This window comes from Typha angustifolia, chromosome 11 (genome assembly GCF_048772165.1).
Source record: "Typha angustifolia cultivar Huaian chromosome 11, ASM4877216v1, whole genome shotgun sequence".
NCBI lineage: Eukaryota > Viridiplantae > Streptophyta > Magnoliopsida > Poales > Typhaceae > Typha > Typha angustifolia.
Genome location: NC_133249.1, coordinates 12937711 through 12995061, shown reverse-complemented (window position 1 = coordinate 12995061; position 57351 = coordinate 12937711). Strand labels below are relative to the sequence as shown.

The following is a 57351-nucleotide window of genomic DNA, read 5'->3' as shown; positions in this document are numbered from 1 at the left end:
CATATAATAACTCTGGTTTTAGGGGAAAAAGACATCTTAGGGGGAGCAATATTAGGAAAATTATACCCTAGATTCGGATCATGAATTCACTAAATATAGGGTGTTAAATGCAAAATTTATCTTTCAGATTTGTTAGCTCTCTTCGCCAATCACAAGCAAACCATGTCAAAAATGATAAGCATTATTCAATTAACCCCATGATTTCTTTTGATTAAGTCATCTAGATAGTTGTTGAGTAACCCTTTAGGTTTTCTCTCATTAGAGTGGTTCACCCAATTTAATGCCTTGTGTCACATTCACTTAGACAAAGAGTGGATACTTCAACTTCGAGGATTTTGATACAAACATTAGTACTTTAGATTTAATTACTAATTAAGAAAAAGATCATATATAAAGAAGTGTCTTATTAGTTGAAACAGGAGTTTTTTATTTATTTTTGACTAAACTAGTCTCCCAAATATTTATTTTACATATTTAGTGCACTCTATCTATCAGGGGTCTGGGTATATGAGATAGTTGTGAGCCTTAGGTTGAATTTTCTATCCACCTTAATATTTGAAGTATTTATATATATGGATAATTCATAGATATGAATATGAGTTGAAGCATAATATTTACCTTATCTCCATATAGTTTCAAATATTATAAAAATAGTCATATAAAAAAATAGTAGTTTATATATCTATATGAAATATTTACTCTTTGTATACACTTACTACTTGCATTATATATTTCAATAATTTTATTAGTTCTTATATATCCGATATTCCATCCATATTCGTATTTATCATCGGAAGATATGATACTAAAGTTCACTATTTGAATCTATAACCGTGTCCAAACCGATATATATATATATAAACAATAAAGGGTTCTGCCTTTCACTATCTATAATTAGAGAGCTCGTATCCTATGGTAATCTCATTTGGTGAGGTAGGTGGGAAGGATGAAGCTCATATCACAGCGGCCTAAAATGTTAGATATATAAGTCTTTGATTTTAATAAAATATTTTATCTAACAAATATAATAAACCAATCTAATTAATTTATTATAGTATAGCCAGATTTAATAGAACCATATTTATCGAGTTACCGGAGAGAGATCAGACGGCTAATTGGCTTGCTACCTGATCTCTATTCGATTTCCTACGGAGATATTTCTGGGCAATCTATATTGGAAGGCAGAAAGAATCCCTTTTGTCTCTAATTCCAAAACAAAAGGAGTCTTCACCTAACACAATCCATGGTCGCTAGCAACTGCTAATGATATTTAATTACCAGTCCAGAAAACAATGCTATAATTTACTGATCGATTTTCCAGTCAAAGAGCAGTGTCGTCCTAATCACGAAAGCTACGGTGTTTCGTAATTTTAGGTAATATTATATCTTACAATGTTGCCACAGTCCTCAAAGCAATTTATAATTCTGGAGAGTTAAAAAGAAAAAAAAAAAAAAATATATATATATATATATACGCTTTATATGATTTAGAGAAGAGCATGCATGCATGTATACAAGTGTCTATATATTAAAGACCTCCTCTAATATTCCCTAATTAGATGGTTCCAATGATGAAAGTTTGGCTTAGGATTAACAGAGATTATTAATGGCTTGTTAATTGGGATTAATTACCATGCGTTGGCCATTCTCCAAAGTAAACATAAACAGAGGGCTCACCATGAACCACCTTGGCGAGGACGACGACAATGGCACGACCAAAAATATCAGGGAGGGAGAAGAGGTGGGTTGCGGTTTTGATGCTTTCCCAAAACATTACAACAATGGGTTACCCAACTACTAGCAGTAATTGTTGATGAACATGGCGACGATGGGAGGAGAGGACGTGCACCAGCGAAGAGCCACAGCGTCAAAGGTGTCGGAGCCGGAGGAAACCAAGCAGACTGCAGCGGACAAAAGAACTCATACGGAGGGCGCGAGATCCTGGGCCTCTGTGGCGGCGGGGAGCAGGAAGGCAAAAGTTAAGCCGGGAACGATCCCGGCGGAGATACTGGCTAAGCTACGCGACCAGCTGGAGGACAGTGTGGTGATCAACCCAGAGGTGCTGGAGACATGCCGAAATCGGTGGAAGCTAACCTTATTTGGCAGATTCCTGGGCAAGGGTATACCGATGGCCTGGCTGAAAACCAGGCTAGCCATTCTATGGGAGGGGATAGAAGGCTTCTCAATCTCCGACATGGCTGAGGGCTACTACGTATTCAGATTTGAAAAGAAGGAGGATCTCGACCACGTCCTGATCAATGGACCATGGACAGTCCAAGGCCAAGTCCTCAACCTTATCCCATGGCGCAACAACTTCCGGCCGTCCCCGGAGGCTTTCACTTCGGCGCCGGTCTGGATCCAGCTCCATAATCTGCCGCAGGAATACTGGGAACTGGAGGCGCTCATCCCGGTGGCAGCCTTCTTTGGCAGACCTTTACGGGTAGATGAAACTACCTTAGATCACTCCAGAAGCAGATTTGCTCGGGTGTGCATCGAGGTAGACCTCAGCAGACCTCTGAAAACGGCGGTCTGGCTCGGGCTGAAGGAAGAACGAGTGGATCAAAGAGTGCAGTACGAAAGCATCCCGATAATATGTTTTAAGTGTGGGAGGATCGGGCATAAGGAGGAAGACTGTGGTTTCACAAACAAAGAACATGGTGTGGAGACGCCGGCGATGAACGCCGGAGAAGGAGGTGGAGTACAGCAAGGTACCAACCCTAGCAGGGAGAAGGACGATACGGGAGAAGACCACATTTATTATGGGCCATGGTGCACCGTGCACAGGAAGTCCAGAAGGCAGGCCAATCAGACAGGAATGAGAGCTAGCTACGCCAACGGCACCCCGGGGACGGACAGGAGAGAGCAGGACCCCATGGGTACAAAGGACGGGGAGGGCAAGCCTAGAGCAAAGACTCAGTATTCACAGAGCCACATGGGCCAAGGAAAAGAAAGGAACGCTGGCAAGCAAGGCATAGACCACCATAAGGCCAGTACCAGCAGGAAGGCCGAGGTTGGCGCAGGCTCAGAGCGACGGAGCAGTCGACAGCAGGAGCTGCATGCATACGCCGAGTACGTAGAGAAGAAGAAGAAGAAGGTGGCGCCTAACCAAGGCGGGGAAAGAGTGAATCAGCACATGCCGTACGAAACGCCAATCACGTCAGAGGGCATCGCATTAAAAACTACAGATGTGGGTCCCGACCGAAGGAGGCATGCTATTGGTAAGGAACGTATGGAAGAGAGGGAGGTTGAACCGGCAGACGACACCGAGGGCGATCATTTATTGCCGGAAGTGATGGAAGTGGACGGCAGAGAGGGTAGCCAGTTACGTGCTGGAGAAGCGAACGACAGATCGGCGGCTGTCCAAGGGATAACGGTCCTGCTCGGCTCGGGAGACCGTCGGGCTCAAAGGTCGGCCTACGTCAAAACTTCCAAGAGCCCTAGAGGAGCACGAATGAGCTCCAGTGAATACCCGCCCCAGCTCGTCCAAGGAGGACTGGTCTCAGCCGCTTTCACCCCTTCCTCTGTGCAACAAACCAGCCCACCCGGAAAGCACGAGGCCACAGTGGCCAGAGTCAAGCGTTGCCTCCTTCTAGCGGACCGAGAGGGTAAGGAGCTGGAAGGAGATGAGAGGCAGTTACAGGTGGTTCTAGCGTCAAACAAGGAAAAAGAAGCCACAGGAGCGATGGACCTGGAGCTGGCTCGGGCAAACGAGAACTCTACTGGAGGTGGCGCGGTCTTGCCAACCTCCAAGAGGGGCCGGACTCACTGACAGTCGGCCGGCAATCCATACTTCAAGGTTTCCAAATGTTAAAAACCTTAGTATGGAATTGTAGAGGCGCCCGCAAGAAGGAGGCGCTCGACCAATGCAGGGTTCTGATTCGAGATCATAAACTGGACGTGCTGATGTTGCTAGAAACACACACCAACTGGCCTGAAGCTGAGCAAGTGGCTAAAAAGCTTGGACGAGGATGGTTGTGGTTTGCCGTCCCGGCGCAAGGACGCTCGGGCGGCATTCTGGTCCTCTGGAACAAAGAGCTAGGGTGGGTAGACGTAGCTGTGGCCTCAAGATATGCTGCCCACCTTACTATCACCCTGACGACTGGACAAACCTGGATCTGGACCACCGTCTACGCTAGCACCAACCTAGAAGAGCAGCAAGAGCTCTGGGAGGAACTGAAGAACATAGCACCCATCAACGTGCCGTGGGCGATCATGGGAGACTTCAATGCGTTCCTGTCAGTACAGGAGAAGAGATGCAGTGGAGTCGCAGCTCTTGGGCCTAAAGGGAAGGCTTTCGCGCGGTTCGTGGACGAGTCGGGTCTGTGCGACCTAGGCTATGAAGGCATTCCATATACCTGGTGCAACAACCAACAAGGCGCGCGACGCATCTGGATCCGGCTAGACAGAGCTCTGGCCAACACTGCCTGGGTGAGTGAGCATCCGGAGTGCAAAGTCCAGCACTTAGACCGGGGTGCTTCGGATCACGCGCCGCTGCTTCTCATGGTGCCTGCTGGAACGACGAGAAGCAAGAGACCGTTCCGATTCGAGCTCCTCTGGATGGAGTATGAGGAGTGCCAGAAGGTTATTCAGGAAACCTGGAAGCGGCAAGCAAACGGCAACCCAATGCAAGCTTTCTCGCACCGCCTGAGTGAGCTGAGAAGGAGCCTGAGCAATTGGAACCGCGCGGCGGTGGGAAATGTGGAAAGACGGCTAACGGACACCAACCTGAAGCTGGCGGACCTAGAGGAGCTTGACGCCAATGGGCTGCTGTCGGAGGAGGGCATGCAGAGCCTGAGAAGCTTCTACAACTGCAAGATCGCCCTTAACAGGCAACTCAACATTAAATGGCTGCAACGATCCCGCCTAAGGTGGACGGAGGAAGGAGATCGAAACACCAAATTCTTCCACCTCTCGGCTACCATGAGACGCAGACGCAACTCGATTGCCGGCATCCTGGGTGAAGACGGGTGCTGGATTCAGGAGTCGGCGGAGGTGAGCATCTGTTTCACAGCCTTCTACCAACGGCTCTGGGGTGAAGCAGATGCGATAGACCCCGGGAGTCAGGCGTGGCCATCTCTTCCATCCATCTCGCCCGAGGAAGCGTCACTCCTGCAGAGGCCGGTGACGGAGGAGGAGATCAAGGAAGTGGTGTGGAGCCTGCCGAAAGGTAAGGCCCCAGGCCCGGACGGGATGCAGGCGGAAGTCTACACCAAATACTGGGATACCATGGGTGGTGACCTCTGTAGGGCCGTCGGGCACTTCTTCAACAACGCGTCGATGCCAAAAGCTTGGGGGGACACCTTCATCACCTTGATCCCAAAGAAGGAGCACCCTGTAAAAGTGGCGGACTATAGGTCGATAGCCCTATGTAATGTTAGCTACAAGGTAATAGCAAAGATCATGGCAAACAGGCTTAAGGCAGTACTGGCCAAGATCATAGGTCCGGAGCAGGCAGCTTTTGTGGCCGGCCGAAGCATCGAAGATAACACGTTGGCAGCCCAGGAGGTGGCGCACTCCATGGCCACCGACAAGAGCGGCCAGCCTATCATGATGATCAAAATGGACATGGAAAAGGCGTATGATCGGGTCAGTTGGTCGGCAGTGGTAGAGGCGCTCCGACGGATGGGTTTCCCTACTAGGTGGTGCAACTGGGTGCAGGCTTGCATCGCCTCACCTAGGTTTGCCTTGCTGATCAACGGGAGCCCGACCACCTGGATCACGCCCAGGAGTGGACTGCGACAAGGAGACCCGATATCTCCCTACCTCTTCATCATAGTTACGCAAGTGCTATCGGGACTCATCAACGAGAAGGCAGCCCAAGGCCTTCTGCGAGGATTTAGAGTCAGAGAAGTGCAGCTATCTCACCTGCTATATGCAGATGACCTGCTGTTCATGCTGGAAGCCACGCCTGCAAACGCCTACAGCATCCTGGAGAGCCTGAACCAGTACGAGCGACTCACAAACCAGCGGGTGAACTACAGCAAGTCAGAGCTGTATCTGTCACGCAGGGTCAGGGCCGAGGAAGGCTGCCACCTCAGCGCCCTGCTCGGGCTGAAGGAGGCAGGCATGCCGTTCAAATACCTCGGGGTGCTTATCTCGGGGAGGAGGGTGAAGGTGCAGGAGCAGTAGGAGCTGGTGGAGCGGATTAGCAAAAGGCTAGCGGGCTGGAAAGGGACGCTCCTTTCCCAGGCCGGCAAGCTAACTCTGATCAGGGCGGCGCTGTTAGCGATCCCGTCTTACTGGCTAGGCAGCACGTGAGTGCCGAACGGAGTGCTGGAGGAGATAGAAAAAAAAGCCCGTAACTTCCTATGGAAAAATCAGGACGGCCATGGCCTCCACCTGATGAACTGGGCGCAGGTGACACTCGCCAAACGTCAGGGAGGTCTCAAGGTCCGTAGGCTGAGGGAGGCAAGAACGGCTCACCTGGGCAAGCTGGTTTTCAAATTCCTAAACAGGGAGCAGACGCCTTGGATCCAAATCATGCAGGCTAAATACGGGAGATTACACCCGTGGGAGACTTCGAAGAGCCTACAACCTTCATGGATGTGGAGGGCTCTAACTAAAACAGCAAACCAGATTAGAATGGGTTGCAGAGTTCTGATAGGAAATGGCAAAGGAACAAGTGCTGCGTTCGACCCGTGGCTACACGAGATCCCGTGGTCCAGACAGCCTCGGGTCCTAGCTCCCAGGCTCATGGACGAAACGCTGAGCGTGGCTAACCTCACCAGAGACGGGCAATGGTCCCCGGTGCAGTTGGCCAGGGAGGCAGGATCTGAGCTGGCCTTCGAGATTATCAACTTCTCCATGGGAGCCGCCGCCAGCGAGGACAGGTGGATCTGGTGGCCGCACCCACGGGGAACGCCTTCGGTAAAGGCGATATACTAGTCCCTACTGCCGCAAAGTGCTCAGCTCTGGGCAGGGTGGAGTAATCTTTGGCGACTCCAGGTCTCGCCAAGGATCAGAGTCTTCTGCTGGAAGCTTCTGTGGGGTAGGCTCCCGACGCGAGCCTACCTCCACTACCTTCATATCGGCCCAGAGGATCGCTGTGCCATGTGCGGGCTGTTCAGTGAGACGAGCAAGCACCTCCTCTTCTCGTGTAGATACAGCCGGGAGGTATGGGTGATCCTGGGTACCAGAGAACGGCTGGCGGCGGCGGAGATTGACCAAGACTGGATCACAAAGGAGTGGGGTGCAGGCGCTGAGGAAGACGGTCGGGCCAAAGGTTTGATAGCGTGCACGCTGTGGTCACTATGGAAGAGCAGGAATGGCGTGGTGTTTAGAGAGAAGCACACGCCGGAGCTTGCCGTGGTCAGGGTTGCAGTTCAAATGGCGGAGGAGTACAGGTGCGTAATCAAGCGGAAGACCCCGAAGTTACGAATGACAAGGAAACCCTGGGAGCCGCCGGAGCCGGGCTGGATCAAAGCAAACACCGACGGAGCGCTGCGAGCTGGTGCGTACCAAGGCGGAGCAGCGGCCATCTTCCGTAACGCGGAGGGAGAGTTTCTTCAGGCGGGCTGGGAGCCGTGCCCGGGCACCTCGGCGCTTCACTCCGAACTCTGGGCTATTAGACTGGCGTTGAGGATGGCGAGGGGAGGTCCCAGGCTACAGGTTGAGTCGGACTGCACCGAGGCCATCAGCTGCATGCAGCAGCCAGAGCGCAGCCCATGGCGCGTCCGAAACCTGGCGCGGGAATGTGCGAAGCTAGCCAATAGTTTAGGTGAGGTCAGGTTATCCCATGTAGGGAGAGAGGCCAATGCAGTCGCTGACTGGGCAGCAGCGAAGGCCAGTTTGGCCTCGGGGTACTGCTTTGTGGCGCGTCTAAACAACGCACCACCGGATATCTGTAACCTGTTAGCTGTCGACGCGGACACGTGGCGACAGAAATTATAATCTAAAGCTGACCTCAGCTCTTTGCAGTCAAAAAAAAAAAAAAACTACTAGCAGTAATTCCTTGCCGAGGTGCACAAATTTTAGACTGAGTTGAGAACTTGACAAAAAAATTATATATAATATTTTATCTAATAACTTTTTGATCAATTAATTACCTTGGCCAAATCAGCTCGGTGGGTTTGCCTCGTCCACAACCCGAATATCTCAATGACACCAACAATTTTATACCAACGTCAACTACCCTTTTTTTTTAACATAAGAAAGATCAGCAAGCATGGCTTACACTAAAGATGGGGTTCCCTATAAAGATACTATATTAGAAGCCGTAGCAGGCTAGTATATAAAATGATCAGGTGAATGCAGAACATCTGGTAGATGTCATCCACTGATCCACCACAAGTTCACAACAGAGGAGACTGTTCCACTCCTTCAAGCACTCGAGCAAGCGACTCTAATAAATGGGAAGAGGAGCACCATTCCACTCCTTCAAGCACTCGAGCATTGGATCGAACACCTTCCCCTCGCAAATGGCAGCAAACACCTTATCAAACTCCTCCCCCGGCGACTTCACCTTCTCGCCTGTGAGGTACCCAGTTCCCAGCTCCTCCCTCACGAACTTGTACAGGGGATAAGACCTGCACTCCTCGATCCTGTTCTTGATTGCAGAAGTAGTCCTGTTCTCGAAAGCGATTCTGGCACTTTCCACCTCTTTCGGCAGTTGGGTCTTCAATTCCTCTTCGAAAGCTGTGATCTTTTGGAAGATGGAGGTGTTTGCCTCCTCCTCCTTCTCGCCATTTAGGAGGGCGTGCTCGACCAGCACCTGCCTCAGCTTCTGCATCAGAGGGTAGGTGGAGCTGCACGGGTCGTCGGCGTAGGCGAAGACGTGCTCGCCTTCGACGGCTCTGATGAGTTCCTTCTCGCAGAACCGGGAGGGATGGAGCTCGCCATTGACGTCCATCGTGAGGACTTTCTTCGCCACCTGGCTTACGGTGTTCCTCACGGCGGCCTTCAAGTTCTCCTCCAGATGCCTCAAATCGATAGCTTGGCAAAGGGCGACCAAGTAGGTAGAAGACATCAACTTCAAGATCTCGACGGCTTCCGCCGTCTTCCGCGACGAGATCAACCCGAGCGAGTTCACGTCCTGGTTGTGTTGCTCCGCGCTTTGGACATGGTTGGTCACCGGATTTGCGAGGAATTGGAGCTCAGAGCAATACGCCGCCATGGCGATCTCCGCGCCCTTGAACCCGTAGTCCAAGCTCGGATTCCGACCTCCAGAAAGATTCGAAGGCAGCCCATTGTTGTAGAAATCGTTAACAAGCTCCGATAACTGCGCAAAGATTAGCTTTCCAATGGCGGCGATCGCCAACCGAGTGTTATCCATGGAGACGCCAATTGGAGTCCCTTGGAAATTACCCCCATGGAGAGCTTTATTCCTGGAGACATCGATCAGTGGATTATCATTCACGGAATTGATCTCCCTCTCGATCGACTTGGTCGCGGCCCGTATCACTTCGATTTGCGGGCCGAGCCATTGCGGCGAGGTGCGAAGCGCGTAGCGATCTTGCTTCGGCTTTTGGAGGGGATCGAGCTCGTGAAGCTTCTTGGCGGCGCTCATGTAGGAACTGCCTGCCAGTATATGCTCCATGACGGCGGCCGCCTCGATCTGGCCTGGATGATGCTTTAGCTTGTGGGTGAGGTGGTCGGTGAACTCCGGCTTCCCTTGCATGACCTCGCAGAAGACGGCCGATAGAATCTCCGCGAGGACGGCGAGAACGTTGGCTTCGAAGAGAACGATGGAAGCTAGGCCGGACCCGACCGCCGTGCCGTTCACGAGCGCGAGGCCCTCCTTCGGCTGCAGCTCGAAGAAGCCACCGGAGATTCCGGCGAGTTCGAAGGCTTCGGCCGCAGTGTGGAGAGATCCGTCGGGGCCGATGGCTTTGGAGTTGGGACGACCGGTGAGGACGCCGGCGATGTAGGATAGGGGGATGAGGTCGCCGGAGGCGGTGATTGTGCCGCGGAGAGGGAGGCAGGGAGTGATGTTGGAGTTGAGGAGGTTGGTGATTGCTTCCAGGATCTCGAAGCGGATGCCGGAGTATCCCTGGAGCAAGGTGTTGATGCGGACCGCCATCGCCGCCCTCGTGGTAGAGGCCGGCAACGTGTGAGCTAAGTCATCGCCGGAGCCGAAGATTCCAGCGTTGAGGAATCTGCAACAAAAGTTTAGATATTTTAGAATATGATACATAAAGCTTGTAGGTGTTATAGACTAAGAAAAAGATTAGAATATCAAATTCGAATTTCAATATTATCAATTTAATTGGAACACCATTAAATTTTTACTCCCCCCCTAAAAAAGTAAATTGAATATTAATTCTAATATCTATGGAGAAAATCTAACTCATAATCTCTATTATAACATGATAGAATTCGAACATTGGACTATAGTAATTAGTAATGCATACATAAAGATAAAAGTGTGAAGAACATTTGGTCATAGTCAAGCTAACCCCAGCCATCACATTAAAGAGTTTTTGACCAAACTAGCTCTATTTTAAAATTTATTTACCAAAATAAATAACACCTAAACTTAAATATTAAAAGAGGTCTATTTTACTCTAGACCTACCATTTTGTAAGTAAAAACCTTTCTAGGATAAGGTATATAAAGCATTATCTAAAGCATTTGAATAAAAACACCAATAATATTAGCATTTTACTAAAAAAGATATTGTTTTGTAAGTATTTTAAGTAAAATATTTAACACTTAAACGTGTTAGTTAGAGCTAAATTCATATTAGTATTTAACTTTGAGTGTTACCTATTTTGATAAATAAATTTAAAAGTAGATCTATTTTGATCAACAACTCCATATCTTTATACCAGTTTGACTATATGCACGAAATAGTTCCAACCTAATCAACTGAACTAAATTAATTGCCTAACATCATTAAACCAAGATAATCATTCTAATAGCAAGTTGTAAGTCTAAAAGAATAATTAAAAGATGATTATAAATGCCAAGAGAATAATGTATCATGGAATGTTTGTAACGTAGTTGTGGGTAAATAATTTATTTTCTCTAATTGTGAATAACTTTCTACTGACATGGCAGAATCTTTCTGGACATAATCATGCATGTTTGCAGTTTATTAATTAGATAACAATGACATTTAATCAAAAAAAATTAGATAATAATGACACAGCTTCAAATTAAAATTACTAGTAGACTATAAGTGTGACAGGAAGGTATCTAACAATGATTATAGATTAAAATACATAACACAGACCTTTTCAAGTCTCAACTTATTAGCTAACATGGTATTATAACCAATTTGTTTTTCATGACATATATTAGAAATTTTTTTACATAATTGGCACAAAAGTTTTCAAATTTTATTAATTACTATAACATTCTTCAAAATATTATAATTACTACTGACATAATTGAGCTCTTTTAAACTAAAATCCAGTATCACAGTATAAGAAAATAAGGAACCTAAAAAGGGTACATAGTATAGTTGTCTGAATATGATAATTCCAAAGAGCAAAGATTTCAGTGGCAAAAATATTAGAAAAAAGAAAGCTATATATTATTGTTTCATAATTTGAGAATGATCTATACATATTACCATATAATAATTTACCTAATGAGTTCCTTCTGAAGAGCTCCTCCTTGCATGGTTCTCCTATGGGAAGTGGACCCAAACCCAGTGGTGACCCCATAACTATCAACACCCTTAGCCATGCTCTCCAATACCCACTCACTACTCGCTCTCACCCTCGGCCTCGCCGCTTCCGAGAGCTCGACCCTCACCCCCTCGCCGCTCATGGCGATCGCCGCCACCTGAGATATCTTCAAGCCCGCGCCCTCGAGCATAACCAGCGGCTTTCTGAACTCCTCAACCATAAGCCTCACCTCGTCGAGGTGGCTCCCGGCCATCGACTCCGCCGCCTTGGCCCAGTTGAGGGAGTCCTTGTCGTGGACCTGCGGCGCACAGTGCTCCATTTGGAAGAAGTAGTGGGTCGAATGAGAGGAGATGTTATGGAAATGGAGATGAGAGCTTTATTGATAATTTGAGGATGAGGGATGGGAGTTTAAATAGGAGGAGAAGGTTAGTTGAAGGGCGATGTGGGCCGTTGGATCTGCATGGGATCCGACGGCTAATTTGACTCTTGGACGAGAAGTTCAATTCGTCAACAATAGGAGGTTGGTGGGAGTACGATAAGCACACCTTCCGCCTTCCTTTCGTTTAATCGTAACACTTGGAATTAGAGTGAGTTTTATTTGCACTTAACTAACATCATTCTTTACCTACCATACTGGAGTCGGTAGATTTCTCCATCACCAAGAAGTTTATGGGTTCAACTCCAATTTTAAATAATTTATGAAAAAATTGTTCACTGATTTTGTGGCTTAGCTCGATTCGATTAATGACTCGATAATACAGTTAACTTGATAGATCAGCTCGGTAGCGCAACAACTTGGAGTAAGTTTTGATGGCGTTCGGTGAGACTTAATTATTGTATATCTAGTAGGATTGGCTAACTATTCTTAATTAAAAATTATAATTTGTTATAGTTTTTAACCTTGCAATTATTAATATACCTCTTGGTGAGGCAATAATTAATGCAACAACTTTAGTTTCTATTAAAATTTGGAGTAATAAGTATCACTTTCATTATTTCTTGATTACGAAACATGCACAAATCTCAAACAAAAACTTGTGGACAAATGAAAGAGATTATTCAATTCACCCCATGATCTCTTTTGGTTGTCATCTAGATTAGTAGTTGAATAACCTTTTCGGTTTCTCTCATTAAAGCGATCCACCCAATTCTGAATTGTGTTGTAGTTTAACCACCTCCATTTATTCATGCCATGCTCACTTAATTAAGAGGATTTTGATATAAACATGAGCTTATTTAACTCCTTCATCTTTTTAGTGTACTAATTTAGATTTAACTACCAATTAAAAAGATCATATATATATATATATATATATATATATATATAAAGAAGTGTCTTGTTAAATATTTATTTTATCTTATATAAGTCGTTAACTCAGTTGATAATTTCTAAACACATATAGAGACAGACTAAAAATAATAAAAAAAACTTAGTTGAAACAGTGGGCAACCAATCTAGAACGTTGCATGGCAATCCTATATATCCGTGGGCGAGGAATCTAGCTAGTTTGTGTTTGTTAAATGAGGAAGTACTTCAGAGAGCTTCATGCATATTAGATTAAGGGAGGAAAGGAACAAATCTTAATTCTCTTTTAATATTTCAGACAAGAATGGAGTGGCTGTTTATCTTCTTCAAAATTTCCTAATCCCCTTTTAGGAACCACTTGCCTGTTTAATTTGCTGTCAGATCACTAGACATCACGTTATCCGATCAGATGTACTCTACCTGCTCATTTGTTTTCATCACTCCTGGCTAGTAGGCAATTGGCATAATTTGGAGTTTTTATACACTTGTAGATAAGATAATGGAAGATTCGAGTAAATTAGGGTTTCATTAATTGTTATCGTTACGGCGCTAATAACCGATTTTATCATTTGAATGTTAATTTTGTATACATAATAAGAAATATTTCAAAGAAAAAGCTTCCGAATGTGATCAATTTTAAGCATCATGAGAACTGTTTTAGCTTCTATCTATCGATGGTCGAGATACATAACCGCGATATCAAAATAACACAAAATAAATAAGAGGGTATATCTAAAAATTATAATAGTTAGGGATGAGATTTTTCTATTTGTCTTAATATTTGAAGTCATATTTATATATACATAATTTATAGATATAAATATATGTTGAAGCATAATATCTGAATCAATATTCATATGTCTATATAATTTTAAATATTATAAAAATAGTGATATAAAAGACTATTTCTATACATTACATGAATATTTAATCTACTTTTTGTATACATTTTATTACATGCGTTATATATTTCAATATAATATCATTAGTTCTTATCAATTCAAAAAAAAGTATCAATATATCCTATCTACACTCGTATTTATACCCATAGCTAATAATTTAAAGATAACATAATAAAACAACCTAATTAATTTATTATAGCATAGGATAACATATTAATCGAATTACCAGACAGAGAGAAAGAGATGGTATGGAGTCTTCACCTAACACAATCCATGGTCGCTAGCAACTGCTAATAATATTTAATTACGAGTCCAGAAATCAATGCTATAATCTACTGATCGATTTTCCAGTCAAAGAGCAGTGCCGTCCAAATCACGAAAGCTACGATGTTTCGTAATTTTAGGTAATATTATATCTTACAATTTTCTTTTCTCAGAAAAAGAAAAGACTATATTAAAATTTAAACTGGGTGAATACAAAAGTTTCCTCCCGCCAATGCTCCCATCCCAAGTACATCCGAAGCCTAAGCTTAAATAAGTCAATCTGTAGCATAATTAGCTCGCCTAAAAATTTAAGTAACTTTACGATTACTAAAATTGCTAGTTAGGGTTTTGATATCATCGATGATAGTAGAAATGGACCAAGGAGGTGTCTGATCCTTAGCTATAATATTGACCACCAGAACTGTTGAATCTATTTTGACCTAAACATTTGAAAAGTTAGCTTGTTTGTGTAGTGCTCCTTAGTGCTTTCCTAACGGCGATGGCTTCAGCAATCAACGTAGACTTGTATGACACACATCAAGCACCTACAATAATTGGGCTACCATTAGTCCGTTGGGCTATGAAGCCCATATCTTACGATTTAGATTGAGTTCACAAAGCAACTTATAATTCAAGAGAGTTAAAAATAAGCTTTATATGATTTAGAGAAGAGCATGCATGCATGCATATGTCTATATATTAAAAACCTCATCTAATATTCCCTAATTAGATGGTTCCAATGATGCCAGCTTGGTTTAGGATTAGTAGAGAGTATTAATAGCTTGTTAATTGGGATTAATTACCATGTGTTGGCCAATCAGGATGGAGACCATGTTCTCCAAAGTAAGCAAAGAAAGACATTTTTTTATAAAAAAATTTAATTAGGACCTCTAAATAGTAAGAGAATTGAATTGATACTTACTTAACTATAACAACTCATTATGAATAAAATGATGAGTATATACTTTATGCTTGCAAAACTTACTAGTTACAATGGTAATTCTGTCATTTTAAAATATTATTTTGTGTTAGTCATATTAATAAGAGTCCTCTAGTCATAGTCATGCTAATTATATTCTCCTATGGCCATGTGGCTCCAAACTTTAGAAGTTACCTTTTGACTTTAATAATAAACCGATAGACTTAAATGATATCAAAATAAAATTAAAATTAATTTGAATTTATTTGTTATTTATCGGAGAGTAAACTTAATTAAAAAATAAAAAAAATATTTAATTACTGAACTTGGGTAGGAGTTTCTAACTCAGAAACCCCCGTGAGCTCAATACAAGCAAGAGCTAAAAGAATATGTTGAGCTCCTCACCGACCAAGCCACACAAGAGATAAGTGTCTTGAAACATCACCTAAAGCCTACAAATATGGAGTTTTTGACCAAAATATTTTTATAATATATAATATTTATCAAACTAGAATATTTTTCAAATTATTTTCTACACTAGTACTATAGTAATCGCTGTCTGAGATAGCGATTTATATAGAAAAACTGTTAGAAAAATTATTGTCTTAGACAACGAACTTTCTTCACCACTATTTTGAAAGCGATTTATATAGAAAAAAATCGCTTTCTCCGAAAGTGATTTATACAGATGAAATGACTAAACTAGTTTGGAAAATACTTTTAAACAGTATTGTATTTTGAAGAATATTTTTTTACTGTAATAATATTTTGGTCAAAAACTCTACAAATGTGCAGGAGCCAGTAGTTTACTATGAAACAACTCCTGTAGGAAATTTTCAACTCACAGACTAACTAGGAGCTTCCACAACATGGGCTAATCTTTCTAATCATTCTTGTGTGGTCTTTGAGGAAGACATAGAAAGCCTTCCCATTTGGGCTACCTTATCATAAATATTCTTGTGGAATAATAGAAGGATGTTCAATTTAGAAAGAATTTTATGTGGGGTTATAGTCTCATTTATTTCTTCCTAATATATACCAACAATCTATAGGCTAAATCACTAGTATAGTCAAACTTTGAGCGGCCATTTAGTTCCCGGTTAGGATTTCCTTATTCTAGATTAAGAAACATTACTCTAGATTTATAATCAAGCATCAATTATTTATACTCTAAATTAGAAACACTATCATCTTATTCCGCACATAAAATTAACTATAATTTTACCTCTAATTTGACTAAAAAAATTCCATACATTGTCATTATTTCTCTCTACGCTCTCCTACCATTCACCTATCTCATCCCACAAAGCAAAAATTACCGCTCATTTCTCCTGCTACCCATCTATTTAATCTCTTACTTAAGTATGCAATGCATACCTATAAGAAATGGTAACACTTTAATTTAAAAATTCTAACTGCCAACAATATTCTCACTTCTTACTTATACTTTTACCTCAACTATATCTATCAAATTTAGTTATTATACCAAATATTCTAGTTTACAACCAAACACCCAACTTCCATACTCTAGATTTTTGCTCCCCCTTAACCAGCAACTAAATGTGGCAGTAAAAGAGAATGTAAGCTTGTTCTTTGGCTGCTATATTAGAGTATTAATATTTTTTTCAATAAATAAGAATTTTGTAGTAGTGAATTTCCATATTCATATTCTTTTATTACTCATCTACATTCTAGATGCTCACTTGGATTGATTCTATCAATAAAACCTTCACCCTGAAGTGGAGGGTTACTTCATTTGGTGGCAATTTTGAAAGTGAGAAACAATATCATTTTCAACAAGCAAGCTCTACCTAAACATAATGTGACTGTTTCCTAATTATGTAAGCTCTAATCTTATCTCTATTAATTTAATCTAATTGATCTAACTTAGGAGTGAAAAAGGGTCGGATTAATTCTGACTTGACCCGCTATCCAATCTGATTCAGATAAAAAATTTCTATCCGATTTGGATACGGATAGAATTAAAAAAAAAAATCAGATACAGATTCAGATACGTATTACATATAATTTTTGAATTCGGATATATATATTGGATATTCATTTACCCCACATATTTTTTTTAAATAATTTATAGTTTTAAGTTTTCTTATTTAAATAGTGAATATTGATATTGTTATTAATGATGTGTTATATATTATTTGTAGAGATTACTTTTTCTATATATGTATTTGATATACAAATTTTATATGCAATAATTATTCATTTAAAATTTGATCACCGTTTAAGATCCGATCCTCTATCCGAAAATTATCTTTTTAGTTAGGATATAGTTAAATTTTGCTATCCGTCCAATATTCGTATCCGAACTAAAAATATAGATATAAATATAAGTTGAGCACTATCCGATAAGTTTTCACCCCTAATCTAACCATATTTTTTCGAAAAAATAAAAATAAAAACACTTTGAAGTAGTATGTCCCAATTAAGGGAATTTGGAGGGGTATATGCGAAAAAACAACCCCATCATCAAGTGACTCAATCTCTTTCAACTTCAGACTAAGGTGGCCAACTGGACCGATAAATAATTTTAAAAAGGCCCCTGCAAAGAGAGAAACTTTTTCCGGCCCAAAAGATTGGGCATTGAAACATTAGGTTGTTTTTGCATGTATACCCTTTACAAATCTCTTATTTATGTGTGAACCCAAAAAATTGATAGTTTCCTGTCAATTTAACTTAAAGTAAAAATAAAAATAAAAATACCCTTATTCATTTCAATTAAGATTGTTTATGACATTTCATCTATTAAATTCTCACAGTTATAATTTATATATGTCAAAAATACCGTAAAGGGTAGCCATTTAAAATCATAGATTTCTAGAGGTGCCTATGCAAATATAAAATTAATTAAAAGACATCTACGTAAATAATAAACTTTAGAGAGATATATGTATAAAAAATCTGAACATTTATTAGGTCATTTACATGAAAATGGTTTCCAATTTTACGACACAATCCATCTCTTCGTACTTTATATTTTACAACAACCTCACCAGATTACTGCGATGATATATACGAATTCCTTATTTACTATTTAGCAAATCAAGATAATCTTAGAATGTCAAAGAAAAAAAGAAGACCATTTTAATTCTAACAATTATGATTAGAAGCAAATGAACCAATTACCCAACTTCGTTAGCAGAAGGATATTATAATAATTTTCCTATTCTATGTATCTAAATCTTAGGCAATGATATCACTCCTTTGCTTAAGTAAAAACGAATGAAATATTAAAAAATCAAAAGCAAAGATGAACGCCAAGATTTTAACGTGGAAAAATCTAAACGGGAAAAAACAATGGATCTAAACTCAGATCAAAACCGATCACTAGAATAGTAGCAGTTACAAGACTGACTCATAAAACAACTCATCGATCCTCACGACTTTGTTCCTCTTAGTCTTGTTCGCTAGAACCCACGATTCACCGCTTCTTGTGATTGATATCCAACTTCAGTAGCCCTCGAGATTGATCATTTGTCTAGATAGCTCTTAAAACGAAAATTTAATGCCTTGTAGAAGATACGGATCTTATTGGTTGAAGAAACGATGTAGCCTTAAGAATTCTCTTTTTAATTGCCTTCACCAACCACCTTAGAATTAGGACATCATAATGCTTATATTTGTACCTAAGATAGAGCTAAATCCAAGTCATATCCAAAATCATGAAAGTCCAAAATTTGCATATTATGCAGGTGTGTTTGCGTTCGAACAGCCTGAACGCATTCTCTATATGTGCGAACTCCTAAGAGCGCGTTCGAATGCGGTGTGAACACAGAAACCTTTTTTCCTTTGGTCTTACAATTCTTCAATCCAAATACTTTCTAGACTTGTATAAATACCCATATATATGTATAAAAATACTTAATATATTTTGTACACAATTTCCAATACTAAAAACCTAACATAAGTATCAAGGTAAATAACACCTCTGCTTATGATCTAATCAGTCTGATCCACTAATTTACTACTATACTCGTCTAATTTTTCTAAAAAATTAAAAATAAAAGAAAAAAGAAATAATCGAAATCTTATGGGCCTCACCTCCAAACTTCTAGATTCAAGAAATCACTTTTTATCTCCCAAAAGTTAGAGGTATATTGTCTCCATCTCAATCCTCGGACATCAAAATCACAATCCCACCAACCTCCATCTTTCTTTCTTTTGTGGTAGCTTGCCAACTTCTATACCCCAGTAATGTGATTACTTCTCACGTATAATTAGTCTTCTAATTGCAAACTTACCTAAATTTGCACGAGCTAAACAATTTAAGTGGACTATGAGTCAAGAATATTAAAACCTCATGCCTAATTTCTCTTTCACTCTAGTCTACAAGTTTGTAATGAAGTTTAAGTCTAATGATTTGTTTTCATTACATAGATTAAACAACTGGGTTATAAGAAATGGATCGTAGCATGTCAAATTTCACACGGAAGGACATAACAAGCTCAAATTATGTGCACATAAAGTTGTTAGAATTTGGGATTATTTTATGTGATACTTTCAATATTCTTTTTCTTTCTTTTAAAATAAGACTAAACTGATCCCCATAAAGAGAAGAGCCTAATATTGATCATGCGTTAGTTACATGATATTTTTTAAATTAAAAAATCTAATGAATAACTAATGGAAGGAGCATTTTAGAGGTTTTACATAATTACAAGGGTTTAGTAGGTCACAAAAAGTAAATTAGAAGTCTATGCAACCGTTTAAGAGGTCTAGGTATAATTATCCCTACCATCTAGAAACATAGAAATTATTTTTTTCTAACAATTTAAGCATGTGTTAGTTGTGAAAATAATGGTGGATTCTAATTTTTAATACTAAAAGAAGAATGCTAATACTAATATAAGTTAGTCTAATATTTAATTCAATACTAGTACAATGAATAATAATTATATTTGATGTGATATAAAGTTAATATTAAAGTATAGAAGAATAATAAAGTTGTATTTAGAGTTAGTAATTCTTTAAACCAAATGATGAAAATATTATTGAGTATATGTTAAAATATTAATAGTAAAATTTTTTTTTGAAATAATATTATTTTTTATTATAATATGAGCTTAAAATGTTCGATATATTTGCATTAAGAAAAATACAAACTTACAAATGCACAGTAATGTATAACAATGTATAACAATACAGTGGCTAAGCAATAATTATGTAATGCGTAGTAATACATTATAGTGCGTGAGAATGTGTGGCTATACAGTAGTTGTGCAATGCATAACAATGTATGGCTATGCAGTAGTTATGTAGTGCGTGACTATGCTGTGTATGGTAATACATTATGGTGTATGGCAAAGTATTGCAGTGTGTGGCAATGCGTGGTAGAACAGATATTTATGTGACGACTATTTTCAAACAAAAGAGTAAAAGGAGATAGAAGAAATTTCAACTGTAGCTGAGGTGGTATCTAATTAAGTGACGTCTAATCTAAGGGTAATATAGTAATTATGAGTTATTATTAAATTATTTTTAAAATTTGTATTGAATAAGATGAGAGAGAATAAGAAAACTAATATATTATTTGGATACTATACTAGAATAAGAAAACTTATTCTAAAATCTATTCTTAAGTGAACGAGGTCTAAGCTTTTAGAGTGAGCATTAAGTTAATTGACGCTAAATAGAATTTCCACTATAAATATCTTTTATATAGAGATAAATTTTCACTATTAAACAACACTTATGCTTAGGATAGGATTTGAATACTTTCCCTCTAGCAGTGCTTAGTCACTGGGCTGTAGTAGTGAGTTTTTGTGATTGTTACTTTATCAAAATTACCCTACTATTATGCACCTTCAGGGAAATTTTCCAATCCAAATTATAATAATATGCTCTAAATCTCTCAAGAAATAAAAGGGCATGTTATGATTTGACGAGTCGAGTCAGTTGAGTCAATCAAGTCAAATTGAGTTAGCTTTATCTTATCATTTTGAATTTCAAATAAATCAGATTAATCCTCATGTGGATCTGATCTGCTAGGTTTTCTACTCCTATAAATAGTAATAATCATGTGTTGATAATAAGGGTGGAGTGAGAATTGAGTTAAGTTATTTTTATTATCTCGTCTTTATCTTTTATCATGGCCATTAAATTGTCCTTATATTTCAAAGAGTAGATCCTAGCTATAGAATTATTCAAGCTTCCAACCACCATCTTCCTCCATAAGCCACCCTATTTTATGCCTGTCCACTACCACTCTTGGCCATCTATTACATTCTGACGACTGCTACAATATCGGTTATTTATCAATATGTCGTTTCTGATCTATGTTCACTATTTTATTTTTATCTTTTTATCTATTGGGACTTTCGATTTATGTGAAACTAAAACCATTAGATTTGTAAATCGCGAGGTTACCACCACAAAAAGTTTCATAATTTTCTTAGTCCACATCAACCTAAATCTGGTTCGTAACATTGGAATTAGAGCCGACATTCCTCGGCCAATGGTTAGCACAAGATCAAAGAAGGTGAACGAGGAAGGAGCAACCGTGGATGACTAGGAACTCATTTTTATTTCTGTGGGTGTGTCCTTGGCATTGCCACCACCACCAGCAGTCCCCGGCGTGGGCAAAGACATTAATAGAGTCTGTAGACTTGTTGAGAGAATTATCCAAGGAGAGCTCTAAAAGTATCGAGAAGGCTCTCAAAGCCTTGACAATAATTATTCGGGCTCGTTACCACCCACCCGTGTAGCCAACGCCGTCGGCCACGTTAGAACCAGCCACCCCAAAGTGAGGTAAACCCAAGCCGTGAGGGAGGGAACCAACTGAGTGAAACCGCAGCCTTGACCCCTCCTTTGGCTGTAGTGGAGGTCCCTCCACCACCGTAGACCCTCTCAGCCCCCTATTTCAGGTCGGAGAAGCCCCCAATGGTGGCTCCGACATTGTCTTCCCCTGCCATGGTGGAAGCTTGGGCCCGGAACACTAGACTTCCACTGGTGGTGATCCAAGTGCTCTTGGCCCAAAAGACGACATTCAGTCCTTTCCAAAGGACCCCCCCACTCAGTCTAGGCTTGCGGTAGTCGCAATAGACAACTGGAAGAGTGCCATTAACGATGCTCTTCACTGTAGCGAACCCAAGCTGCATGGCCATGGGTTTGACAATCCAGCAACCACTAGCGACCACGATTGGCCTCCTTGGACCGACTACCATCCAATGGTGGTCGCCGCAACTGTTGGAGACCACTACATGGCTGAACTCGACTGCCACGCTCGCGATATTACTACCCAAGCGAGACCACGCCAGGGTGGCTTCTATAGGCCTTATCACCACCTTGGCTCCACGACAGTAGGACTATGGCCACCAATCGTAGCCACCGGCGACGCGCCATGGCCACCGCTGCTTCAAGTCGAGCCCGAGATTGATTATTAGCTTCCATCGCCACTCGTCGCCACAAGGACCTACTAGATGTCGACTACCATCGGCCAAAAACCTTGCCTAGCTGATGCCAGCACTCATGTAGCCCATAGCGGTGCCCCTAGGCCAAAAAATAATTTCAGCCATAGAGTTAGGTTTTTGACTGTTGAGTATGAGAGATGAAGTGCACGTATATTGATGCGTGCTGGATTTTTGTGATCCAACTCTATCACCTTGAGTGAACCAGTTTTGGACTTATATGTATGACCTCGAGCCCGAGGATGACTGGTGGAACGATTTGGTGGACCTGCGTTAACTAATTGAGTCGTATTCGCATATAGACCCGTGGGCCTACAAGCATGATGTAAATTGGAAGATCCAGCTAGCGTACTTAGTCACCTTGAGGACAAGGTGTTGAAAACGTGGTGAATTATTTTGATCTGACCACAGGAGTCGAGTCAAATTAAGTTAAGTAGTTAGTTTTATCTTATTATTTTAAATTTTAAATAAATCAGATAATCCGCATATGGATTCGAACCGCTAAAATTTCTACTCCTATAAATAGGAGTGGTCATGTGTTGATAATAAAGGTAAAATAAGAATTGAGTTAAGTTATTTTTATTATCTCATCCTTATCTTTCTAGAAGTAGATTATAATCATAAGACTCTTTCAAACTTTTAAACCCTAGCCATCATCTTCCTCTACAAATTATAAAAATTATCATAATTTTTTCACGTCCAAATCAATCCAAATCTAGTTCGTAGTAGGCAAGGATTTGGTCTATTAAAAATCGTGGGAGAATAGATTAAGATGGTCTAAATTTCAAACATGGCCAATCCTTATCTTATTCCTATTTATACTATCTCTTTCTTTTGGTGCGGTGAAGCCGCACATTCTATTATAGCCATCAATCAATGGGCATGCTCACATATGATATACCTTGTTGTCTATTATCAAATAGTTTAAATATATTAAATTTAAATTATTTATTTTAAATAGATCGGCAAAATTAAGCTCATATCCTAGACTTGTATATATATTTAAAAAAACTTAGGCTTTGTTTAATTTGAGACTAAGCTCCGAATTCGATTAATTAGTCTTATTTTTTTGTCTTGATTTTTTAGAGAGTAAATTTGATTAGATATTAAAAAGATATAAAGATGTTTGATTATTGAATTAGTTTAGAAGTTTCTAAATCAGTTCTTAAAGAGAACGAAGCCTTATTTCCTACAGTAAAGTGGTTCTACCTGTATATAATCAAATAGAAACATCTAATGAGTAAAACAAATAGAAGCATTAATGAGTCATGAATATAGGGAAATGCAATTATATTGAAAGTGGTCTAAATCTCTTCAATATTTATATTATAAACTAACTGAGTGGATATCAAACAAAGTCAGAGTGAACTATTTTGATCATAGCCTACAAAGCTAGATTGTGATACTGGTCAAAGGCTCAAAGCCAACAAAGCTTCAACGATATTATCTTGACTCTTATTAGAGCACATACAAACAATAATAATTGAAAACTTTAATAGGAAATCAAGTAATTCCATCCTTTTCATCACAAAATGATGTAGAAGTTCTTCACTGTCTATATAATAAAATAATTAAAACTAGAGATGGCATTCTTATTCATTTTCTATGCAATTTATGCACACAGAGACGTCTAAGACACGAAGAAGTATATAAATTTGAATTAAACGAGCGAAGATTCAAATACAGGTATAATTGAATCAATATTCTTGTTTAGAAACTCTAATTGAGTCAGGCTCATATTTGTATTATCATAATTTGATCCGAATCCGACCAACCGGACCCGACCTCAACCCTAATTCTATATTCATTGCTCTCTCTCTCTCTACTTTCTCTCTCTTGCCCAGTTTTGCTGCCTTTGGTTCCATGACAAGTGACCATCCATCCGATCTAACGTCAGAAGAAACTTCCACTTTTAGCAATTGGTGGGCCAAAAGCTTTGAAGATTATCCCACCAATGGATGCATTAAATTAGTCCGACCAAGCAAAGTAGGGCGACCTTTTTAAAGTCTTCCTCCAAAGATTAATAAAACTTCAAACAGATTAGTAGCATCATTAACTAATACTAGCAAATGCTAAATACTTCACATGCCCCTTAATTTACTCCTCAATTGACTCAGTTACAATAAATACTAGGAAAATTTATAATAAAAAAACCCCTTTCATTTGCTTTTATTATTATTAAATCATCATCATATATATATGATGAGTTAATTTAATGTAACAAATGAAATAGATGGTTATATTAACATAAGTAGAGGTATTTATAATCATTATGTATATAAGTTAAGGATTAAATTAATGAGGTGTTAATGTTAGTAACAGTAAAGGCAGAAGATAGGATCTCTAGAAACTAATTAGTATTTTAGAACATTTGTAACCTTACAAACTAAGTTATATTGATTAGTATTTCATTACAAATATAATTTAATTTTTCTAATCAAATCCACAACCACTAGACAGAGAGATGGAGCCAAATCAACTTGAGATGCACTTTTTGTTATTTAATTGGGAAGAATATAAATAAGGGACATGATGGAGTTTAATTTTGGTCTATGAGATGGCAACTTATTAAAAAGTGGGCCAAAGTTTGACCCTTTTGTTATCACCACCTTGTTTTATTGTCTCCCTAAAACAATATTTGGGTCCAAAATAAAAAGTTAAATAACAACAAGTGCTCCATTTCTTTAGGTAGGTTGGCTGCCACTTTGCTTAAGCCCACAGTGATATGAAACATCCCCCTGAGATCAATTATTACCCCCATCTTAGGGTAACAAGCATTAATAAGCATGATTCCTAATCAACTCTCCAACACTTTAACATGAATGTGTAAGTATAAAGCTCCGCATGCTTTGACTTTTCTTAGTGGCGGTTTATAATTTGATTAGGTAGTAAGTTTGTAGTGTAAGTTTGTGTTTATACTTGCGAATCAATCTACGCCCCTTATGCGTTATACCCTTTCCCTCTCTCTCTCTCTCATTCTTTTATGAGTTTTATGTTAAAACTTATATCTTTTTACAAATCACACATTATAATTTACTTATTTTGTTATCACATTTCGTCTTCGAGGGCTTTGTAACTCGATTCTTTTTTTCTATAATCCTTATTTAACACTGTGGGTTATCTTATACGATGGTAGAAAATAAATATTTTATTATAATATATAAAATGATTTATAAATATCTAAATTTATCATGTCTCCTTCATCTTTTTTTTTTCAAAAAAGAAGAAGAAAAAAAGGGAGGAGGAGGGGGAGGGGAGAAGATGAGAAAATGAGGCAACGACAGTGATGGTGGAAGAGAACGGTGAGGATATTTCAATAATTCGATCGATGTTAGTCTAAGAATTATAAAAAAATAAAGAATTTTAATTATAAAATTCTCAAAAATAAGAATGAATTATAAAATAAATAAACTAAGGTGTGATTTATAAAATTCTTACAAATATCTCGTAGAACTTATTTACTTGAGAGTGAGTATAAGGTAGTTTGAGCTACGGATGTCATTTCAAGCATAGTCGTTGTCTAAGATAGCTTCTTCAATTCATGTCAGTAGCCGACAGTGGGCGGAGAACCACATGCACCTTAACAACAGAGAGCTATCTATGGTCCCCCTTAATTGTACAAATTATATCAATTCATATATTTCATAGGATCTAATGAAATATTACATTTTATTTACTAAGTCTAAAAATATTCCTAACAATATTAATACTTCTTTTTTCCCCCAGTAACAAGTTACATGGACTCGTGATGGAATAGATATTAAAAATTAATTAGTAATTAAATTAGAACATCATAATTAAAATTATTATAATATTTAGTTGCTATTCTAAATAAAGAATTATCCTTTAGGCGCATCCAGCTCGGCCCGGCTACAATCTCTTGGACGAGGGACAGTAGAGTCGAGACGACGTCTAATAAATGGTGGGCGGCGAACAGTCCAATGAGTTGACAAAAGTGTCGAAATTATTTAAATAAATAATTAAATAAATAAAAATAATTTGTGGACTTCGATTCGATTCCCACCACCGTTGAGAGAGAAGGTCAGTGCGGTTTACTCCCCGAACAAATGGAAGAAACCTTTTCGATGCGGCCTTGCCGTCAGATCAAACGTACGGTCAGGATGGAGTGGTGTTCTTCTCATCCTACGGTGGATATTGATCATCTTTTGCGTATACCACCCTGTGTTTGATAGAAATTTTGCTACTGTTCGATTCCTCCGTTAGGATTGATATTTTTAATTTGAGATAATAAATTCTTTCTGATTCTTATCGACCTCGTAATCTCAAATCATCAATATTTTTGTATAATGTTTTCTTAATGTGAAAAAAAATGTAGAGTGAAAATATAGAGTTTTAGGTAACGGATTTATAATGTATTTTATATTTTAATAAAAATCTGAAAAATGTAGGGTTTAATAAAGATAAAAAAAGAAGTGAAATCTAAAATCCGGGTATTGGAAGGTGTGATTAGTAAATAGTGACGAGCAGTGGTTGTAGCATAAATTTTATTTTTACAGGGGGTTATATGAAACTTTACCGTACTAATTAATTCCTCTTGCTACCTCATTCTACGGTTTATTCTCTCTCTCTCTCAAAAGCTGCTTGCAAAGGTCAAAACTACTTCCCCTTCTTCCTATCTCTCTAAAATGGTGGTGGCTCGAAGAAAGAGAGGAGAGATCTCTCGTTTGAATCTGGCTCAATAGATCTCCGTGCGGGGCGAGGGTAGGAGAAGAGAATGGAGAGTATGTGGAGGAAAGCGAAGCTCGCGCTGGGATTAAACCACTGTGTCTACGCTCCCAGTACTCTCGGCGACGCTTCGCCGTCCGACGAGCCCTCGCTGAGGTCCTCGCGTCCTGCCTTGGCTTCGCCGGCGTCCTCGGCGTTTTCGGTTTCCCGCGCTTTTTCCAAATCCGGAAGCAGATCCTCCAAGGTCTGAGATCTTTTCTCCAATACCCACATGAAGATCGATTTTTCCCCCTCTTTTTTCTACTAAAAAAGAAGCTTAATTCTAGAGATTCAACAGCAGTTTCCGTAAAAAAATTGGGTTAATTTCCTTCTGTTCTGCAATTGCTTTTCTTGGTCTCGTTGGTGCTCTCTCTCTTTTGCAGCTGTGCTCCCTAATCATGGAAATGAGTCCATGGCGTTTTGCTCTTTTCTTTTCCCTGGGGGTCCTCTCTCTTTTATTTCCGCTACTTTTGCTGGGTAAAGTGCACTGAGCCTTTTGAGGACCAGCCCCATTTTGCCTATTAGAAAAGGGTGCTTTCCTTCAGATTTCTCTTTTCAATAACTCCTGCATAGCCTCAATGAGAAAGTCACTTCTTTGATCGACATGATGCTGTTTTCATTATGACTTTTCTCTTTCCATACGTGATACTTGAACATCTTAGCCTGCATCCTTAGTATAATCTAATGGTTAATTATAAATTAGGATAAGATATGGCTGCTTTCTTTACCCATTACCTAGATTGGTAGCTAGTACGAGTTTTAAATGTGAAAATATATTAACCTCCAGCTCTCGACATTGATGATTGAACTTAGGTGGGAGATTCCGGAATATCACTGATTCTGGTTCAATTGTGCAATAAGTGCTAAATGGTGTTCTGTATCTATAAGTTCTTATGCACTCACCTGCTATTTTTACTGTTGTTAAGAGATGCCTCGTGCTATCTATGTAGTTAGAAGTGGAAATTAATCAATAATTATTTCCCAGAATATAAAACCCAGTTTGTTCTGCGATAGGGCTACCTGTTCTTGTTTCCAGGCTTCCTTCGCATTCATTTATATGTTTATGCTCCTGGCTGTGTGTTGTTCCTTTTTGAAATCTGGTTTTGGCAATTCTAACTCTTACAAATTTTAGAGGATAAAGAAATTACCACTGTTTAATGAGGCTAATATTCAAGGCTCTTAATTTTGAATTTCTAATGCATCTTTTGAGTACAGAATTTACTGATATTACTATCGTGAGATGATCTCTCAAACTTTATAATCCCAAGTTTTTGCTCTCTCTCATCTTTTTCTCTGATTGTTTATATGCATATTATGATATTAGTGAAATAGACCTTTAAAGGTAATGTTGTATCTTTTTGAGATATGTGTCTTTCTTTTGGATCTTATAGTACTAAAACAGCCTGTTAGATTACTTGTATATTTTCCCATCCTCATCCAAGTCTTTCTGGAAATTCATACTGCTCCCCAGAAAAATGCTGGTTTTTTTTACTTTCAAGGTGAAGTAAGCTGATGATAAATGGATTGTTTTGCAAAATTTTCATGGACAAATAGACAGTGAATTTGATAATCTTGTGTATGCTGTTAACCAGTTGTGCATTTGTTGTTGCGGTTATTTTCATTTATATATTATGACGAATAATTTTAGTTTCATGTACTATCCAAAGTATCCTTTATTAACTGCTTGATTATTCTCTATGATTATAGGCTTGTATATTGTAAAATTTCTGAGCTTGGTCTTTCAATTGTTTTTTTAATTTTCAGAAAACATGTTCTATTTGTCTGGCTGCCATGAAACCTGGACATGGTCATGCTTTATTCACTGCAGAATGCTCACATTCCTTTCACTTCCACTGTATTGCCTCAAGTGTAAAGCATGGCAACCATGTCTGCCCAGTTTGTAGGGCCAAATGGAAGGATATCCCGGTTCTAGGTTCCCTTTCCTCTGAGTTCCCTCACGGAAGAGCAAGGGTTAACCCGGTCAATTTGCAACAGGATGAAGGCAATATGAATATCCTGAGGCCTCTTCCTCGTGCCATTTCATCCAATAGACAGCATTATCGGATGCCTGTCTTTCAGGATCTGGATACTAGCATTTTTGATGATGACGAACCCTTGGACTCCCTGTCTGAAGTAGCTAAAGAATCTCCACAGGGATGTATAAAGACCGTAGAGATTAAAACATTCCCAGAATTTTCAGAAATTGTACAGTCTTCTTCTGAAGAGAACTTTACCATTCTGCTCCATCTAAAGGCTCCACTAGCCCAAACTTTGCAGACTTCCAGTGGTTGCCTGCAAGATAATACCTCAAGAAATTCTCGCGCTCCTGTTGACCTTGTCACTGTGCTTGATGTCAGTGGAAGCATGTCTGGTACCAAGCTTGCACTGTTGAAGAGGGCCATGGGTTTTGTGATCCAAAATCTGGGCCCTTCAGATCGGCTATCTGTCATTGCCTTCTCATCAACTGCTCGCCGACTCTTTCCGCTTCGTCGGATGTCTGAATCTGGTCGCCAGCAGAGCTTGCAAGCTGTCAATTCACTGATATCTAGTGGTGGGACCAATATTGCTGAAGGCCTCAGAAAGGGTGCCAAAGTTATTGAAGAACGTAAGCAAAAGAACCCTGTCTGCAGCATCATGCTTCTTTCAGATGGGCAAGATACATATACAGTCACTCCCACTACTGGCATGGGGCAGCAAGCACAGCCAAACTATCAATCTCTTGTGCCGCCCTCCATTCGCAGGAATTCTAGTCACCAGGTACCGGTTCATGTATTCGGGTTTGGTGCGGACCATGACTCTGTCTCACTGCATTCAATCTCGGAGAGCTCAAGTGGGACCTTCTCTTTCATTGAAGTGGAGGCTGCAATCCAGGATGCATTTGCCCAATGCATCGGTGGGCTTCTGAGTGTAGTGGTGCAGGAGATGCGTGTTGAGGTAAAGAGTGTGCACCCAGGTGTGCAACTTGGTAGTATAACATCGGGCAGCTATGCTAGCCGAATTGCAGATGATAAGCGAAGTGGACTGATAGATGTGGGAGACCTGTATGCAGATGAGGAAAGGGATTTTCTTGTATCAGTTAATATTCCCCCGGCCTCTCAGGAGACTTCATTGCTTAAAATAGGATGTATTTATAGAGACCCTATGACAAAGGAGGCCATCAATGTGGATGATGTAGAGGTGAAAATCTCCAGGCCATTCTTTCTCACAACACGTGTTATGTCGATTGAGGTAGACCGTCAGAAGAACCGTCTGCAGGCTGCTGAGGCAATGGCAAAAGCAAGATCTGCTGCTGAGAATGGTGATCTCCCACAGGCTGTGTCCATACTTGAAGATTGTCGTAGAACACTTTCAGAATCTCTTTCAGGGCAGTCAGGTGATCGGTTGTGCATGTCATTGAATGCTGAGTTGACGGAGATGCAAGAGAGGATGGCAAATCGCCAAAGATATGAGGCATCCGGCAGGGCATACGTTCTGTCAGGTTTAAGCTCTCACTCATGGCAGAGGGCAACTGCACGCGGAGACTCAACTGACAGTAGCAGCCTTGTACAAGCCTACCAGACACCATCCATGGTTGATATGCTGCAACGATCCCAGACAATGAGTCCTTTGACTCAGCATCCAACTCGGCGGATAAGGCATGCAAAGTCTTTTCCAGCGCGACCACACCCGAGGTAATTTGACATTTGTAATTTTGGAAGAGAAGGATTTGCTACTATTTTGTCTAGTACTACTGTAATTTTTTTTTTCTTTTTTGTTGTTTCGGGTGGTGGGGTTGGTACAGTGGAGATTGGAGAAAGTAAGATAAAGTGAGGTTTAGAGGTGTTTACTCAGGTGGTGGGGGTATAATTATCTTGTAAATCAATAAGGTGGGGATGTTGGATAAGTAGATTGTGATAATTCAGGTTGGGGTGGAGATGGAAGAGATTGACTTGGTGGGTAGTATATGTTCTCATAATATATCTCAGGTCAGGTGGTCTTGTGTTGGTGTACATGAAAGAGAAGGTTCAACCTATGGGGGTAATACTTCTCATGGTATATGTCAACTAGTTTTTCCTTAACATTTATTCCAATATTGGATGTGGACTTCTGTGAGATGGCAAAGTATCATCTATTAAGCAATCTATGATAAATGCACTTGAGCAATCTTTCTTATGCACAACCTGGGAAATGTTTTCTTTTTTATTAGATTCAATTTTTCCAACCTCTTTTAGGTGTATAATAATTTATATAGTGCTGAACTCAACTCCAACAGTATCAGCTTAATTGGAACACCGTTTCAATCTCTACTTGTCTCTCAACAAGAGAACAACAAATCTTATTTCTCACAATCCCTTCGTAGCCTAAAAATTCGTTTTGTTACTGAGGAAATCTTAGGATGAGATAATCCCTTACAATTATATTTCCCTTTCTAATGATTTATAACTACTCAAAAGTGGGATATTTTGTCATAAAAGAAAACAAAATCTAAGACTAATGAGAGAAATGGGATATTGATCATAGCTCAAAAAGAATATGAAACTAATCAAAAGGTTTAGTTACATTAAAAATCATTTAGTTTTTATATTATCTAAAATGAAGCATTTTCTCTTCTCCTTTATATAGATTGTAGCAATTTAGATAATTCAAACAATAAATTGTACGCTTTTATTATTTTAGTACGATATAATGTAAGGGTTGAATATATTCTTAAAAAAAAAACTCCAAAGTTAGTTGTAGATTCTTTGCTAAAAGAGAAGAGGAGGGAAAGCTCTTTTAACTGTAACGAACTAACGATGAGGGATTGCATACACTCATCATCACCACCACCACCACCATGGATGGAGATGGAGATGGATCGTACCATTTCTTATTACCGCTCCCTCCTCCGATCCTGCTCCGTCGGCCAGTCCCCTCCCATCCACGGCGAGATCGTCCACAACTTCCTCCTCAAGTCCGGCCTCCTCCTCCTCACCCCGATCTCCACCGCACTCTTCCATATGTACGCGGCCGTCAGCTCCTCCTCCGCCGCCGCGGTCCGATCCTTCCGCGACATCTCCCTCCCGTCCTCCGTCGACTTCACCGCCCTCATCTCCTCTCTCTCCCGCCGTCACTCCCTCCCCTCCGCCGCCCTCCGCCTCTTCCGCTCCATGCGCCGCGCGGCGGTCCCCCCAGACGCCGTCGCCCTCCTCGCGCTCCTCTCCGCCGCGGCCCGCCTCGCTGACCCCGCCGCCGGCGCTGGGGCCCATGTGCTCTTCCTCAAACTTGGCTTCCCTTTCTCCACCCCCGCCCGCAACGCCGCCGCCGACGTGTACGCCAAGTGCGGTATGATGTCCGAAGCCCGCCGCCTCTTCGACGAGGTCCCAGAACCCCCCACCGTCGTCTCCTGGACCGTCCTTCTCACTGGCGCGCTCCGGTGGGAGGGGCTCGATAGCGGGCGCCAAATGTTCGAAAGAATGCCCCAGAAGAATGAAGTCTCGTGGACTGTCATGATCGCCGCCTGCGTCGAAGCTGGCCTTGTAAGGGAAGCTTTCTCTCTTCTATCCCGGATGCTTTTCGGTTGCGATCCTGTAAGAAATCTCAATTTCATTAGTTCGTGCTCTCTGCTTTCCTCCTGCTCTCAAGCTGGGGATCTAACTCTTGGCCGCTGGATCCATACCCACATTACAAAAACAGGGCTTTTAGATGACGACCAACGCGTTGTGGTGGTGGGTACTGCTCTGATAGACATGTATGGCAAGTGCGGAAGGATAGATGCTGCCCGCAGATTGTTTGAAACATTGCAACAGAGAAATTTGGTGACCTGGAATGCAATGCTCAATAGTCTCTCGATGCATGGGATGGGCAGTGAGGTGTTGCATTTCTTCTCGAGAATGGTTGAGGAGGGAGGGCAGCAGCCAGATGATATCACATTTGTGAGTGTACTTAGCGCATGCAGCCGCTCAGGACTTGTCGAACAGGGTAAGAAGCTTTTCCAGGACCTCGGCCTGGTTTATGGCCTGACGCCTGGGGTCGAGCATTATGCTTGTATGGTGGATCTCTTGGGTCGTGCAGGTCAGTTGAAGGAAGCTGAGGCTCTGATCAGGGAGATGCCAGTCTGTCCTAATGAGGTCGTGTTGGGTTCACTTCTTGCCTCTTGTGGTCTTCACAGGAAGTTAGAAATGGGGAGGAAGTTCATGCAGGAGCTTCTGCAAATGGACCCACATAATACCGAGTACCATGTGTTGCTCTCCAATATGTACATAACCTCAGGGAGGCATGCCGAGGCTGACAATCTTCGACAGGTGATGAAGAGCAGAGGAATTAGAAAGGTTCCTGGTGTTAGTTTTATAGAAATTAATGGCTATGTACACCATTTCACTGCTGGAGACAAATCTCACCCGCTAACACTTGAGATTTATGCAATGATGGATGAGGTTATCCAAAGGTTGCGTCTTGCAGGTTACACCGCAGATGCTGCCTCTCAAATTTCTCATGTTCCTGATAGTTGCTTGGCAAATGAGGAGGAGAGAGAGGACAGAGAGCAAGCTTTGTTAGTTCACAGTGAGAAACTTGCCATATGCTTCGGTCTTCTTAGCACTAAACCTGGTGTGCCCCTTCGCATATTTAAGAATCTGCGCATTTGTTCTGATTGCCACTCAGCGATAAAGCTCATCTCTGCTATTTTCGAAAGAGAGATCATTGTTAGGGATCGGAACCGCTTCCACTTATTCAAAGAAGGTGTATGCTCATGTTCTGATTATTGGTGAGCAAATTTTCTTTGCAGTTTGCAGCTGATATCCCTTCTAAAGGTTGCCAGATACAGAAGAACTTAGATTAACTGCTCAATGTATCTCCATGATTCCATGGTTTATGCAAGTTATTCATACTGGCGGCACTGAGTTCTGAGTCTGGATTTATCACATCATAAAGCCCATTTAAACAAGATGAGCAAGTTGGCAAAATTACAATCAGTAGAGATGGACATCTTAAAACACTTAGAATTCCAGTTCAAATGAGTGGAGTATAAGATTCTGAAGTCAATTGTTTTCTCATCATTGAGAACTCTACTGCAAAAGCAGGCCTTAGAACCATATTGCGACTGCTCTGTAGCACTCAATGAAAAAGAAAAGGGTTCTTTACTTCAAAAGGATTTAAAAAAAAAAAAGAAGAGCTAGGAGCTACCTGCAAATAATGAAAATGCAGGATTTGAAGCAGAAATTTTCTAAAATATAGAATGTTACATGCAAGTATGCAGCTCAAAAGCATCTTGTTCTTGTTCAGTGAAACGGGTAAACTATATGAGAGTTGCATAGGATGCCTCTTCTTTTTTTTTTCTCTTATATGAAGATGGATGGAATTCTGACCTACTTGGTTCAGAGTGTTTTTGTGGTGGTGTAATTGATGATAACATTTTGTGAATTATTAACATGGCTTATTTAAAGCATCTTGCTGGATAGACAATAAGACTGGTTATTTCTTTGTTACATGCAAGAAAGATGTTCTGTTTGCTCTTCTTGTGTTTTTCTTCATTCTTCTTCTCTCTCTCTCTCTCTCTTTTTTTTTTTTTTTTTTTGGCAAGACGGTTTGTTACATGAACCAATCCATGGACAGATTCTTGTTATGTTGTTCCTAACATCTGCAAATTTAGACATTTGGGGTAACATACTGTAATATTGTTTGTAAGTTGGTGCATTGTGACCTTTGAATCTATGCATAACACTTAGCAAAGGATCACTAGCATGGTCAGTCTCCACACACACACACACACAGGTATGCTATATGACTTTAAATATTTAAATAGAAGGCCTGAAAAGGGCACACCACACAAAAAAAAATTGTGGCATTCTCTCATACCAAGTATTGTGAAGTGCTCTTCTTGTTGATTTAAAATTTTGTTCAGTACTTGGAAGAATATCTTTATCACTTTTGACAATGTTGTGAGCTTATTAATTCAGAAGAACCGTTAAGGAGGTGCAGATAAGCATGATATGAGAATCAATCCAGTCTTGGGGGGGAGGATAAAGTAAATTGGAGTTTTCTCATCATTTTAGAGGACTCAAACCTCAGCCAGAAGACGTTCAGCTTCTCCAACATTACTGAGATGATCGTCATGAACCAGAGTCTTAGAACTGCACTGGAGATTATATCCTGTCATAATCAACGACATTAAACTCAGCTCCACTGGAGCTGATTATATCTTGAAGATGATTCGTCATCGATGGAATTTAAACCCACTTTCGATCCTAGGCATGCTGACCAACAGGATTTTTGTTAATACTTTGAATACACCTACAGATGCAAAATTATCACATTTCTGCAGCAAAGAGAATAAAACAGAAGCAAAGAAAAAGAATCCCATCAAGGAGGCAGCAATATGAATTAAAATTTCAAACTTCATATGTGGATCAACACTGCCTGAAAACTCTATGAGAAGATTTCCTGGGATACACTTCCAGTGGACTGTGCAACAAATTTACCCACATCTGCCTTCTACTTTTCAAACTCAAACCTTGAGTTTAGACGTCCTTCTTCTTGTACTTACAAGTGAAACAAATGCAATGATCAGGACAGAAGTGGAAAGCAGGAAGACCTTCCATGGGGAGCATCCATAAAAGTTGCTCCATGTCTTTATCAGTTCCTGAACAGCAGAGAGCACGAAATGCATAAACATATAGGACACTCAAATTTGTGGTCAAAAGATTTGGTTTCTCATCACAAAGAATATTCGCAAATTTGACATGACAAATCTTTACAACTGTGCCAAAAGAAAGAGAAGAATAGAAGATAGTATACAAAAATAGAACTTTCATATTTCTGGAAGAATATGGAAACGAAAACATAGAAATGACAAAACATTATATATATCAAAAGAAGAAACAAGTTCCATCATAATGATACCAAATACATATATCAACACATAAGCACACAATTAACATGTGTGAGGGTGTTGGATGCAAAATCAAAAGCATAGATGAGAATAGGCAACATAGCATCAATCATAAAACAAGCACTTCCTGAAGATCTCATCGAATTGAAATTATTATAAATCTACAGATTGCATGAGTTACTGGGATTATTTTGTTAAGACAATATATGTTATTAAAAGTTTAATGGCTGGAGTATTGGACAATGGTTCAAGTCTTTAATCCTTCTCAGTTTGCATGTGGTTAAAAACTTAGAATGTAATTATTGTGCTTCTAAAATTAATCACCATTATTATTGCTGTAGCTTAACAGCAAAAGCTCTGTACATTTTACCAAAGTATTGTCACAAGCTCTGAAGGATGTCAGTGAAGGACCACGCATCAAGCATCAAGAATGACATGCAGATATGTCAGAGATACATTGACAATTCATAAGAAGTCAAAAATATTTGAAACAAATGAGCTTTCATGTAATAGATAAGATGCTGGAGTGAGCTAAGGATATAACCTTATTGCATCCAGCAAGTCCAAGTCTACGACTATGAAGTATTGTAGTCATGAACTGCATAAGTACTGTAAAACATGAAAGAATAAGAAACAAAGACTAACTTTTTCAGCCACAGGTTGCTCTTGCTGCTCCAAGATATGTCGACCATCTTGCAAAAGGTGTTTCTGCTGCATGAAGATGCTCTGAGCATGCTTGTAGAGTTCGACATCAAGGCTATTCAAAGCTATAATATGATTCAAAACTGTCTCTGGAACAAGAAGGCGTGCCTGCAAATCCAGACTAATATCAATTCAATAGTATATTAATATTTCCAACCTATTATATTCTACAGCTAGGTGAATAAAGATCAGAAGCAAAGTGTAGTTTAGCATATGTATGACTATGGATAAAAGCCTACTATTAAACATGAAACTTTACAAAAGCAATTTCACAGTTACAAACTTCCATGCAATTGCACTTTACAATTGCTGTTATTTTGGTAGATTAAGATTGTGGTATGTATAGAGGGTGATAAATTACTCCTACAAGGGAAATCGAATTCAAATGTTTTTGGCTTCATTAATGAAACAGGGATCAATATCACCTTTTGTCAAAACAAAACAAGACACAAAACCAAAACAAAAAAAAGAACTTTTTGTGCTAATTGAAACACAAAAATGTTCACTATAAAGATGCAGACAGTAGCTTAAACACCAAATATAAAAAATGTGTCATCATATCATCATAAAATTTAGCTCGTCTATTCCAAATTTATCTAACATGTGAAACAGTGAAAAATATAATGAGTGAATGATTCGACTAGATGTTCTGGTTCTGTTGTTTTGTTTGTGCAGATTGTTTTGCTCAATAAGCAGAACCAAAAATAAAAAAATAAAAACAAGAATGGCATTAATCAGTATCTTTAGTCTACAGTACCTCATTGATTTTGATTACTCCAACAATTTTCTAATGTGTATTGGAATAAGAGCAGAAACAATTACAGGGAACTATTACTGTCCATATGAATTTCTACAGGTCACCTTTTTTGCACCTCACCTCCTTGGAAAAGTTAACAGGGGCAATTCTTTTCAATGACATGGTACGACGAGCTGACTGAGACTTTCGTAAACTGGCTATGCAGACTTCATAGGCTCCCATCGATTTCCTGATTCCCATCTAATAGCAGCAAAGATATATATCAGCTTAAAGGAAAGTAACAAATCAGGAGACCAAAAGATTAAGAAAAAAGCTACTTTTTCATGTGAAACAACCAAAAGATATCAGCTGCAACTGTGCAAAATTTTCAAAGGAAGCAAAAAAGTGGGTTTACATTTTCTTTTCCTAGTGCAGCATCTGTTGAAGGAACTTCACCAACTTGTTGACTGTAGTTGCTACTCTATCATGAAAATAAAGGGTGTAAGGAATAACATATGTTAGTGAAAAACAAGGCACCTGCACATGGTTACAAACAATACCATAATCAACCTTTACCTGAACTTCATTTGATCCTTCGGCTTCAGTGTCTGGAGTAGAAGAGCTAAATTCTGTGATAGGAAAACATAGATATAAGAAATGAGATTATGCATCATTGTTCATATTTGATCTTCATAAGACTTAAAGGTCAAAGACAGCAAAGCATAGCCACTCAGAAGAAAGCCCATAACACCCATGACATGCAGAATGAGAATTATGAAATTATCTCATCAATATTGTAAATTAGTACCTTCACAATATTATGAATTCTTGATGCCATGTTATGACTCTATGGGTCTCACAGAATCTAAACAGTAGAATTGGGATGGAACAAGGGCTCAAATAGAAGAAAAAAAGGAAAAATCAATTTACAAAGAATATACTGAAAAGGGCATTGCTTAGTATTTTATTTACTTTAGTAGAGTGCTCTTTTTCTTTTTCTTGGATTTGGGATGGAATGCAAACAAAAATTAGGTCTTTTCTGCAAAATGAAGGATTACGAGTGGATTGACCTTTTACAGGAGGCACTTTTAGTGCATAAATTTAAACTTTGGAGTGATCTTTTATTAATTTCTTGTATAATTCAAGCATATTTCATTGATGTACTTTACATAATAAAACTATAACAATCCAGTGACGATTGAACACATAAAATTACAATCATGTTAACATGACAACACCTATACTTTGTACTTCGTATCCTCAAGTCCACATGATGTCAAAATTGATGCCATCTCAATGAACAACAGATCTTACCAGTTTTATTGGATGACTCCAGCACAGCAGAAGAATTCAAGGCTTCAGACTGGGAAAGCACTTGTGCTCCAACCATATTAGCAAACATCCTAGCAGACTCCTTGTGATCTTCAGTGAGTCCGACATACAGCATCTGATCCAGCCTGCTCTGTTGGATACAAAATGCAGTGAATTATGTTTCATGAAGAACAAAGAGGGGTAGTATAAAGATACCCTCAGAAGTGATTTCCTATACCTTTGCAACCTCAAGAACAAGATGACCAAGCACTGGGTGCTTTCGCACACAATAGCGCACCTCATGTGATTCCATTAAATAAGAGTTGTTTGTAAGTCCTGCAACCTGTTGATGAACATAAGAAAGTAGAATAGACAACCATGAATATATTTTAGTACCGGTGATGACATCAAAGAGAAAAGAACAAAATTTTGCGAAGAGGATAGCTTGTAAGGCAATTGACATAACTGGAAATTGAGTCTCAATAAATCAAAATAACATTTGAAGTTAATGGATAGTAATGTGTATACAACAAACTCCATGGATGTTAAATTCATATAGATATACCTTCAACCAAAAAGTGGAGCTTAATTGTATGGAAATATGTAAGCAAACCTTACAATTAAGAGAAAAAGAAAGAAATATCCGACAGGGTATCTGTTGCCAATACGATGGCAATTGTGATTTCGCTTCTCAGAATGATCAGATAAATGACAGAATAAGTACTTATGCCTTTGCACAAATAGTAATAAAACGTTTCTCAAGCAATACATCCAGCTACTTGTAACAGCATATTGTATGCTTTGCTTCAAAAATTTTAAAAAAAAATTAAAAAAAAAAAAGCTTATCATGCTTGAAGTTAAAACTCAATAATAAAAGCTTGATGTACTACATATAACAATAGTTTTCAGTTGTGTACTTCAACTATAGATCTTATAATTTCCAAATTTTAATATTTGCACAATTAAGTGCAAAGAAGGCTGAAAATATCTGCCAAAATAGGCTGGGCTATATTCAGTATGCACAATAAACATGCTACTATACCTGAAAAGTGGCTCCATTATGAATGATCTCATGAGCTATAGGATTATTGATGAACTCATGTAACGGCATAACCATGTGTTCCATGTTATACACATCTCTTGTCTCATCACTCCAAAGTTTCCTGAGCTTTCTTGCATCCCTCTGCCAAGGACTTGAAATTAAATATTGAGAAGAAAATGACAGATGCGGAATCAAATGAAAAAACAACTTCATGAGGAAAGAACAGAAGAGACATTATCTTGGGTCAGTCATGACATCCCAATTGATTCTTTTTAATAGATTTGGCAAAGAAAACACCATTTTTATAATCCAATAATGCATCTATAATGAATACTCCAGTCGATGAAACAAGTGGACCCTATCTCATATCAGGAGCCTCGACAATAAGAGCAATGCCTTAATCTCAAGTCAATTTTTGGCAGCTAGATGATTCATTTCCTTCTGGTCAGAAAGCCTCAAATAGAAACAAAAGAAGTTACAATGGTTAACTATACCTAGAAAAGTAAAATCAACCAGTTTGTCTAGATGAAAGTCACAAAAGGGAGGAGACATTATCTTAAGCTAGTGATGTGTCAATATTTAATAGTAAATTTACATCTCACAAACACCTGAGAATTCGCCTCCCTCCACTGTTTAAGCTCACTCTCTCACATCAAGAGCATTGAAAATTGGGCAGCTGCATAAATCCTTTTCCTATTTAGATTGATTTGTGGTCAAGTTTTTGTCAATTTAAAGATGTGGAAAAATTTCAGTAATAGAATTATATCCCTAGTTAGCAAATAGATACCCACTCTGATGATATTTCATGTATAATCCAGAATCATGCAATATAATGAAATTCAGAAGTATATAACACAGAAAAAAGTAACCTAGAAATGGGTATCAGAAAATCAAATTGTAATACTTACCCGAGCAAATAGATCTTCTCTCATCCAAGGAACCAAGTACTTCCAGGGCCAAATATCCAATGTGCTTACTCCATGAGTTTTTGGCCGCATTCGGCTAGACATTTGCTTCGCCGAAGTAAGGTTTGGATGAACAAGAAACCTAGCTGCAACTTCTATTGAAAATTCATACGTGCTAAATACACGATCAACTGGATTTCGAAGAATTGTAACCACTGATGTTCTGTCCTTGGGTAGCTTGGAAATCAAACTATAGTCATCATGAGTGGTTACCAACTTGCAATTTGGTTTCCTACCACAATAAGCTCAGTATTAAAAAATAAAAATTGAAAGAAGAAAATTAAATGTCCAGAATGAGTTTCTAGTTGCTATAGATAGCCTGATACAGTGATACCTAATTTGATAAAAGTGAAAAAAAGAACCTGAAAAAGAAAACAAGATGCACATGTTGCCCAAACAATGAAATAAACACTAGCTGACAGACCACATGGATATCAATTGGCCGAATTATAATCAGATTATTCCATTCATACAAACCAAATGACTATTGTTCAAATTATTTAATGCCAACGCCAAGCTAATACATGACATATTCACAGGATATCCAGTAGTACGACTAAAATACCTATTAATAAATCATATTGCTTTTTAATCATTGCTGCTAATATCCCATAAATGTCTGAATTCCATGTTCAACTGCATAGATATACATTGAGAACTTCCCCTAACCTGTTTCAAGTACTTTAGTTTTCTAATTTTTCACAATTATCTTAAAATTTAGTCTTTAGATAAACTATATTCTTTCTCACTGGATTAAATGAAAACAATCTCAAAAAAATGGAAATGTCAAACTTTCAAGTGCAGCAGAAAAACAAGTTTTAGATATTTGATATTTTGATCAGAATATAAGCTGCTGAACTTGGTATAAAAGTTGCACAGACAACCCAAATTTTTGGTAATACAAGCCAGGCAGGCACATTTCATGCGGATATCAAATAGTCAACAATCAATATTACTTAAATATCTGATTCCATTTATGAATTTGAGTAGCGTAACCTCAAGAACTATTGATGTCTCCACCTAACATATCATTAAAGATCCCAAAATTTTTATAGCTTGAACAATTGATTTCCTGTCACTTGTCCAAGTAACATAAGTTAGTAGGCAATAGTCATATATTACAATTCAAACGTGCAACTTGTCTCTTAGTAATTAGTACGTGCTTCAACAACACAATCTTGGCCCTCCTACATCATCTGATATCAGAAAGCCAAATGATCAACTCAACCTACAGAAATATCCAACTTGTTGATTAAACATTAAAGCTTTTTCAGCTGCTACATGGAAAAAATAACTAGATATTCTCTAGAAGTACTTGTTTGAGCTTTGATTTTAAGATGATTAATTTCCCCTGCTTTAAGTTGCTTAGCTCATAGATACTATAGCAAGAAATGCTTCTTACCTTGGGTTGAAGCGCAACCTGTCGTAGGAGCGCGGGCATTCCTGAGCACTCGTATACAACTTTCTCAAGAAACTGTGAGTGATTAGATGTGTCAGGCATGCTTCCATCATTATAAGAAGCTAAGAGCATGGTCTTACTAAGAATATAGCTGTGATAATAGTTGGATACACTTACCAATGGAAATACGTGCGCCCACCAGTTCTAGGAACATGCAAGAAGAACAGCAAATCTTTAAGAGTTAATTTATCTTCTTTCCCTTCACTTTCAGCAGAAGAAATTGCCCAGTTCTTGACTACCCTTTCACAGTGATCATAATCATCTTCATTGGAGGAAACAAATGAGACAAATGTAGAGGAGGCTACTGCATAATAACAAAATATCAATCGCCTGCATATTCATCAAGTATGCCTACTGATAGTATCAGTCATCAGAGAAGACATGGTTATGAAGTAATTTTTTAAAGACAAACAAGAAGGAGCATAACATTATATCAAACTAAACGTGTGCATGCCCAGAGAACTCTTTACCTCAGACCATCTAATCTTACCTTGTCTTATTTTAAATGGTGAAAAGAAAGAAGAAATTTCATATCAACACATGCAAGCCGACAAAGTAATTGTTGACGAAAAACTCGACTTACCACACCATGGAATATCTAACACAAAATCCGGCTAGCAAGACAGGTGTAGAAAAGATTCGATTCCTTCTAAATGGGTAAATTTAAAGAAAACAATACTATGAAATAACAATTAATTAGATTAGTCGAGAGAAACCATGAACCAGGAAAGAACACATACCTAAATAAACCAGTATCACAAAGAAACTAAATCTCAGAGCCCATGCCATTCCCTTCTTTCCAGATAAGGCTAAACCTACAATAACAAGTAGAGACAGCAACAAAAGCATAGCATCATAACCAACATATTAGGTCTCCCGATCGAATTGAATCGACGCGAAAAAAAAAAAACCCTAAAACCTAGCGATCAAGAAAGGGAGAACAAAAAACAAAGACTAGCGAGGGTTGGGAATCGTACCGGCCTCGGAATTCAGCATCTCGTGTTCATCGATTTGTAGGAAATCCGGCCGGCAAACGGCCCCCCTACCACGACCACCAACATCCGAGGTTGCCTTGGGGCCGCCCCCTAGTAAATAATAATTCAATTCCTTCCTCCACCGAGAGATTAAACAATATTAGGTAACAAATTTATTTTAAAGACCTTTCCACTTTCTTAGATGGCAAGATGGGCGAGAAAATATAATGGATAAATCTTGGGGGATTTGCTCAATCACCCCCTTCCTTTCCGAAGAATTCGAAGAACACAAGCGTCAAGAGTGTTTTCTTATATTAGTAGATTGAAACAGAATATAAATCATATGTTAAGGCGTTGACAAAAGACTAAATAATTTATTTATTTATTAAAAAATGGTTAGAAAAACAAAAGGAAAAGACAAAACCTACCGAAAAGAGGAGCTTTCACCATTAAATTTCATTTTACTTTTCAATTTAGCGTGCATATATTTTCTATTATATTTTAAACTTAAACACTTTAATCTTCTTTTATCCAGACTAGATTACAATTAGTTAACCACTAAAAATATTTGTGATATTAGTTAGGAATAAGAAAAAAGTTATTTTTAAACATTAAAAATATTAACATTAATAATATTAGGGGTAGTTTGGTTATTTACATGATTTATTTTGGATAAAATTCTAACTGATACGGCTTATTCTGTCCAAATTAATTAATTAAGTTTAAAATATATTGGTGTAATTTAAATTCAGGTCAAAATTACGTGTAATTTGTCTAAAGAAAGAATCTGAGGATGGATGTCATATTTGAATCCGATTTTACTCAAAGTCATATTTGCTTATTAAATGTTAAATGGATGGATACTATGTGATTCATGATCTCCAATAGTCGATTATAAATAGATATGGGTGGATCTCTAATAAACTCTAGATTTAGAGTTTAGGGTTTTGGATTTAGAGATCCATGTATATAATTTCATGCTAAAGCCACTATTATTAAAAAAGTAACGACGTTAACTTGCTTAGTGTAAATTAATTGGTGGAAAATTTGTAAATGTTCAAAACTTTATTCTGTTATCCTTTTAAGTCCAAGACATTGAATCTAATAAGAGAAATGTGAGTTAGATGTGATAAGGATAGACTTGTTTGTAAAATAATTTAAGAAATTTTTAAAAAGTTCATAAAGTATCAATTGCAAAGAGCTCAAGGGCAAAGTTTTAGAACAAATGTACTTGCGACTCTCTATTATCTATATTTTTAAAGAAAATAAAAATCAAGAAGGAACAGCCAATGCTATAAATATTAAGAGCATAGTCACATTGCCTAACAGTATCATAATCGTAAGAAAAGGGTGAGTTTTTATATACCACTTGAGATGACTTTGATGAAACTGATAACGAGGAATGAACAAGAAAATTATATAGTATTTATCACTTTCATTATATATACTGAACTTTCTAATAATTCCTTGAGTGCATATGAATAAAATTTGGACATATTAAATATTGAGAACATGCCACCTCGCCAGGCATGTCTGGGTGATATTACCACTAGATATATATATATATATATATCCCTCCTCGATGCATGAGATAATTAGTGAGTATGTGTTTGTGATGTAATGGATCGCTCTTTGAGCACATGTGAAATATGTGGTGGACGACTCGATGAGTATGTAATGATAATTTATAATTAGCCCTCTATGACCCTGTGTGAATATGATGAAAACTAGTATTCGAGACTTATGCAAACATATGAATTTAATGATTTAGATTGTATATGAGTAAGATATTTGTGTTATAACTTTATACTTGTGTAAGTTTATCTTAATATAATCAGGATTTGGTATGGTCAAGAACAGTATTATACAATCCCTATAGTTTGCATTTATAAAGTAATTCATTGTAAGTCATTTTAGATATGCTTATTTTATTTGTTAGTAATTACGGGCATATATTGGAACATCCAAATTATAATTTTATTGTTATAGATTATATGGATTCTACTCACTGGGTTGTGTGTTCACCGTGGAATTATTTTAGAGTTAGAGGAAGCGAACGCAGGTAGCGAGGAGCTATTTTTACTTCATATTAGAGTTTTTGGTTGAAGATATATCTATATGAATTTAAAAAAGTTCATGAAGTCATAAAAAAGTTATATAATAAATATGCATCTAAATTTTCTTATTATTCTTATCATGATGTGAATATAAAATGCTAGTGAAGCTTTCTGGAGTGCTAGGGTTGATCTTGATATTAATGAAAATCTGAAAATAATTTTTAAGTGAAGAATATCAACATCAATCTATTAAGACATATTTGATCAATATATTGAGAATGTATCACTTCTATAGCAACATAATAATAGTAAATTTAATTTATTATCTTGGTGGAATATAGAACTTAGTACAAAGTATCATATACTGTCATGAGTTGCCCGTGATGTATTGACAATTTCAATTGTTATAGTTGCATTTGAATCTACATTTAACACAAGTGATCGAGTAGTTGATACTTATTGTAGTAAGTTGGATTTTGAGTCGATAGAAGCTTGATAATGCATTCACAATTAGATAAAATTTATAAGAAAAAATAATTGTTATTAAAACACCCACCACCAAATGCACGTGCCTCTTATATATGTAAAACCCACGTGGTTTCCACGTGACTTGTTGGTCAAGTTTCTACACAATAACAAGATAAAAACTCTTATATTTTTACAAATAATACAACAAAAGAAACCTAAAATACCACAGGTCACAACAAGCCCCAAAATACATATTCATATAACTTAAATAGGATAAATATTACAGTGAAATAGATAAAAGAGACTATGAATAACTTTTCACCAACTTCTTGCAGACTCGGGGTCATCAACTAATCTAAAAATATTTTTCATTGAAGATAGTGAGCACAAAAGTCCAGCAAATATGCACCTCTGCAGTCTAAAAATATTATCACAAAATATGCATGTATGACAATATGATCATAATAATGTATCCATGCAATATGTCTATTATGTCCATATCTACAACTCACGTATAATAATAAGAGAATACATAATATGCATTATTTGAACTATTAAATCCTTGCTTTCATACTCCCACAGAGCTATAGCCATAAATCATCATTATATGCTCATTGAGCTATCCACCACATCATAAGCACATGCTCACAAATTATCTCATAAGAAGGGATAGACATTTAACAATAATTTTGCCTGTACATACTTGGCGACGTTGCATATGACTAGTTGTCTGTGGCCAACAAACTAAAGACCTTAATTGTAAGCATATATCTCCTTTCTATAATTATCATCGCCTACAGCGGGATAGTCAAGAGCACTCAACTCATCAATGGACGCCATGACCCTACGTCATCAGGTACCGCTAGGTCTAAGACCCCTATCTCCCAATCATAGTTTCATATCACTAGTGTTTAGTCTCGGACAGGGCAATGCGATCATCTGAATGCCACTCAAGCTTATGATCTCAAGCATAGACCATTTATCTCATAGGCACTATATAATGAACTCTACCCTTAACCCCGGGTTGAGTTAGTGAGGGGCATTGCCTAGTCGAGACTTAACTATGTGGTAATACGTGCAAGTAGTGCAATGATCAACATCATCAATCATATAACATATACATCAACTTATCATACTCAGATATGCACTAACAATCCATGAATAACTATGAAGTAGTAAAGTAAATATAATTATGCTGAAAATAACTAAATATAATTATGCATGTCATGAATTCATAAAGTCAACATCACATCAATGTTACACTATTCCTAGACTACGGAAGATTTACTTGCGTGACAAGTTTCTAAGTTAATCAACTTCAACTGCGTCACGTATCATTCTTGCATAACACAGAGTCTACCTCGATAATGAAAGCAATAAAACATGAGCATAACAATTCTACCACTAAATAATTAAATAATCATACTGATATTTAATATAGGTTTGAGTATGTCCATCTAAAAATTCTTACCTTTGTTAATCCAATAGAGTTAGTATATTAATTATGACGGTCTAACGCACTATTAATGGTTATTAATATACTTCTCATCATATTTACCGTTCCACTAGTTACCATCGATTCGAAGTAAATAAAATATACCACATTAGGTTAATTTTTTTTTATTGAATATAACTACACGTCTAATATAGTTATCAAAGTCCAATTAGAAATAAATTTTCATTAGAGCAATTCGTAGTGGTAATCTTATGCTAATGCCTCATTTATCAATATCAGTTTATAGCAATCATTATGAATCACTAATTTACCCTCGAAATGTGATTAATAATTAAAGCTTAAGTTGACAACGATAATTAAATAAATTAGCTAAGTAACTTAGAACAACTAGAGGGTAACTACTCTACTTAGGCCAGCTTAAGCCCAAGAGTCCAACATAATTCATTAAATTAAGCCTAAAGCCCTAAAGGAACTCAGCTTGCAATGCATAAAAACCTCTTAGGCTGGGCTGTAGCCCAACCCAAATAACGCTAACCTAAGGATTGGGCTCAAAGCCCAATTTAGCCAAAACTTCACTTGGGCTAGGCCGCAACCCAATCCAACCCGCGAGCTGGGCTGAGCTGCACCTAGCCCAACTTCACCATATTCTCATTCTTTCCTCCTCCAAACCAAACCAAACCAAGGAAGGCTATCAACAACGAAAGGAGCACATCGACAAAAGTCGAGGGAACCCAAAGGAAGGAAACTGAAGGAATGGAAAGTTAACGGGCAAATCACTAGCTGGCCAAGGTGGTTGGCGGTGACGAGAGGCCTTCTCCATGGCCGACGACTATGGAGATTGCCATTAGAACCCACTGAGCCATGAGAGCTGTAATAGACGGTATCGAAAGCTTTGCCTAGGGAAGAGAAAACTTTCCCTTTAGTCGGGGAAAGAAAACGTCAACGAGAATGGCTGAAAAAAGGTTCGCAAACCGATGAGTAGAGGATATCATGCATAGCTTCAACTGAGAGAACCAACCACCCATTGAAGGTACCTACGTCAAGGGGACAACGAGAGGATGCTCCCTAGATCAGCGCAACATCGACATGAGGTCGTCGGCCTGCTAATTTTCCTATGGGATCGCAAGGAGGATGGGGAAGGGGAAAGCACTTCAAAGTTAAATTAAACTAGGAATTAACTACACAAGATGGGGGGAGGACTCACCGACGAGCATCTCTGGGGCAACAGCAAGCTCCGGCAATGCTTCGGTGCGTGAGAAGAGAAAGTGAAGAGAGTGGCGACTGCAGGGAGAAGAAATAAAAGAAGAGAGGGAGGGGGAAAGGGTAAGGCCGGCACGTGTGCTCACTACTTTAAAAAAAAAAAATAGAACGGGATGCCACAGTTGTAAATTTGATAACATTTTATAAATTAGTATTGTTTACTAATTTTAATATATTTATTTCTTATTAGAACAAGTATCGTCAATTATTTAGGATATTGAACAATAAGTTCTTCATTTACAATCACTGATTCAATCAATAAGTTCATTGGATTAAAGGAAAGTGTTCATATGTGATATTATACTTTATGAAAGATTGTGATACTTATCTTTTACTTTATGTTTTAAGTTGATTAATCTAGTTTCTTTGCATTAGTTTTAAGTTGATTAATTTAGTTTCGTTTATTTTATAGATGCACTTGAACAATGAGGATTGTCTGAATAATTGAATATTTTGTTCTTTTCTAACTTTGGGATGTTGATATTTTTTAAACTTGTGTTAGCTTTTTATTTATTTTTAAATATAAGTTGGATAACTAAACCAATCCTAGTAAAAAAAAAGAGTCGTCTAAATATATATATTATTTAAATTTTTAATAAGTTCTAACTTTAATATCTCTAAATCGAATATATAAACTTTGCCAGGAATTGATAATGCCAGTCACTAAGTTACAAGCATAATTCATGAGTATTTTTAACATTATAAGAAAAGAGAGAGACAAATAAAAGGATTATACTTATCTGTCTCGTCAATTATAAAATTGTTTGCAAAATTAAACCCAAACTTAGGGTTCAAATAAAGTGTGCAAACGATATAATCAGTAAAAAAGAAAAGAAAAAAAAAAAGAGGGCGTTATTTGCAAATTTCCGTAACTCCGTTTAAAAGTCTTCGGATATGACTCATGTCGAGCTTAAACCGATTTTAGGATCCGAGTCCAATGAATCTTCCGGACTTCCTCTTGCTTTAGGTCTCACATCTCAGTCCCTGCTCTTTCTCCCTCCTTGGTCGATTGATTCCCATCCCATGGCGGGCCTGAATCGCTCGTCATCGAGGAATATTTTCCCCCCTCAAGAGCTTCTCGACGATCTCTGCAGGTGATTTATTTTTTCCTTTCTTGTTTCTTTTTTCCCATTTGTAATCTTTGAGGCGTAGTACGAGTACAAGATGTTCTCGCTGAAATTATAGAGTTCATGAGGAATTATTTGGATTTTTCGCAGCCGGTTTGTGCTGAATGTTCCAAAAGAAGATCTGGAGTCGTTCGAGAGGATATTGTTTCTTCTCGAGCAAGCGCATTGGTTCTACGAGGACAACTCCGTCGAGCAGAATCCCTCGCTCAAGTCCCTCTCCTTCAGGGAATTCACATCTCTCAGTATATTTCTTACTTGATTCCTGCTTTTACTGTTGTCTAATGCATCTCTGCTTACATGAAGTGGATTGCTTATTTGCAGTCTAATGTTGATTTTAGGTTTGCTTATTTCTTATCCTTGAGGTTGTCGTCGATGAGGAGTTTAGAAGGAAAACGTTTGCATGAATTTTTAAATGCTTCTTTTTCAAAGGAAATAGGAATTCAACCTGTAGTTTCCTGGCTCAGCGTTTGCTGGCTCCGTTGCAAGTGATTGCCTTCTGCAAGCTAGCTATTTCTAATCCAATTGTCACTAAGCAAAGCAGACATCATAGCAATTCATAATGCCATCCCAAATTATTATAGGTTGGGTGCAAGCCAAAAACACATGGCTTTGCTCTTCATGTTCGGCCTTACTGCACCTTTGACATATTACAATGGTGGATATATTTTTCTGAAAAATATTCACATTGATTGGTGATATCTCCCAAAGCATTTTCTAGAAGATCACACCCAAAATTATTTAAAGATCTTAGATTCATGTCCAGGTTAGCCTGTGACTTAAGAAACTACCACTCTTAATTGATTATTGATGATTGTTCTTCATTAAATATTCTTCATTCTTAAAAAATCTTAATGGCATATTGGTATATCAGGATTGTGAACTTGTTTCAACTTTGTTCATTACTGAGTAGATGCATTTCTTGATCTTATTTTCCCCTTAATGTCTTGCAGTGTTTAATAGTTGTGCTGCTTTGAGGCCATATATCGCACATATTGATGATATATACAAGGATTTTACCAATTACAAGTTTCGAGTTCCTGTATCTGGTGCAATCATATTGGACGAGTCTTGTGAGAGAGTAAGCTGACTCCTAGCTAAGAGCATCTATCTTGGTCTACTTTATTGTTTTCTAGACTTAAGTGCACTCGTTTCCGATGTTTTACACATGAAACATATATTTTTCCTCTTTTTTCCTTCTCCTTTGTTGTCAAGCATTGTAATTGAATTGATGGCTTCTCCCAGGGCAACTAACCAATATTTTTTATTTTACTTTTTATCCCTTAGATTTGCTAGATTTGTGATCCTCTTGCTGACCTGGCTTTATGAGCCAGTAACCTAGGGAATTATGTATATGGAGAAAGGCATATTGTTTACATTATTGACTAAGTACATAATATATATATTTTTTAATGTACTATTTTATGCTTGAAGTATTATAGCTTAATTTTACATTTGAACACTTTGTGAGCTGTTTGGTGTGTGAATACTTGTAAGGATAAACTACCATTTCTTCTAATCATCAAATATTGTGATAAGTTATTACTTTTTCACTCTATTTTAGTATTATCCTTTGACAAATTAGGACTCCATTACTTAGCCAGTTAAAAGTGTAGTTTTCTGCAACTTTTATCACTCAGAAATTGTTCTTATGCTGAAATTGCAGTGTTTACTTGTCAAAGGCTGGAAGGCTGGAGCTAGTTGGAGTTTTCCTCGTGGCAAAAGGAGCAAAGATGAAGAAGACCATACATGTGCTGTTAGAGAAGTAAATACTAGATTGGTTTCTTCTTTTGAGCATCACCATATAGATTAGAAGATTATTCAAATTCTGTGTTGAAGTGGCTACATATGCCGATTAAAGAAATCAATCTAGTTTGTCTCTTTTTGTTGTTTAAGGTGAATATATTTATGATTTATGTTAAATGATTAGAAAAAAATATAGTTTACAACTGTGTTGTGATGCCCTTGGTTTTCTTTAGTGATTTTAACCTTTCTCATTAAGACCTGCAGCTTGTCACATGTGGTGTTGCTATTCACTTTCTTTCTGATATTGTTACTCAACTCATCCGCTAACTGTGTTCTTGTCTTATGCTGTCTGGACAACTTATTCAGGTTTTGGAGGAAACAGGGTTTGATGTTTCCAAACTTTTGAAAATGGATGACTATATTGAAGTTGTAATTGGTCAGCAAAGGGTTCGGCTCTACATTATAGCTGGGGTCAAGGGGGATACTGTATTTGCACCTTTAACTAAAAAGGAGATCAGTGTATGTAATCCTGCTGATATCTTGATACTTCCTGCTGATGAATAAGATTCCCGATTGTGCTTTATTTTCTAATGTTTACTATGAAGAGAATTTTGGTTTAAAGAATCTCTCACAATTTTTTCCAGAATGGGTTTTGTATATGAAATTGGTATCTTTTGGAGAGATTTGGATTTAAAATCTCCCACACTTTTTTTTATACGGTTTCTTTTATTTCTATATGAAATTGGTGTCTTTCTTTGGATGGTCAATTTATTTAACTCGTTAGAGCATATACTCTTTTGGTGTAGCGATTAATCTGATATCAATACTCTTGCTCAAGGATGTTGTACTAGCGGCACATGCTGTGCCGATACTATATTGGCACACCTGAATGTGCCACTAACATACTAGCATGCTTGTAAAATGGGTTTTTAGGGTATTTATACACATTTTAAGTTCTAATATATGTATTAAAGCCTTTATTACAGTTTTATCCCTAAATAATGTTGTAAAAGATTTAGCTATAACTATAGTCAAGTAGAAATATGATTGATTACTATATATCAAAAATTTATCAAATAACTTTTCTTTCCCTTTGGTTCCTATATTTTGAAGATTATTTTATATAAATCTAGTACAAAATGCTAGATTTATTTAGAATGACTCTTACAAATGATAGATCTAGTTTCTATTTGCTACAACTAGGATGATTAATCTTAGATTTGGTTTCTAAACCAAAAGGGACCTGAAAAATGGGTCTCCTTGAGTAAGCTAAATATGTATTATGTGGCACTCAGGACGTGCTGCTCAATACCTATCTTTATCAAGCGATATGGATGATACAAGCAACAACATGCATCTTTACGATCAATTATGATCAAGTAGAAAATACATGTCAACACACCACTAACATGGAGTGTACCAACCGGCATGGCAATCATTGTTCTTGCTTACTGAGTGTATTTGTCTTCCTGAACTGTGGCATTATGGTCTGTATGCTTTGTGAACTTGTAAAGTTCCTTTGGAGGTAATTGGTGTCTTGGAAAGGAGATATCATTACTTTGTAATATAAATTTTTCTAGGGAAGGTTTTGATAGAAAGGCTGTCAGGAAGAAGAAATTTCAATATAGAGATAGTATGTGTGGAGAAAGTACGACAAAATGATTGTTTGCTCACTGTAGTAGATGATATGAAACTGTGATTTTTGTGTAATTTCATTAAGATTATTATTGAAAATTTGCTGCAAGGTTCTAATAAATGCACCATCTAATCCTCTCTCCTGTTGATTATGCCTGATCTGATAGAGGGAGAATCCCGCTTAGAAATGTGAACATAACCTTCGCTATTTCATCTCTGGCTATTTAGCCAAGTGGAAGAACTGATTACACAATTGAATCTTTTCATTCAGTGCAATGCACATGTTTCTAGTCCTTAGAATTAACAGATTTCTGCCTGCAGGAGATCTCATGGCACAGACTTGACGAACTTCAGCCGGCTGGTGATGATGCAATGTCACGTGGAGTGAATGGCTTGAAACTCTACATGGTTGCTCCATTCCTGACGTTAGTATCTGTAATCCATGGTCAATGAATATTTGCTGCTGTCTTTTAGATGACCATAGTTTGTTCATCCTTTCTTTTCTTCTGTTCCTCTGTTTCTTCTTCTTTAGAGCATTAAAAGCATGGATAATAGCACATCCTCACCTAGTGGATCAAAAATCGGATACATCTGCCAAAGGTTTGTCTTTGTCCATTTGTTGTTTCTACTGTGATTTAAAGTAATTATTAACTATTAAGAGTCAACCATCTGAATTTGTTTCAAGGAATACCCTTTTCATTGCTCTACAATGAGCTTCTGCTCAATGTATGCTAGACCAATTCATGATCCTGATCATCTAGTGTGATATATTGGTGTTTATATAAACTATGAATGGATAAAACATCTAGCTAAATGAAAGGGATCTGTCTCGAAGTACTCATGTCTAATTACTTCTATTTCTCGGTCTAAGAAAATGTTACCTAGCGAGTGAGTCAGTGACTTATAGAGTAATAGTTTTTCTTTGAGTGTCAAGAGCTATCATGGTTGAATGATAAAAGCAACAGGGACTAATCCCTACCCTTCAGAGTAGGAGCGACAGTTTTCGTCCTTACTTAACCTTAGTGTTCTAAAAGGCGTTTTGGTAGCCGCCTTGGCAAGGGCCTTGCATAGGGCATATTCAGCAATGCAACCAAACCACATATGCAGTTTTTGGTGCCATATGTGCGGGTTTTTCACCACTAAGGCGGCTTGGACACATAAGCTGTTTTTGGTTGCCATTTCACAGTTTTTCCTGTCATTTGGCTATTTAAGGCGGCTATTTGGCTGTTTAGTGGATCAAGTTAGATGTTAGTGTGTTCTTTATTTATTACCTTCTTGACTAATTCCTATTTGGAGGTTGTAGTTTTGTATTTTAGATAAAAATATTATGCTTTTGTGTAATAATATTGTTCTACTCAAGGTACGAAAAATCGGGATCGGTATCAGGATCGGGATCGACCTCCCGAAAAAATGACACGTATCGCCAAATTGGCCGTGTTGGCTGCTCGGATCGGATTGGGCTATTTTTAATTATATAAGATTCTAAATATTATTTAAAACTATAGGAAAATTTCTAAAATTTAAGAAAAGATTGAGAAAAATTAGAAAATAATAATTACTCACATATGAAACCTAAAAACTAAAAAAGTACTAACTTAAAACTGCTGCAACGAAGGAGAGAGAGAGAGAGTGGAAGAAGCGAAAAGAAAAAAACTTTGCCATAGTGAAGGAGAGAGAAGAAATAAGAGAAGAGAGAAAGAATAAATTTTTTTAAAAAATCTCAGCTGTGATCATCGGAGGTGGATCTAAATCGGTGGAGTTTGCCAAAATTGGATTTGTGCGTTGAAGAAGCAATAACTATGAGAGAGAAATAGTGAGAAGATCGATTGATCCAGATTGGGATCGGCCGATCCAACCCGATCCACAATCCTTTGAACTATGGTTCTACATATATCATTTAGTACATTTATACATATACTAGTTTATTGAACCAAATTGTACATATAGTATATATTTTATCATAATCTTTTTAATGTATTAAAATGCTAGACCACATAGGCGCCATGTGTGCCCACTGCCCACATACCATCTTTGCGCTATGCAGTGGAGTGGCTGCCCACCTACCGTAGGTGCTTTTCACAATTTTGGTTAACATTATCTAATTTTTATAATGAGCCAAAATATACTCTATACTCTAATTGATTCTTATCTAGATTGGGTTTGCGAAGAAATTTTAAACATGTAGTGAGGGTAGCTTAATTAGTTCTTTGGCCTAGATGATCTCTAATTTCTATTGACATTCATGAAAAATCTATGTACTTTAAGCATTTCTGTTTAATGTGGACCTATAACATGTTTTGTTGAGAAGCGCATGATGTGATACTATAATTGTGGTGCTTCCCATATATTCTTTCCAGTTTACAGAAAAAAACAGTCATAACTTTCTCTACCTAAAGAATCATAGAAGATAATGATGACGTGGAATTTCAGAAATTACATGAGGCCAATGATTAGAATATTCTATACGAGCATCTGTGCAAATTTCATTTAACTTGTATGTATGCAGTTAATACTTAATAGATTTCTAAAACATAACTAAATGTGAACTTTTACATTTATTATGCTACTTAAATAACATATATAATGGACAAGGTGTCCACGTGAGTAGTAAATATCTCTTGGCAGGTGATGCACTACTTTTCTGTTCCTTCTTATTCTATCCAATCCTTAATCCTGTCAGGACACTCAGTTTACAAGGCACTCTAATTGCAGTGGTAAGAGGCCTTCATATGATTTTCATTTTTTTTCCCATGGGCTAGTTTTGGCCACCAGCAACCGATTGGTTATAACTGAACTTAGAAGTTGTTTTGACACCTTGTTTGGGATCAGCAGCAACCAAGAGTGTTTGTTGATTTTCACTTCAAGCATGATCTTTATGGTATAAAGGATGTAAAACACCTTGCTGGTTGGTATATGCTCTGCTTCTTCCTTTTGTTCCTGAAATAATCAAAGTACAGTATATTTTCAATCGGGTCATATGAAATGTGTTGGCGTGAGCTTGGTTCAATATTATGAAAGCTTGTCTAGGAAAAACTTGATTCCACAGCAATCAGGTCTGAGTGCCTGAACAGAGCAACTTAAAAGATTTTATTAGTTGGATTACATTCTTGCATCTTGTGTACAGTGTGACTTACCTTGAATACTGTAGTAGAAGCAAGGAAGATTGCATGTTTATGCATAATACTATAATTATTCCTTTATATTATTTCTGATGTTTATATATTACATTTTACTGCACTGATATATGTTTTTCTACATCTGAGCAGGCACGTCAGTATGGAAAGCAAAGAACAGCTCAGGAGGTGTAGTAGCTCCAGAGAATCCACTGCTTAGGGCCGGACCTGAGCCTCAAAATGTCGACACTCGTCCTGGTAGAAGTTTCAGAAGCTTCAGATTCGACACCACCAGCATCTTACAGTGTGTGGGAGATGTTTTCGCTGCCAGCTAAAGATGAATATTGATCAAATCATGGATAGATTTGTTGTGCCGTGCCCTTGTAACGCTGAACATGACCTCAGGAAACTTACTGCTGTTACCTCTGTAAATCTCCATCTCTGTGTATATGCACTTGTACACATGTCCATGCATGACCAAACTTGACGAAAAAGGTTCTAGCTCAATGATGAACCGATCTAAAACAAAACAAATGTTGGTTTTTTTTTTGTCTTTTCTTTTTACAATTTCTGAAAGGAAAATGATAAGAACATCGGATCGGATCATGTACTGGACATATGGGTCTACGCCTGCATACCAGGTGCATCATTAGACCGAGTTCACTATGGCTTGGTTATTAATGTGTTATTGGGTGGCTTAAAGCTTTCTGTAAAGGGTTTTGTGAAGATATCTTTCGGTGTCAAATCAGAATCCCCAAGCGTGAAGCCTAGCGAGGGACCCGTTCGGCTTTCCTCAATGTTTTTCTCAATGTTTTTCTCAATGTTTCTAAGACAACATGAGACTAATGCAACTTTACTAATTGTCCGACCTTCCATATATTTTAGATTAGATTTCAGATATCATCTTTAGATCCAGTTTCAGCACGAGTTTCCAATTGGGGATAGGATTTAATCTTTTGATTGTTTCACCTCAATCAAAGGGTATCATGGTTGGTAACATCCTTCTGGATCTCATCCTTTGATTGTTGCAGGGAGTCTTATCCTTTGCATCAAGATATACTTTTCACATTAAGCTTTTCTAATAATAACCTTTGCTAGAATTTTTTTTTTTTTTTAAACCTATTAATTTTCTACACTAGAACTCATAAAATCGTCTATATGATAGCCCTGATCTTACCATCTTCATTACTAAAACTCTAGCAAGAGGAAGCTTCCTTATTTTCAACGATCTAAGTTATGTTTATCTAGAAAACTTCTATTCGACTAGCTTTCCATTGTTTTATTGACTGATTGATTTTTATTAGCTTACTCACGTGTTTGTCCCGCATCAGAAATTTCTTGAACA

At 38.1% G+C, this 57351-nt stretch overlaps 5 protein-coding genes across 7 annotated transcripts; 3 read left to right on the top strand and 2 right to left on the bottom strand.

Moving 5' to 3' along the window:
• Window positions 1-8064: 8064 nt before the first annotated feature.
• LOC140771369 (phenylalanine ammonia-lyase 1-like) lies at window positions 8065-11939 on the bottom strand. The gene is made up of 2 exons (XM_073112882.1): window positions 11531-11939; window positions 8065-10094 (listed from the first exon to the last, which is right to left on the bottom strand). Exons 1-2 carry the CDS (start codon window positions 11890-11892, stop codon window positions 8342-8344), a joined length of 2115 nt encoding a protein of 704 aa, XP_072968983.1. The 5' UTR covers window positions 11893-11939; the 3' UTR covers window positions 8065-8341.
• A 15032-nt stretch (window positions 11940-26971) lies between these two features.
• On the top strand, window positions 26972-31293 carry LOC140769936 (E3 ubiquitin-protein ligase WAV3-like). The gene is made up of 2 exons (XM_073110849.1): window positions 26972-27318; window positions 28878-31293. The coding sequence occupies exons 1-2, from the start codon at window positions 27124-27126 to the stop codon at window positions 30786-30788; spliced, it is 2106 nt and encodes a 701-aa protein (XP_072966950.1). The 5' UTR covers window positions 26972-27123; the 3' UTR covers window positions 30789-31293.
• Window positions 31294-31885: 592 nt separating this feature from the next.
• Window positions 31886-33838, top strand: LOC140770616 (pentatricopeptide repeat-containing protein At5g15340, mitochondrial). The gene has a single exon (XM_073111870.1). The coding sequence runs from the start codon at window positions 31886-31888 to the stop codon at window positions 33836-33838; it is 1953 nt and encodes a 650-aa protein (XP_072967971.1).
• Window positions 33839-35424: 1586 nt separating this feature from the next.
• Window positions 35425-43459, bottom strand: LOC140771116 (protein-tyrosine sulfotransferase). Of its 3 annotated transcripts, XM_073112521.1 has the most exons (14): window positions 43334-43459; window positions 43151-43258; window positions 42914-42988; window positions 42291-42477; window positions 42117-42188; window positions 40658-40946; window positions 39750-39890; window positions 38946-39050; window positions 38711-38858; window positions 37973-38025; window positions 37812-37877; window positions 37538-37657; window positions 36604-36768; window positions 35425-35709 (listed from the first exon to the last, which is right to left on the bottom strand). In XM_073112521.1, the coding sequence occupies exons 2-14, from the start codon at window positions 43167-43169 to the stop codon at window positions 35575-35577; spliced, it is 1575 nt and encodes a 524-aa protein (XP_072968622.1). In that variant the 5' UTR covers window positions 43170-43258; window positions 43334-43459; the 3' UTR covers window positions 35425-35574. The 3 variants fall into 3 exon arrangements, with proteins under 3 accessions (XP_072968622.1, XP_072968623.1, XP_072968621.1); XM_073112522.1 differs by having other exon boundaries at window positions 42291-42474; window positions 43151-43454; XM_073112520.1 differs by having other exon boundaries at window positions 43151-43453.
• A 5859-nt stretch (window positions 43460-49318) lies between these two features.
• LOC140771362 (mRNA-decapping enzyme subunit 2) lies at window positions 49319-56720 on the top strand. Its single transcript, XM_073112871.1, has 8 exons — window positions 49319-49482; window positions 49606-49757; window positions 50466-50593; window positions 51179-51277; window positions 51625-51777; window positions 53215-53318; window positions 53426-53493; window positions 56160-56720. The coding sequence occupies exons 1-8, from the start codon at window positions 49412-49414 to the stop codon at window positions 56339-56341; spliced, it is 957 nt and encodes a 318-aa protein (XP_072968972.1). The 5' UTR covers window positions 49319-49411; the 3' UTR covers window positions 56342-56720.
• Window positions 56721-57351: the final 631 nt, after the last annotated feature.

Coding starts and splice junctions, on each gene's coding strand:
- LOC140770616 (XM_073111870.1), top strand. CDS start 31,886: ATGAGGGATTGCATACACTCATCATCACCACCACCACCACCATGGATG.
- LOC140769936 (XM_073110849.1), top strand. CDS start 27,124: ATGGAGAGTATGTGGAGGAAAGCGAAGCTCGCGCTGGGATTAAACCAC. Junction 27,319..28,877: donor CCGGAAGCAGATCCTCCAAG/GTCTGAGATCTT, acceptor TTTAATTTTCAG/AAAACATGTTCTATTTGTCT.
- LOC140771116 (XM_073112521.1), bottom strand. Junction 39,051..39,749: donor ATAATGGAGCCACTTTTCAG/GTATAGTAGCAT, acceptor GTTCATCAACAG/GTTGCAGGACTTACAAACAA. Junction 37,658..37,811: donor CTGCACTAGGAAAAGAAAAT/GTAAACCCACTT, acceptor TGCTGCTATTAG/ATGGGAATCAGGAAATCGAT.
- LOC140771362 (XM_073112871.1), top strand. CDS start 49,412: ATGGCGGGCCTGAATCGCTCGTCATCGAGGAATATTTTCCCCCCTCAA. Junction 49,758..50,465: donor CAGGGAATTCACATCTCTCA/GTATATTTCTTA, acceptor AATGTCTTGCAG/TGTTTAATAGTTGTGCTGCT. Junction 50,594..51,178: donor TGGACGAGTCTTGTGAGAGA/GTAAGCTGACTC, acceptor CTGAAATTGCAG/TGTTTACTTGTCAAAGGCTG.
- LOC140771369 (XM_073112882.1), bottom strand. CDS start 11,892: ATGGAGCACTGTGCGCCGCAGGTCCACGACAAGGACTCCCTCAACTGG. Junction 10,095..11,530: donor CTTCAGAAGGAACTCATTAG/GTAAATTATTAT, acceptor CTTTTGTTGCAG/ATTCCTCAACGCTGGAATCT.